This window comes from Populus nigra, chromosome 15 (genome assembly GCF_951802175.1).
Source record: "Populus nigra chromosome 15, ddPopNigr1.1, whole genome shotgun sequence".
NCBI classification, from domain to species: domain Eukaryota; kingdom Viridiplantae; phylum Streptophyta; class Magnoliopsida; order Malpighiales; family Salicaceae; genus Populus; species Populus nigra.
In genome coordinates, this window is record NC_084866.1 from 8,838,622 (window position 1) to 8,910,564 (window position 71,943).

The 71,943-nt window shown below is 34.1% G+C and overlaps 4 protein-coding genes and 2 long non-coding RNA genes across 9 annotated transcripts; all 6 read right to left on the minus strand.

Annotated features, from left to right (window-relative positions):
* Positions 1-3,004: 3,004 nt before the first annotated feature.
* LOC133674838 (tRNA (guanine(37)-N1)-methyltransferase 2) lies at positions 3,005-8,741 on the minus strand. 4 transcript variants are annotated; one of them, XM_062096114.1, is made up of 12 exons: positions 8,529-8,741; positions 6,108-6,204; positions 5,928-6,025; positions 5,732-5,836; positions 5,523-5,585; positions 5,252-5,325; positions 4,415-4,940; positions 4,217-4,303; positions 3,926-4,084; positions 3,651-3,757; positions 3,454-3,528; positions 3,005-3,307 (listed from the first exon to the last, which is right to left on the minus strand). In XM_062096114.1, the coding sequence occupies exons 2-12, from the start codon at positions 6,200-6,202 to the stop codon at positions 3,242-3,244; spliced, it is 1,455 nt and encodes a 484-aa protein (XP_061952098.1). In that variant the 5' UTR covers positions 6,203-6,204; positions 8,529-8,741; the 3' UTR covers positions 3,005-3,241. The 4 variants fall into 4 exon arrangements, with proteins under 4 accessions (XP_061952098.1, XP_061952095.1, XP_061952097.1 ...); XM_062096111.1 differs by having other exon boundaries at positions 4,217-4,336; XM_062096113.1 differs by lacking the exon at positions 8,529-8,741 and adding an exon at positions 7,542-7,869 and having other exon boundaries at positions 4,217-4,336.
* A 14,485-nt stretch (positions 8,742-23,226) lies between these two features.
* Positions 23,227-24,337, minus strand: LOC133673890 (uncharacterized). The gene is made up of 2 exons (XR_009835091.1): positions 24,142-24,337; positions 23,227-24,040 (listed from the first exon to the last, which is right to left on the minus strand). It is a non-coding gene; the product is annotated as an uncharacterized LOC133673890 (long non-coding RNA).
* Positions 24,338-26,045: 1,708 nt separating this feature from the next.
* Positions 26,046-29,097, minus strand: LOC133674252 (uncharacterized). The gene is made up of 2 exons (XR_009835174.1): positions 27,454-29,097; positions 26,046-27,370 (listed from the first exon to the last, which is right to left on the minus strand). It is a non-coding gene; the product is annotated as an uncharacterized LOC133674252 (long non-coding RNA).
* A 3,521-nt stretch (positions 29,098-32,618) lies between these two features.
* Positions 32,619-40,853, minus strand: LOC133673839 (uncharacterized). The gene is made up of 15 exons (XM_062094744.1): positions 40,622-40,853; positions 40,462-40,539; positions 40,169-40,218; positions 39,989-40,042; positions 39,556-39,608; positions 39,326-39,398; positions 38,971-39,032; positions 38,150-38,218; positions 37,421-37,526; positions 36,550-36,620; positions 36,163-36,263; positions 35,240-35,335; positions 34,108-34,175; positions 33,667-33,712; positions 32,619-32,843 (listed from the first exon to the last, which is right to left on the minus strand). Exons 1-15 carry the CDS (start codon positions 40,844-40,846, stop codon positions 32,763-32,765), a joined length of 1,233 nt encoding a protein of 410 aa, XP_061950728.1. The 5' UTR covers positions 40,847-40,853; the 3' UTR covers positions 32,619-32,762.
* Positions 40,854-41,171: 318 nt separating this feature from the next.
* On the minus strand, positions 41,172-47,873 carry LOC133674549 (fe-S cluster assembly factor HCF101, chloroplastic). The gene is made up of 16 exons (XM_062095728.1): positions 47,697-47,873; positions 47,464-47,583; positions 47,085-47,227; positions 46,948-46,998; positions 46,512-46,667; positions 45,952-46,095; positions 45,732-45,874; positions 45,440-45,509; positions 45,083-45,178; positions 44,799-44,888; positions 44,622-44,675; positions 44,044-44,167; positions 43,760-43,884; positions 42,281-42,403; positions 41,693-41,761; positions 41,172-41,600 (listed from the first exon to the last, which is right to left on the minus strand). The coding sequence occupies exons 1-16, from the start codon at positions 47,764-47,766 to the stop codon at positions 41,595-41,597; spliced, it is 1,584 nt and encodes a 527-aa protein (XP_061951712.1). The 5' UTR covers positions 47,767-47,873; the 3' UTR covers positions 41,172-41,594.
* A 5,532-nt stretch (positions 47,874-53,405) lies between these two features.
* Positions 53,406-58,553, minus strand: LOC133674481 (VIN3-like protein 1). The gene is made up of 5 exons (XM_062095595.1): positions 58,331-58,553; positions 57,728-57,795; positions 55,823-56,462; positions 55,109-55,419; positions 53,406-55,008 (listed from the first exon to the last, which is right to left on the minus strand). Exons 2-5 carry the CDS (start codon positions 57,756-57,758, stop codon positions 53,816-53,818), a joined length of 2,175 nt encoding a protein of 724 aa, XP_061951579.1. The 5' UTR covers positions 57,759-57,795; positions 58,331-58,553; the 3' UTR covers positions 53,406-53,815.
* Positions 58,554-71,943: the final 13,390 nt, after the last annotated feature.

Below are 71,943 nucleotides of genomic sequence, written 5' to 3' on the forward strand. Positions count from 1 at the left end.
CCCCTAGAAATTAAGGTTTTTAATTTAAGATTTGATAGATTTCATTTTAGTCTCTATTCTTTTAATTGCTTTTAATTGCACTCGTAATTGCCTTCCAAACTTTTAATTTCAGGCAATTTCACCTTTGCCAAACTTAATCATCAGCCCTAAAGTTTAGTGTCATTTTCATCTTGGTCTTTAATTTTCGACTTGTGTATTTGAACCCTTAATTGACTATCAAACTTTTAATTTTCTTCAATTGAGCCCTTGATTTGGTCAATTTTAGCCCTTGAAGTCTCGCGTCTTGTAAGATTTAGTCCTTGGTTTTGAATTTCTTCAATCAAACCCCTAATTAGCTATCAAATCTTAATTGTTTCACAATTAAACCTTTCAAAGTTCAATTTCAATCCCCAAACCTCAATTTCTTCCAAGTCACTCCTAAACTGATTTTTCTTGCAATTAAGTTCCCAATAAAATTAATTAAACCTTCCAAAGTTCTCATTGAGTCCTTACTCATCCAAATTTGTATTCATTTACCACAAATAAAAATATTTTCATCGAAAAGGTCTCTTGTCAATCAGAATTGGGTCACCAATTTTGCTAATCTTGTACATTTTGGTTCTCTAACTTTTTTTACTTTTTATTTTGGTCATTCACCACCAACTTAGGCTATCTTCTAGGCTTTCTTCATGTGTATCCACTTGTATTTTTAGATTTTATTTTTCTATTTTCTATCTTATTTTTTTTAAGGAGTAAAAAATAAATAACAACAAGGTTTATTTAAAAAAAAGATCTAAATTATCAAACAAATGATCATATTGTATAGGATTTTTATTAAGAATTTGTACCCCTTCTTTCTCGTTGAAAGAACTCATAATAAAACTTGAAAAGCATTATTTCAAAGTATTTTTTAGTAAAAAAAACTTTAAAAAACAACTGTCACTATAGTCTCAAATACCCCCTTCAATGAATTTTCCTCACTAAAAAGAAGCACACCAGACACTCAAATAAAAAAAGAAATCGAATTGAATAGCTTCCTTAATGTACAATATAACATTCCTTAAAAGTACAATCTGAATACCGTGTCCAAGAAGAAGATGTGATCAAGAAAGTCATTTATATGCATATGATAGAGGGCTTTTTATATTTATTGTCTCTTTTTCCCAAAAGCTGAGTCGTTGCTTCCTTAGTGGAAGGGTCGATGGCGAGCAAACGCCTTTACGAGGATAGAAAGGAATCTCCAAATGCTAACCAGCGTAATGCTACGTGTTTCATCCTCATTCAGACTGCTTTCTTGGTTTGTGCTGCTAGCCTTTTGAGTTAAAGTTAATTTATTCATGGACCTCTCTCTCTCCTGCAGTCTCCTCTAACTTGCTTCTTGTAGTTTATCCTGTAGTATCAAAAGTTAATTATATAATTTATTCGTTTTTTATATTCAAGAATACTTTCTTTCATGATCAAGATTTCCACCATATCCAGTTCTCTTTTCTTTTTCCTGCGAAGAGAAATGAGAAGAGAGCATGAAATTATCTATTATTACAAAAGAACAGTAGCTAAAAGACCCACAGCGTGGCCATGGCGTGTTCCAAGGAAAAGGATGCTCGATACAATAAGAAAAATGGTAGCTTTACATGTGGTGAATTTAACTTTAGTCTTTTTTATATATTTATAAAGGGATGCTGATCGATGAAATAGAAAAATCATGAACTGTTTTTCCTTTCTTTCTTGCAAATGAAATGAGGTAAAATTGTTGATTATTCCAATATCTGAAAAAAAGATTTATTATTACAAGCACTTGCCAGGTAAAGAGAGACAAAAAGGTAAACGAAAAGGTAAATAAATGCATAAAAAGGAAAAGCTCTGGTCAAGGAGCTGTTTTCCAACTGTCATGGGATTGTTTTGCAGCTATCATGGGATTATGAGATGCTCCTTTCCTTTCTTGATTATTTCCGTTATTGGCACAATCTTCTTTTTTTTTTTTTAAGTTTAACGTGGATGTTCGGGTCAGCTTGTGCGCACCTCAATTAATCCCACGGGTCCTGAAGTTAAAATTAACACAATCTTCTTGACTGGATATGTGGGAGTGACGAACTGAATTGGTAGGAAGACATGTCCAGTTTGTCTCAAAACCATGAAACAAAAATGAACTGAACATGAAGAGCTCCTCATGTTACATGTTCTGGCAAAATATGGTAATAAACTTCTACATGCACAGTATTGGGTTGGCAACAAGAGAGGTAGTGTTGATATTATATATCACAAAACATGGTAGAAGGATTAGCCAAGAACACACCTAGATCACAAAGTAAAGATTGTTTCCAGCATATGAGGCTAGGACCAAAGAAATAAAAAACCAACTGTTATAGAATGACAATCATCTATTGATCCAGCTGCCCAATTCGAATTAAAGAATGCATTAAGAGAAAAAAAGATACTAGGCGAAGAAAGGTTGTAAAGGGGTTTGCGTGTTGGCAGGTGAAGTTATTATATGTTGCTGTTATTTGGAAGATCATTACGGGGTAGAATCCATTGAAGAACACAATAGGATCCCTCGGAGATGATGATGGACCTTAAGAAGCACAACTTGTAAAGGGGAATAATATTTCATCAAATATAACAGGATGTCGAGAGATAACATCGCTACCTTTTATGTTTCTTCTACAATCAACTTGCTGACCCTTTTACGAAGGCTTTAGGTCATGATTGATTTATGCTACTCCTTAGCGAATTGGCAGTTCCAACTCTTCATTCTTGAACTTGAGAGGGAGTATTGTGTGATAAACTAACTCCTTACAACTAAGATTGATTGAGTTTTCTTACTTGTATATATACCTCCGCCATATTATGTTTCTCCAATCTCAGATAAACAGGCAGAAAGTGGCAATCCATCATGTTCGACATAGAGCATAGCATAACATGTTTGGATGGCCTTGTCTTACCCGTATTTACCAACTCTATGGATTGGCTTCCACTTAATTTGATCTAAGTGCAACAGCAAAACGATAATAGGACATTGACACTAACATTGCCAAAAATGGGTGTCTTAATCATAACTGAAAATACACCAACTCATTGGATCAGACAAAACTGAATAGAAAACGAAAAATTTATATATCAGGTCAGATTTCTTGGAGGTCATTTCAAAGCGAAGTTTGTTTCTGCTTTCAAGGGAACAAAATCTGCTAGGAAACTGATGGCGTGAGTGGTGTATGGACTGGAAAGATTTTATGGTGTCTAAAACTTCCCCTCAGCAGAATCAACGTTAAATGTTAGTGGCATCATCTTTGAAACATGCTTCTGGTAGCCTAAAGCTTAAGCAAAACATGGCCTGCATGATTAATCAGAAGTCATAAAAAAAAGATCACAAAGCACCCTTGTGCACACGAGTAAAAGTCTCCCTGTCTCAAACACATACTTCTGCTTTAAACCTGTCATAAATAAGCAATTAATTTCACGGTGGATGATAATTGGTACCTTATTTGGAGCGACATCCCTAACCCTGTGAAATATTGGCTCTTGTATGTGAGCATTCAAGGCAGACTCTGCCTCCTGCAAAAAGGTTGAATATATGCAAAAATTTGATTAAATTATAGAAGGAAATATGATGATAAGAGTTTAAAATTCACAACAAAAAAAGAAGACAACAAAATATCTCTGCAGAAAAAGCGTACCGAAACTATTAATTCTTGGGTTTGATTTGCTCGCATGAAGCAATAGCAGTGAATCAAGGGAAGAGGTCCTTTCCAATCCTTCCTCTGAATACGCCCCTTGAATGCATCTAAGGAGAAAATTATTTTATGTTAACAATTATGATGCGCACCCCTCCCCCCCAGCCAAATTATTTATTAGCCATAATAACACTATCCCAAAAAATAGACATCTGGAATCACATTTAAACACTCAGAAATATAGGTGGAGAGAAAAGACTGAAAAATACTGCATATACCAAGAAAATGTAGGGCAGAAGCAGGAAGGTTCATGACTATATGATCAACATGCTCCCAAGGCTTAGTATTGGGAAGCTCCAGGGCTCTCATCCTCTTTTTTTTGCCTCCCTTTCTCCTAAAAGCATCCATTGCACCATCACCATTGATGCTTCCATTTTCTACTCAAAAGATGAACAAGAGTTTAGTCATACAAGCCAAATGAATGACAAGATTGTTATGCATGCACCTAAATCCATTATTCAAGATGCTAACATGTTTTGCATTAACCCTGAATTTGGCGCTTATGATACCTTCCAAGCAACAATCCGAAGGTCTTTTAGTTGCAGCTACAGAAGTGTGTATATTTCTATTCGAATCTTGTGCACCCTCCACATTACCTGGAACAGTAACAGGTGTTTCCTCTGCTTCAACTGCATGACAAAACAAGTAACAGATGGAACTGCATGCAACAACAAACAGGAGGGGAAAGAAACCAACACAAATAATACCTCCCAGTCTTGTATTTTCTACCCTTGATTCCTCATTTTCCTGTACGCTGCAATCCTCACATGCTTTAAGCATTGAAACATTGCATTCTGCATTATTTTCACAAACTGGTGCTTCCATAAGTTGAGAAATAAATTTCCTAGCATCCATATTGAATGCACAAATGCAATCATCAACCTTATTGATTTCTGCATTAATCTTCAAATAGCGAATGCTATCTGGGTTCAAATCATTTGCATAAACAATGCATCCTTTCTGTGCTGCTGGAACAGCGAAAGGACCGATCCCAGCAAACATGTCACAGATGATCTCTCCTCGTTGAAATTGAGAAACCAACCTTATATGCTCATGTTCCAATCTTGAATTCCAGTAAACCAAGCCGTAATCAAGCTTGAACGTTGCCCCATATTGCTTCACTTCCGTGACCATGTCACTTTCTCCTGCTAAAATTTCAAACTTTGGCACCCGAAACTCATTTGTGATAGTTCCAACTTTATTAACAACAGTCTTTATCCTGGGATAATTTTTCTGCACGGTAGATAGAATATATACACCAATTGTTTTAGATTATCCAGACAAAACTATCAGTTAAAAAAAGGACATCCAAACAGTAAAGCCACCCAACCAACAAAAACTAAAATGAGGAAATTCCAGTTAAGATGCTTTAAGAAAATTGAAATAAAAAGGCACATGCTGTACATGGTTATTGTGAAATAAAAAGAACCATTTTGAATAGTATTTCAGGAAGAAATAGCAAATCATCTATGTTTAAAGAAAAACAACTAGTCCTTGAAAAACAAAGTTAAGAAAGATGAAGTCTGCGAGAAGTAAAAACTTACATCATAAATAACCTTAGCAATAACATCCTTGTAGGGAAGCAGTTCATCATGTATATTTAGATGGGCAATTTGACCTGCAGGCATAATAAAAAATAGTAACTCACTCATCTTTGGTGAGGTTCCTCATGTTAAGCATTAACAATCCACCATGTAACAATGTCTTGGAATCAATGTCAACATTGAACAGCTAACAGAGTATACAAACAAAACAACTCAGGCTTGTTTAGAAAGCTGAAAAAAGGAAGGATGACAACAAAAACAGAATACTTACCTATTGTTTCAAAAGATGAAGGCACCTCCACTCCAGGAGGCAGAATCTGCTTCAATACATGATCTGGAATCAAAGATAAGCACCAGTCAGTGAGTCTTTCCATTTGTCAATAGACATATTGAAACACACCAAATTGTTTTTTTTTCTTTTTTCCAATATTTGTACAACAAGTTCAATCTGAAATAGTAGATGAACAAATAGGAAATGACCTGCACTCCAATAGGAATATCCGAGTGTCAACGAATAAGGAATTACTTGAATCTCACATAATTTCTTCAATTCATCAAGCTTCTGAGGTGATATCTCAGACAAATCTGTAACACATCAATTGCAAGTAAAGCACACTCAACATCAATAAAAATAAAATACAAAAAATAAGTTAAAATCAATCAGTGAATAGCTTACCATGACTTTGAACTCTATCGGACAATATCATATAACGATTCTTTTGGCAAGTTGGATCTTCAGTAATAGGTTTGATTCTGGGCTTGTCAAGCAAATATCTGCAACCAACAAAAACCCATTATTAATAAATTTGATATTAAAAAAAAAAAAGTAGACTAGAAAGAGTAGTTGTGGTAGTACCCGTTTAAAATGCGAGTGGCGGCTTTGCAAAGCTGACAAGGGATTCTAAGTGCCCATAATTTCAAATCAACATCAAATTTGCTTTCATCCAACATTTCTGGGCCACACAATTTCTTTCTTTTCTTAATAAAATTATAAACAGCTTAAAACAAGAACAATAACAAAAGGAGAGAGAATTGAAAACTGAAACCCCCTCTCGCCTTGACCTTTACTTGAGGCCTGAGGATTTTGATTAAGGCTAGAAGCTAATGTTATAGGAACCAAACCAGACAGTGAACTGGCAAAGGTGCCAGGTGACCGATTCACTGGTTGACCTGGCAGTTCACTGTCAGTTCAGTGCACCTGCACAAACTGTGGATTTTCCTTCATTTCCAGCACCTAATGCTTTGTGAGAACTTGAAAAGAAAAAAAGAGAGGAAGGAATAGTACCTAAAATCAAACACCTAAATTTTAAACAAGTCTTCAAACATCCAAATCCTTAAATCAATATCCCAGACATTCAAATTTTTAAAATTCAACCATGAAGCACGCAAATAACAGAATAAGCAAAATGCTAACACAATCATGAGCAAAGAAAAACAAAAGAAGCCTACAAGGACATAAACACTTGAGCAAGAGTCCCCCAACAAGGAAACCACTAGACATGGAAAAAAAAACTAAATGAATCAACAAGCCTCACAAAAGTAGATGATGCACCACGAAACAGAACAGAAGAGGCTGTAAAATAATCCTATGAAGCATACAAAAGAGGCCGTCAAGAAATTGATGAGACCAAGAGAACTTAGCACGCAAACAAGACCCAACTAGTTTGCTGGCAATATAACGATATAATTGCCAGTATAAGGCACAAGATCAAAGAAAATGCAGCAGGCATCACAATCCAAGCATGAGCTTATTAGAAATTCAAGACAAAACCAGCAAGATAGAGAGTGAATCATCCGTTCCCACATGCTGCAAGAATTTCCAATTGACTATTCTTACATGAACTATTTCAGCCGAGATTGAAACCATCTCAACAAAGTAAGTCGAAAGAGCACACAAAATGATTCCTTAGGACTCCACTGTATGCTAAATACTACAACCACACTGTCCATAATGATATCACGTTTTCTAGTTCACTATTTTCTCCGTTGAAAATGGGATTTCCATACAAGTTAAAACCCATATCACCAAAGATCAAGTTAAATGTATAAATAATAGTGCTAAGTGCTGAGACCGACTCTACTTTCAAATTTCAATGTCATAAACACTCCCAACTTTCTACTAATTTCACTCTGTCTGTATATATATAGATTCAGATCAACCAAAACAATTAGTAATTGCCCAGCTAATGAATAGAGAAGAGATTAAAAGAAAAGGCTTGGTTAGCAGTAGTACCCTCGGCTATGCAAGAAGAAGAAGAAGAAAATCTTCTTCAAGGATTTTCCTTGGTACCTGGGCTTGGCAAAGTAATTAGTGTGCGTTTGTATTTTCAATTGTGATTTTCGAAGAAGAAAGAGGGGAGGAAATCAGGATGCGCCGGCAACACAACTTGCAGAACAAAATCAAAGAAGAAAGAAGGGTCCGTCTCAGTGGAACTGAACTGAGGAGGAGAAACTAGGTATTTGCGATTCGGGATGCTTAAAACGACGTCGTTTCTTCAATGAGAAAAGATTTAACTTATCCTTTAGAGTTTTATCCTATACTTTTTTATTCATAATAGTATCTGTGTGTTTTATTATTTCGATGTTGTGGAAGCAGAGACCTTTACATGGTGGATGGCAGTATTCATGAAGAGTTGAGATTACCTTACAAACATGGTTTTTAAACTCGATCCGGCGGTCAGCCCCTAAAAATGACAGACTGGCGTTCTGGTTCTAGAATTCCTAAGATGTTTTAACACTCCAAAGGATTCAATACACAAGTTTTACAAATTATAGAGCAAAGCCAATGTTGTGCGGATGGAAGCAAACAACGACCCTGCTTGTGCAGCTGTTCCAAAGAAATAAAAAATCTTGCAGGCATTATAAACCAACGAATCAGTTGAATTGATCAATCAAATTGATTCATAATAATTTAATTTAATCAGTACCTTTGCGTTAAATTATTAATGTTTCCTTCACCTTGGTGTTTGTCAAAATGAAAGATGAGGTGCTAATAAAGATTTCAAAAAGAAAAGAAAAAAACAGATTGTTGCTTGCGAGGAGAATATTCGCAAGCAAATCAAATGGTTTTGGGTTTTTCAATTGACGCAGCATAACAGTTCTCACGCTGCAGGCAAACATGCCATCAGAGTGTGCTAATTCGACACCCATTGGCCATGACATTAATCCAAGAACACAGTATATCTCCTAATCCAATGCTCTCTAATTTGGTAATGCCATGATTAAGGCCTGAAAACCAACAAAAAACAACATGGAAAGTAATGAGAAAAGCCCTTACGCTTTGTCAGGACTGCGAGCAACGGTGAGATAATCCAAGCTTGCCTTGAAATCTTTTCGCGTGGCTTGGGAAGAAGAGATTTCTTCTGCGCTTCTTTGCAACTGGTATGGTTTCAGTTGAAGGATTTGAACTAGGTTAAAAAAAGGATTGGCAAGAAGGAGAGATTAGGTTTTCTTTTTAATTCATTGTTGAAAACGGTGATGTTTTCCTTCGGGGGGGGGACCCAGGTCAACCGGGGGTTTTAAACCTATAACTAGAAGCTTAGCATTGAACACTGCCGTGAGGATTTTATTTTAATTTTATCCTCGATTGTTTTTTAATTACAGTCTTTTATACTCAATTTGATGAACAATTTGTCAAAATTGATAAATAATGAACAAATTTCAAAAATATGAAACAAGGAGAAACTCATGACCAATTCAAAATTGAGGTTAGAAGTTATTTTTGCCTTTATACTTTTCTTTTTCTTTCTTTATAATTATTATAATTTTATAATTTTAATTTTGATTCAAAAACATTTTTTTCATTGCATTTAAGTTCTTAAGCTAGACGGAAAAGAGAGAGAAGAAAAACTCCCAGGTTTTGGAGAAAGAAAAAGATTTTGAGTAAAAGATTATGAGCATCAGCTTTAAACAATTACTTACATGGTTGAGTGGTTAAAGAGATGACATTAAAATTTGGTGATCTTCCTTGTGTAGGTTTTGTTAGGAGTAAGTAAAAAAATTGATAAATTGATTAAACTGATAAAACAAAAAGAAATTAACTGAAAAACTAAACCAAGAAAAAAAACTGAATCAAACCATTTAGAATATTTAGAAATACTTCTGATTCGGTTCGGTTTTGGTTTTATAATGTTGAAACCAATTAAACCATAACCAAATTGAATCATATTGGTTCGGTTCAGATAAAACAAGGTACTATAAATAGAAAAAAAATGCTTTTGTAAAGTAGTAACCCTAGGAGCTGTATGGTCGTTCCCTCCCCTTGCCCTTAGAGACACAGATAATCAGACGTGCCCCATCTTCCAATCTCCATTCTTCAATTCCCACTCTAGATCTAACAACTTAGGCTTCCCAGCAACAGCCAACAGTCCATCTAAGCACTCCTTTTCAGTTCATTACACTAAGTTAGTAAGATTTCTCTCTTTGTATTAACTAGCAGACCAAGTTGCAATGTTTATATGATTTATTTATTTTGGATCTTATGTTAACTTTTGTTGCGTTCAGGATTCCTGGGTCTGTGCTTGTTTGTCATCCATTGGTGTATATAACTCTATAAAGTTTGAATTCTAAAACCCTTTCAGAGGTATATATGCTCAAAATTACTTTTGTAGTTTATGTAATTTCATATGATGCATTATTTTTGTTCATTTATGTTAAATTTTAAAATTTAGAAATATATTTGATGTTATCTTATCTATCGCATCTTTGATTCTTGTATGCGTTTTGGGAACTGTATCTATAACTTTGTGTATTATATATATTCCTAAACATAGAATTTACATCAATGATCTTTATGTATAATTACAACAATAGTATTGAATATAAACTATTGTTTTTTACGGAAGTAAAATGTTGGAAAGGTGTTCTTCTAGCCTTTGGATAGATCAATAGGTTCTGTCAAGCTTTGCTTCACAAATTTCATATAGTGACTAAAAAGTAAAAGAATGAGCAATATGAGTTATTGTAGTTTTTGGTTAATGCTAGAGCGAGGGGGCGGGGGGGTTGAAACTCAGGGGTGTATGGTGTACTTAGTTGCTTTATTTGGAAAACCCTTAATTTGTTGCTCAATTTGGAAAAAAATGTAGACCCGATTGTTCAATGCTCGTAGTGATCTATTAATTATACAACCTTTTCTTCTTTTAGAATTACCAGTATTCCTTGAATGATTACAAGGACAAAAAAAATGTATTACTAACATTTTCTATAAGGGTAGAAGAATTTGTTTTGAAACAAAAAAAAAATCATGGGAAACTATAATTAGACTATATGTTCAAATTCAGTTTCTTCACATAAAAATTACAATATTAAAAACAGTAAATCACAGTAGTTTCCCAAATAGAACCCTCTCTTATTGCCAAAATGCATAAACAACATTAAAAATTACAATATTAACAACCTTTTCTCATTAAAAGTTGTACTGCATATTTCAACATGCATAAATATTAACATGCTTTCATTTCAAAGTTCTCTATCTCCAATAATAGTTCAAGCACTTATTTGTTGTCCAAATTGGTTGCATCATGGATCAATTCCGACCAATATTGGAACCTTGATGAATGATTTTGAAACATACAAAAACCTTGAATCAAATAATTTTTTTTATAGACTTACACCTTTTATTTTATAATCTATTAATTAACGCATTTTCATTCTAACATGTCTAATTTTTTATTTTGTAGAATTTGGTGGAAAGTTACATCTAGTAGCAACGAATAATAATTAGAGGTGATGTGCACAATGAAGATTTATTTTTCTGGCTTGAAGTGTTTTATGACAATGTTATTTGTTGTTTTTTAAGCCCTTTAAAGGCCATGCTTTGTACTTTGAAATTTAACTTATTAGTGTGTGTTATTTAAACTCTTCTACAACAAGAATTCTACTCACTCAAACAAAATAGAAGAAATATATTAGGAAGGCAAAAAACCATATTGAACACAAGATTGACATTAACAATTTAATACAAAAAAATATCTAATGGCAAAAAAATTAAATATACTTTGAAATCTTATAAGAAAATTAGACAATATTAACATCATTTACAAACCCATCAGAAAGTCCATTAGAAAGCCCATTAAAAACCCAATAGAAAGTCCAAAAGGCAAAAAAAAACCATATAGGTTTTTTTAATTTTTTGACATAAAAACCGAACCGAACCGAAACTGGTCGGTTGGAACCAATTTCAGTTTGGTTTCTATTTTTTTTTTTAATTTCAGTTTTCGTTGTTTTAATTTGTAAAAACCAAATTGAACTGAAAATAATCACCCCTAGGTTCAGTTCATGTTGTCCACATTTTTTAGAGTACTTGAGAATGTTATGTTAACACGCATATTTCTGTTTGTTTTTAAGTTTTAAAAGTATTTTTTAAAAAAATTAATTTTTATTTTATTTTTTTACTTTAAATTAATTTTTTTTTGTGTTTTCAGATTATGTTGATGTACTGATGTTAAAAATATATTTTTTTAAATTATTTTGATGCATTTCCAAGTGAAAAAGCAATTTAAAAAGCAATTTAAAAAGCAACCACAACCATACTCCTAAACACCTAAATAGATACTTTACCATGATTCTTCCCGAATCGAATATTTTTTCAAATAAAAAAATTATATAAACAAGTTTTTTCAATATATTTTTGTAGTTAAAATATTTAAGTGAAAATAAAATTTTTTATGCATATATGTAATTAAATAAATTAAAAATAATGTGTTAATAAATGAAAAAAAAAACCATAAACAACAATTAAAAGTAAAAATGAAAAAATTAAGAGACAGATGTAGATCAAGATATTTAATCTTGCAAGCCGGGATATTTACCCAGTTGTGTTTGTTAAGTTTATTTATTAAAATAATTTTTTATTTAAGCAAATGATAATAAAAATACACATATTAAATTAATTAAATAAAAGGAAAAAAAACATTATGCAAGGCTGCACATATTAGAAATATTATCTGAAAATATTTTTTTATTTTCAAAAATACAGTTTATATATATAAGAGATAAAAAAAATTATAGATGAATCAGAAAAACTCTTCAAAATTTAACTGAATAACAAAAAAAAATTGTAATTTAAAAGAAGTAATCTAAACAAAATGATAAAGAGAATATGTATTAATAAAAATAAAAATAAAAAACAATTTAGAGAAAAAAAAACCATATAAAAAAGAATTAATTTTAAAAAAGAATTAGAAAAAAATAATTTTTTTTAAAGCAAAGGTCAGGCGCTGTTGGGCTTGGCAAGCTAAGCCAGCCCCTTCAACACATTTCTTCAAGGCTGAGCGCGGGCATGCCCTGGCAGACGTGCGCGACTATTGTAGTCACAAATAGGGTGAATGACTTGTTGTTAACCCAAATTTGTTTGAAAAACAAATGAGACGACATGTCATCTCATTTGCCCAAGTTTTGGCCACTGTAGTAGTTGAAAAATCAGGACTTAATTTTTTTTTTACTCAAAAAACCTGTTTTTCAACTCATTTTGACTCTAAACACAATAGAAATCATGACAAACCTAAAGAGAAAGATTACAGACAATGCTTCAAAAGCTAATTTCGAATAGATGAGAACAGTTCCTTATATTTACAATGACAGAGAGTCTATATAAGGAATGTTCAAACGTTTATGCTGAATCTATGCTACCATTACAGCTGTGGTTAATGAACATTGTATCTGGTGTAATTACAAATGAATGACAGAATAATTACAAATGAATGACAGGATAATTAGCATGATTGTAGGCTAATTGTGTGCTGTTTCATGATCTGTAGAATTCTCCTTGATACGCCCCCGCAAGATTGAGCTTCCATCAGCAAGACCAATCTTGTTTCGTAATAACTCAGTACGCTGCCTGAACAATGGCTTTGTTAAGAGATCAGCTAACTGGTCTTGAGTGCGAACATGGTGGACCTGAAGACTGCCCTTCTGTACTAAGTCACGGACAAAATGAAGATCGATCTGAATGTGTTTCATGTGCGAGTGATTAACAAGATTGAAACTAAGATAGGTTGCACCGAGATTGTCACATAGCAACTGGGGACAGTGTGGGGCAGGAACTCCTAGTTCTGTTATAAGAGTGGACAACCACACAGTTTCAGAGGCCGCAGTGGCAAGAGCCCAATATTCAGCCTTGGTTGAGGATCGTGCAACTGCCCGTTGCTTCTTGGAACTCCATGAAATAGGATTAGAACCTAGAAAACTGATATAGGCAGATGTAGATGTGCGATCATCAATGTTGTCAGCCCAGTCAGCATCAGAATACGTCCGTAGAGCTGTGCTGCCAGTTTTGCGGAGCTGAAGACCATGAAAGATGGTGTGTTTTAAGTAGCGAATGAGTCTTTTAGTGGCAATCCAGTGTGTTATTGTAGGCCTGTACATAAACTGAGATAGTTTATTAACAGCAAACGAGATATCAGGACGCGTCAACGTAAGATACTGGAGGCTGCCAATGATGCGACAAAAATGTGAACTATCCATAGCAGCGGTGCCATCATCCAGTTTAAGAGACTGAGTGGATGATAGAGGAGTGGAGACATTTTTCGCACCACTCATACTGGTAGTTGCTAGAAGGGCACGCACATACTGATGTTGAGAAAGGAGCAAACCGACTGGAGTGGGAATAACTTCAATGCCTAGGAAATAATGAAGGGAACCCATGTCTTTGAGGGAGAATATAGCACCAAGTTGTTGAATAATAGAGTGCACAAATGATGGAGCATTCCCTGTAATGACAAGGTCATCCACATATACCAAGAGATAACAAGTAATGGAGCTGTTCTTGTAAATGAAAAGAGAGGAGTCTGCCTTGGAGTTCTGAAATCCCAGCTGAAGAATGGCAGATTTAAGAGCAGTATACCAAGCCCTCGGGGCTTGTTTGAGGCCATAGAGTGCTTTGTTTAATCTGCAAACATAATGAGGCTTGGATAAATTCTTGAAACCGGAGGGCTGCTGCATAAACACAGTTTCAGTTAATGCATCATTTAAAAAGGCATTTTGAACGTCCATTTGCCTCAGTTCCCATGCATGCATGACAACAATAGAAAGAACAGTTCTAATGGTGACTGGTTTAACCACGGGACTGAAAGTCTCGGTGTAATCAACACCAGGACGTTGATGATAGTTTTTGGCGACTAATCGGGCTTTGAAACGATCCACTAATCCATCTGCTTTGCGTTTGGTGCGGAATACCCACTGGCTGACAATATGAAGGAGGTGGAACCAAGTCCCAGGTGCCGTGTTTCATGAGAGCAGTAAGTTCTTGAGACATGGTAATACGCCAGTGAGGCTGAGACAAGGCTTGACTCACACTTGTTGGTTCAATGGTTTGAGGGAGGGGATATTTGGATATGGTGTTGAGTTGCTTGGGCTTGAAGATTTGGTTCATGGATCTGATGGTCATGTGATGGGTACGGTGGAAAGGTTCAGGTGCTACAGGAAGGATAGGGTGAGGAGAGTGGGAAGAGGCTGGAGGCAAACTAGAAGTGGGAGCAGAAGGTGATGGGAAGGAGCTAGGCATATTAGCAGGGTGAAGCTCAGGTGAAGAGGAAGAGGTGTCGAGATTACCTAAAGAGAATGTAACGATGGCAGGGAGACCTTCCTGGTGCTGGCGGTTCTGATTTAATGGTGGAGGAACAGGTACCGAGGGAACATGAGGGAGAGGAAGCCATGTGTGAGATTCTGAGGATGTGGGAGGTGAAGAAGAAGGCACAGGAGTGGACGGATTGAAGAAATATTGATGTTTATTAAATAGCACGTGTCGTGAAGTAAAATTTTTTTTTGTTTTAGGTTCAAAACATTTGTATGCATTTTGTGTTAAAGAGTAGCCAAGAAAAATACAGGTTTGGGATTTGGGCTGTATTTTATTTGAATTGTAGGGCCGGGTAAGCGGGTAGCAAATACACCCAAATTTTTTTAGTTTCAAATAATTTGGAGGTTGACCAAAAAGAACTTCTAGTGGTGATTTGCCATGGAGAAGGGGTGTGGGTTGCCGATTTATGAGATAAGACGTAGTTTGAAAGGCATACAGCCAATACGAGAAATCAAGATTTGCATTATGAAGAAGAGTAAGACCTGTTTTAACTAGATGACAATGGCGACGTTCAGAAACACCATTTTGTTGAGGTGTGTGGGGAGCAGTGGTATAGTGGGATATGCCATGAGTTGAGAGATATGATTTTAAAGCAATGAATTCTCCACCATTATCAGAATATAGTGTTTTGATAGTTTTTTGAAAACGATTTTCCATAACCTTTTTAAAAAGTGGGAAAATGGTAGAGACACCTGATTTTGTGACCATTGGATAAAACCATGTATATTTAGTATAATGATCCACAAAAATAAGGTAATATCTGGATCCATCAAGACCAGTATAACTAGCAGGACCCCATACATCAGTGTAAATAATATCAAGTGGTGCATGGCTTTTAAGACTTGTGACATGAAATGGTTGTTGATGTGCTTTATTAATGGAGCAGGAATGACATAATGAAGGCAACTTTTGTTTGGATGTAATGGGAAAGGAAAAACTGTTGATAAGATTGTGAACAATTTTATTAGAAGGATGCCCAAGACGCTTGTGCCATCCATCAAGTGATGTTCGTACATGAACATTTGCAACCTTTTTGGAGGAGATAGGAACCATTGATGTGGGGAAGGTATAGATGCCATCGTTACATGCTCCTCTTAGCAGTGTCGCCTCCGTGATCGTGTACTTCACAAGAAAATGAAAGGGGTGAAATTCAACAAACACATTATTTTGTTTTGTAAGATGATGAACAAATATTAAATTTTTACAAAGATTTGGAACACAAAGGGTGTCACGTAAAAGGAAAGTCCGGTTGGGGGAGTGTGAAGCTAAAGAACCAACATGTGAGACTACCAAACCTGAACCATCACCAAGTAGGACTTCATCAGTTCCATCATATTCAGAATGAATAGAAAGATTAGAGAGATCTCCTGTGATATTGTGAGAGGCTGCGGAATCAAGAAGCCAATTTTTATCTTTGCTTGTGGATGATGTGGCACAATTTGCAGAAAGATTTGAGGAATTGGAGTGGGAACAGAACTTGACAGTGTGGCCAAATTGATCACAAAGTTGGCATTTGGGCTGATAACGCCGATTAAAATTAGTGGGCCTGTTAGTGTTGTAATTGGAGTTGCGTCTGTCACGGTGAGCCTCATTGGAATTTCATCCTGGACTGAAAGTGTGAGGTCCACGTTGAGATTGTGGTCTGTTATGCCGTGAGGAGCCCTGATTATATCCTCCTTGCACATATTGCTTTATCTTCGTGTAATTGGTAGATGCAACCATGGTCTGTGTTGCAGTTTCCAGGCGTCTTAAATGCGTCTCATGACCGACTAAAAGATCATGAAGTTCTTCAAAGTTGAGAGAGGACTCTCGGGCACGGATAGGTCCTGCAATCTCTCGAAAATCCGGACCTAATCCATTTAGTACATACAAAGTTAGGTCATCATCCGAAATTGGATGATCAATAATGGTGATTTCATCAGCCAATTTCTTAACAGCATGGAGATAGTCTGTGATTGATCGATGTCCACGTTGAATTAAAGTAAGCTCCTCCTTCAACTGCATAGCACGAGTTCTGGATTTGCTAGCATATAGAGTTTTGAGTTTTTTCCAAGCTCCATGAGATGTTGGAGCTGTGGCAATGAGGGGTGTTATTGAGGAGGAAATGGAGGCGAGAATAGCCCTCAAGATGAGTTTATCTTGTCGGATCCAGTGGTTCTTGTACAGCTCATCAACAGTGGAACCAGAGGAGGAAGGACATGAGAACATGCCTTCAACATAATTGAGCAGATCATACCCTATGAGAAGTGCTTCAAACTGAGCACGCCATTGGAGAAAAGTAGAGGGGGTTAATTTTTCATTGATTTGTGCGGTGATATTGAGAGCAATGAGTGGCTTGTCTGTTGCGGAAGAGGGTTGGGGTTGAAGAGAGAAAGTTGAGGTCTGATTTGGAGAGGCAGACATTGTAGGTGCTTGGATTGTTGTCTCGTTAGAGATTTGATGCTCTGATACCATAAAGAGAAAGATTACAGACAATGCTTCAAATGCTAATTTCGAATAGATGAGAACAGTTCCTTATATTTATAATGACAGAGAGTCTATATAAGGAATGTTCAAACGTTTATGCTGAATCTATGCTACCATTACAGCTGTGATTAATGAGCATTGTATCTGGTGTAATTACAAATGAATGACAGAATAATTATAAATGAATGACAGGATAATTAGCATGATTGTAGGCTAATTGTGTGCTGTTTCATGATCTGTAGAATCCTCCTTGATAAAACCTATCAATGACCTAAAAAAACTAAAAAATCATCTCAAAAACCAAAATCAACTAGAAATAAAAAATCAAACCAAGCTCAGATTTGTTTTTTCCCAAACGTTAAAAGAAAAAAAAAAGACCTAATATGAACTCCTCTCTTTAATGGAACCATTTGACACAAACATCGACTGTTTTGATTGTTTAAATCGGTATCAACAACATTTTTTTCTCTCTACCATTGAAATCCAGCAACCCCTCTCTCTCTCATCTCTCAATCAAGCATTAAAAAATAACACAAACAAACTTTTATTCCAAAATTGAATATGAAAAAGAAATTGAAGCATCGAAATCGTATAATTTATGTTTTTTTAAAAAAAGTTAAAAGACCAAAGTGTATATTTCTTGAAATTTTTAGCGCGCCACCATTGTTTGGCGCCTTTTTCATTTCAGTTCTTATTCTTCCAATTTCACTATTGCTTAAGAAATTAGAAGCAATTGATTTTAAATTATGATAAAATTGCCTAAAATAAATTTAGGAGGACCAAAATGAATTGTAAAAAATATACAGTGTCATCCATAGTGTTATGAGAGGGGGTGAATAGTGCCGGCTACACAATGTTCACCCATGCATTTTAGTTTTTAAGTTAATTTGAACCATATTTTTTGAAAGAAAAAAGTAACAAGTGACTTGTAGGCAAATTAAAAAAAAAGTCAATAAAATAAATTATTAAAAGTTCAATGTTGATAATTAAAATAAATAAAAAATAATTATATCCTGAATTATGAGTTTGTAGATTGAAGGGGAATAATGATTCGTAATTTATTATCGATTTGTTTTTTATTAAGTTATTATGATATATATAAAGGTTTAATAATTTATGATATATAATTAATCAATCTATGACATAAATATATATTTTAAATTGTGATAATTAAATAATAGAGGTTTAATAATTAATCAATTACTAATAATTAAAAAATACCTTGGTTGGACCGGAGACTAAAGTCACTAAACCATGAATTGGGTCACCTGTTACGTCATTGCACTAGCATTTGGCAATTTGTCGTGTCTGCTGCCTTTGAAGACGCGTAAACAAAAACAAAATGATTAAAACAAATTAAAAAGTGATGGTTCAATTAGGACCAGCCCATCAGGCCATGCGGATCCAGACAGCACCAGCCTGTTATCCTTCCACTGCCAAGAGGGGGAGGTGATCGCTGCTCTGTGAGACCAGCCTCACGCTATGTCATCCACTCTAGGAGCCAAGACACCCAGGTCTTCACTAGGATGCCTTCGCACGTCTCTTGGTTTGGAACGGGCAGACCAGACAATAGCCAAACTGAACCCGACCTTTTAAGCTGCGTCAACGTTCCATCACTCTAAAGCTCCCACTCGGGTCATAAGCTCACGTTACCGAGCTCAGCCGGCAAGCAGGGATTAGGGTTAGGTATATACTGCTCAAATATTATTCCTTTCTTTTCGATGTGGGATTTTCCACTCTTACGTGTTCATCAAGGAAACTTGAATGAGCAAATCTTGGCATAAAAAGTAACAGATCGAGGAAGGAGAGGATTTCCACTTTCGATGGAGAATTTTGCACCAGGTAAACAAGAAGAGACAGTACATCATGAAATCACTACCTAAGTCAAGGCATAGTTTTTTTTTTTTTTTTTTCTCTTTTCAACGTTGGACAAGTAGAAGGAGTGAAAGGGCTGCCCAAGGTTGAAATATAATTGATTAATGAATCAATGGCAACAAGCTAAAATCATGAACCTTGATGGCCGTAGAACCATTGCTTTAAAAACAACTCAAAATAGCTCTTGCGCTTTAATGTGTAATAACAAACAAAAGCACAAATCCTGTAAGCACATATCCTAACTTCAAACGCAAGAGAGAGGCTCATGTCTTTATCAGAAGTAACATGCACAGGCCAATCTTTTTTTTTAAAAAAAAGGAGGAAAAACACAGATGAAGATAAGAAATCGATCATTTTATTGTTCAAAAAAGGATAAAAATACAGAAGCTTATCTGTTTGTTGATGAAATAGCTCGTATTGTCAAAGCTTGAATGAGTTGTTGATAAATTAAGATCATAGTATTTTATAATAGTAATATGAGAGAATTGGTGTCACAACATGATACTCTTATGCCAGCATGGACACAAAGATACTACTCTTCCTTCGAGGGAAGCAAATTTATTAATTTGCTTCTCTTTCTGGTTCCTAGCAACAATCACTCAGAAGTTGTTTTTCTTTGATTTAGCAAAGAGCTTTGGATGAACGTTTTGCCTCACTATCTCCCCCGTCAATATACATTGGAGGCTTCGAGCCCTAGAATGGAATCAAATGGAGATAATCAACTCAAAGAAGCCTTTCTAGCCATTGCTAAGATGGTTTTATCCATTCTAGCACAGAGAGGTAACGATTGATCAAGCCAAGGTCGACTGCCTACAATAGTTTTTGGAGTGCATAATCTCCCCAGGGTCCTAAAGTTGAATGCTTAAAATGTATGAGAGTCTTTACAGTAGCTTTATCAGTCATTTCAGAACCGCAAGAGAATTCATGGTGAAGATGATGAGGACTTGCGAGGCTATCTAAGAATCCCTACAATCCTAGAAGCAATTTTGGGAAACTGAGTATGCCTCTACTCGATAGGGAAATAACACCTTCAAGGATCCCACAGCAGATCTCCAAAACCAATGTAGCTTGTCTGGGGAAAAAGCTAGCAAGAGCTAAAGAGAAGCTTGCTGCAACTAAAGGCTGATGTAGTCCTTGAAGAGGCCAAGGCTTGAAGTCATGCATAAAAAGGCCTCACTCTTCAAGAATTAATAAACACGGCTTTCGCTATAATTAGATAGTATAGGTCAGCAAGGAAGAAAACGTTCATGGATCTCCAAACAATTACTTGTACTTGGGAGAGGCTTAGAGCTTGGAAAGAGGAGATTTTACCTCAGATTTCTCATTTTTGTTTGGACAATTTTCTCCTTTTTTTTTGTTATTATAAACAATTTATATTTTTTTTTTATGCAATTACATGTAATATTAATTAGTCGAGGTATGTAAAAGTTACCCGAATATTTATATTAATAAAAAATAAAAAAATTATGTACCATATTGATTTTCTTTTATCTTTTGTATCTAATATTATACATTATTTGTGTTTAAAAAACCGTTTTCCATTTAACTATTTAATTATCTATGCTTAACAAATAACTCAAAACTGTTATTTAGAATTAATAATATAAAACTTAAGTTTTATAGCATGTCTAACCAGGCAACTAAAAAAATAAGCAAAAGGTAAAGGTTATATTTTTAGCTTTTGTATTTGTTTCTATGCACTCCAATCGGTCAGCTAAATGGATAGTTAAAATAGCTATTGAACATAGGAGGTGTCATTTCTATATTTCTCTGTAGCAAAAAGGTAAAAGTAAATAATAGTATTGGTTACTGTTTTTTTCAGTTGGTTTATATTTGTTGGCCAGCGTCTTTATTTTGTATCTGTTGGCTAAAATTTATTTTTTTCTTTTAAAAGTAGAACGAACAGAAGGAAAAAAATAACGTTTAATTTTTTCTTTTAAAAGCAGAACAGAAGGAAGAAAACTTACCTGTAAATTTCAAAACCTTGAATTTTGCCTCACCTTTCTCTCTAATTTAAAAAAACAAGAATCAATTGTCCCTCGGTTAATTAATAACATCGATTGTGTTAATTAGCTTAAATCGAAATGTATGTTTACTTAAAGATTTTTTCTATTTTTTCTTTTGCATCTCTTGATTCTTACCTTTTGTTGTTAATTTGCTATTTGTGATGATTTTTATTTCTTTGTTATTTTATGTTTTTGATATGGGTTAAGGAAGACAATTTTTATTTATATTGTTATCTTTGATCAAAGTGAAAGGAAGTAATGATGGTAACTGATATTTAATGATGGTAACTGATATTGATAAAAACATGGAGTGACATATCTTAAATTTATTTTTGATTGTCTATTTTAATTTGAGGTCAATTATATTTTATCTTATTGAAAATGCAACTAAACTAGTATATCAATCCTCTTTTAGTTCATAAAAATGGTCAAATTGTAATGGTTGTATGATTAGATTAATGTTAGAACAAGTAGAAGGCAATTCTTATTATTAATTCACATGTATGGAAACTATAAAATTGCTAGACATTGAATGTGAGCTTCCTTTACATCCTTTTATAAGGTTTTAACTTCAGTTTTTTTTATAATGTAGATGGATTCAAATTTTCCAAGCTCTTTTACCAACTTTCTTATGAGCGAGTCAGAAGATATTCTCTCTCAACCAAGTGATTCTAATCAATTAATTAATGACTTAACATACTCAAATTTAAATGTCCATACAATAAAAAAATCACAAAGAAGTAAAAACTTCTCACTAGATGAAGATGTTAAATACAAGCAAGGATCCAATTATAGGAGTTGAACAACAAACAATTATGGGCTCGAGTACATGCTTACTTTGTAGAGAATGGAGGAAACTTGAATAATCGTTCCTAAATAAGCATCTCAAGTAGATGGCAAGAAATAAATAGAGAAGTCAGTAAATTTGTTGGATTTGTACTCAAATTAAAAATCGTCAGCAAAGTGGAATGACCGAAGAATCAATGGTAATTTTAATATTCATTTCCATGTTAAATTATTTAACACATATTTTAACATTACTGAATTTCTTTAATTTTTTACCAGATTAATGATGCTCGGCAAATGTATGCTTATTGCATTGGCAAATGATTTCAACTAGAACATTGTTGTGTTATCTTAAGAAAAGAACTCAAATGACAATTTGAGCGTGCAAGTCAACATCAAAGGTCAAACAAGAAACAAAAAAGTCATGTCAATGCAAGTCTGGCTTCATCAACTCCATCTACCCTTGATTTTGTTAGTTTAGGAGAAGATAGTGAACCATTGATTTATCAAGATAGACCAATCGATCAGAAGGCTGTAAAGAAACGACTTAAACGTAGACAAGGAAAAGATAATGTTGGGGAGGTAACTGTAACAAATCTCTTACAACAATTCAGGGATATTCTAGTTGAAATTGAGGATCAGAATAAACAAGACAAGAAAAATATGTTAGAGCAACAAGCTATAATGATTCAACAAAGTCAAGAGAAACAAGAATTGGATAGGATTGAGAAAGAAGAACAAATTATGAAAATGAATATTTCTAATTTGGATCCAATTTCTACAGCGTATTTTCAAAATAGAAAGTTAGAAATTATGCAAAAGAGGGGTTTTAATTTTTAATTAACTTGATTGATTTATTGTAATGTAATGTATTTTTAATTAAATATGTAGAAAATTCTTGATTATTTTAAATATATTGATATAAAATTAATATCAATTCATAATACTTTTTTGAAGTTCCTTTAACACTTAACAATAATAAGTAGGATTAATTAACTTAAAAGATAACAACCATAATGAAAAAAAACTTAAAAAACTTAAAAATTATGATAACATAAGAAGTTCAAATCTAATGATTCTACTCGTTGTCATATTGTTCCCACAAATGTTCAATCAAATCTTTTTGTAGTTGAGAGCTAGTTCCTCTATCCCTGATTCGATTATGAGTTTGAAGAAAATCATGTAGTTCTGGTATTTCACCATGTGACACTGATATAAAGGAATTGACTTCACGTTCATGGTCAAATCCAAGGTTCATTGCTCATTCATCCTCAATAATCATATTATGCATTATTATGCAAGCTTTCATAATATTTGCAAGCGTTTCTTTATCCCAGTATCGAATAGATCCACGTACAATTGCAAAATGAGATTGGAGCACCCCAAATGTCTGCTCCACATCCTTTCTTGCAAACTCTTACTTACTTGCAAAATATTTTCTCTTTGCTCCTAATGGTCTTGGGATTGTCTTAATAAAGGTTGACCAATTAGGATAAATCCCATATGCTAAATAATATCCCATTGTATATTCATGCCCATTAATTGTATAATTGACAGGAGCAGTACGACCTTCAGCAAGTGCAACGAAGATAGGTGACCGATCAAGAACATTAATATCATTTAATGATCCATGCATTCCAAAAAAAGCATGTCATATCCAAAGATCTTGTGAAGTCACTGCCTCTAGAATTATAGTTGGTTCATGACAATGACCGATATGCATCCCATGCCATGCAATTGGGCATTTCTCCAATTTCCAATGCATACAGTCAATGCTCCCTAACATCCTTGGAAATTCACGTTGCTCTCCAATTGATAACAATCGACAAATATCAGCCTCGTTTGGTGCCCTTAGATACCAATCACCAAAAACTTTTACGATTGCTTTGACAAAAGCTCTAAGACTTTCTATTACAGTGGTTTCCCCAATTTGAAGATATTCATCAGTAAGATCTGCAGGAATAACATATGCAAGTATCCTGTAAGCTGCAGTTACCTTTTGAAGGCAAGTAAACCAAGAACATCAAAAGCATCCGTCCTTTGTTTGAAATGTGGATTGTGAGCTTCCATTGCATTTACGATCTGAAGAAAAAGGTGACGACTCATCTTAAATCTTCTTCGAAATTGACTTTTAGTGAATTTAGGATTTTCAACAAAATAATCATTATATAGCCTTAACTCACCTTCCTTTCTGTTACGATTGACAATATTGTGACCAAGAATAGAGCCAAGATACTTTGTTCTCCGCCCTTGATTATTCGATTTCTCTTCAGCAACCACTACGGTAGCAACTTGAAAGGCGAACATGGGAGTGTCATCATCAAAATCAAAAGCATCATAAAAATTAGAATGATTCATGATGAATTTTAATGAAATATAATAAAGATTGGAGAGAAGAAAATGATGAGAAAAAATGTTTAGGTATATGAGAATATTTATAGATGGATTATTTTTTCAAATTTTAAAATCTTAGAATGTTGGCGGTTATTTTTTAAAAATTTAAAATTTTAAAATTTTAAAATTTAAAATGTTGGCAGTCATTTTTTCAAAGTTTGAATTTTTTTAAAAAAATTTATCAAAATTTAAAATATTGGTGGTGTTTTTTCAAAGTTTGAATTTGAATTTACTTTTAAAAAATTAAAATTTTAACAGTAACATATAAAACTGAAAATTAAAAATATTTATATAAATAAATTTTAAATTTAACTTAAAATTATATCTTTTAACTTTCATATTACTTCATTAATTTTATATTTACTTTTATAAATTACTCATATTAATTATATAATTAATAACATCATAATTATATTATATAAAAAATATCTAAATTAGTTATATAATTATATTAAAATTAATTTAATATAAAATATATTAAAATATAATTGGCTCTTCTAAATAGTTTTTTACTATTGGAATGCACATAAACAAAAAAGTTATATTTGTACTATTCAAACAACCATTTTATCAATTTGATTCTTTAATATAGCATTTCTCATTGGAGATGCTCTTATAACATGAATATCCAAGGTGTTAGACTTAAAATATAAACAGTTTAAATCCCATACTTCTTTAACTATCGACCATTAATTAATAAAAAATACAATTCTAAGAATTTTGACAATAACATATGAACCTTCCCAATTTAAAGACCACTTACTAAATTTTAAATTTTTATGGCCAATCGGTAATATGATCTTCCACACCATATTACCTTTAGAGAAGCTTTTTAATCCAACATGTTTGTTGTATGTCTTTTAAACCACAAAATACAATATATAATAGTGTGAGAGGAACATGGAAGACATTTCAGCTATGGGAGAATCACTAGCCTCTTTTTGAAAAGCTGATGAAAGACTTCTTTTCTTCATATCAGAAGAATTGCCTTCCTTCATATCCAGTGCAACTTTTCCATAACTAAGTTTAACCTTAGTAAACATACTCAATGATTCAATGAAGGAGAAAGAAATGAGAGATCAACTCAACATTTTTATGCTTATATGGTATAATATAAGCACAAGCATTTTCGAAACTCATTTTTGGGTTATTCCTTCAAAATTTACTTTTTTTTTCTTGTAAAAAAACAAAAACAATAATAATAAGAAAACTAGCAATTTGGCAAAAGCTAGCTAAGAAAGGTTCCAGATATATACAGAAGAATTAAGCTAGAGTTTTGGACAAAATTTAGAGTCTAATCATACCTTATTATACCCAAGACTAGAAAGATAATGCAAATTCAAGGTCAAATAAAATAATTTTTGGATGGATCTAAATAAAAATTAAGTCTAGGGATATAATTAGATTTTTAATAGGCTAATTTTATTTAATCACGAGCCAAATTAAAAGTTTAATTATGTTTAAGAATTCATTTGGGTCAAATTAAAGGATTAATTAAGTGTAAGGACTTAATTATACTTTAAATCAGTCAAATTAATTTTATTAGGGACTTAATTGGTGAAAATTAAGTCTGAGAGCCCAATTTGAGCTTCTCTCTACACGACAAAAATGAACTGCACAACCTTCTCTCTACACGAAAGAAAAGTTGGCCGCAATAATGTGTTTAATGAAAAAAAAAACAGAAAAACACACATGCATAACAAAGAATGATATAAAAGGCAAACAATTCACAATGGAATCCATAAACTATACATAATATACAATAAATAAAGAGAGTACAAGGATCTTCAATTGAAAGCTAATGCCGAAAGGTCAAATAAAGCAACACAGACTTGCAACAACAAACACAAAGAGGCAAGCTTTTACAGTAGAACCAACAACAATCCCTATGAAGCAACCCAGTTAGAAAGAACTGTTAGAAAAACAAAAATGCCAGAAAAACCTACGGCAATAGAATGTAAATAGAGGAAAAAAAGTTAAGTTCGCAGAGCACCCTCTCTAAAAAAAGACAGCAATCCATAATTTCTTAACAAAACCATCCTCCAATCACACTTCCAATATGGACTGCATAATGTACGCATTAGAATGGGTAGAAGAAAATAACATGTAAGACAAAAGAAAGTAAGAACCCTGATAAAACAAAAACCTACCGACAACAACACAAAAGACAGTAGACTCTTCTAACAAGAGCAAGAGCAGTATCTATGAACAAACTAAAGAAAAAAACTGTCAGAAAGTCTCTGCAGACCAACAGCCACGACAATAGAACAGAAGCCAAAGGGAAAAAGAAAACACTGTTTATTTAAGAATCATCAAAATCGAAGAATGAGGCACAGAGCCGATTAAAAGAACACCATCTCATTCTAAAAAGCAAAGTCTAAATCCCAAATAAACAAGAAAGAAAAGAAAAGATTTCATACCAACAATGGTAGCAAGATAAAGAACTAAACAAAGTGAAAAACATGTAAGCATCTTAGAGCCTTTATGGAGACAGGATGAATCAAGGTCAGAAAAAAGGGGATGTATGCAGCACACAAACCCAAAAATATGGAAGGGGAACATGATCTTCAAGGAGAGAGTTGACATGCAAGAATGACTACAGAAGATAATTTAAGGAAAATGATTTTGAGTTACAAACCTGGTTTCAATCCAACATAAACTGTATAATACTCAACCACAGAACCCCTTGCACACAACAAATTCCTGCTCTAATCAGACTAGCAATCAGGTCCCAGCAGAAAGATGACCCTTCCAAAACAGAAGAAAACGGGTGGAGACCTCAGGATGAGAAACGCATTAAATGTAGATGTCTAATTGGCGCTCCCATTTGGCATGAAAATGACACTGAGTAGGCTAAAAAATGCACTGAATAGGTCGTATAAAATCCTCAGCACGCGGACCTTGACTGACAGGACTCAAAGCAGATCATCCCCCCTCAACCTAAATCATTGGCAATTCCATTGGACCAACATTGCAGAGCCAACCCAGGATGACGAAGGGGCAGCTTCAGCGCCAACACTGTAGAGCCAAGCAAGAGTCAGAATCAAACCATAAAAAAGCATGAATCAAAATACATGACGCGAGGGAAACAATCGATGTACCAGTTATACACGCAGGATGTCACTGGAAAAAGCATAGGCTCAACAATCAAACATGATCACGACCATCAACATCCCCAAGGCATATAAAGTTAGGATTGCAGCGCTCACAATTTGCAGTGCCAAACTAAAGCCAGAACCAATGGTCACAGAGCTGCCATCTCTTTCCCAAAGCCAGCATGAAGCAGCTCACCAGAAATTCCAAAGAAATTGAAAAAAATTGGCAAAAACCAAAATCGAAATACCAAACATAAATTTTGTTCAGAATCGATTATGCTTTTAGTGGGTTCGGTTGAACAAGATTTAAACTTTAATGTTGGAAACTAAAAAAAACCCGAATACCTACCCCTACAAATCAAGATGTTCCGAGTAAAATAAAGAAAAAGTCATTAAACTACCCCCCGTCACCATTTTCATCATCAATATCACAACTTTTTCCACATATTACCATCATTCAAAACCATCAACAAAAAATAATTTATTTTAGTATATCTAAATAATTGTTTTCGACAGAGAAATCTCAAAACAAACAGGCTGAGAATATTATTTTTTTTGGGTTTTTAATGATATTTAGAAGCTCAAATCAAGTTCCCGAAAATAGCATTTGTATTTAAGAATAGCCAATGACCCTTCCGGTGAGGGAAAGTTGTAAACCGCTTCGAATTCCACGTTTAACTATGGTAAAAGAATGCCACAGTATTTTATTACAGTATCTATTTTAATTTCTATGTACAGGGAGTTCAGAAAAAGTATTCAGCATTGATGCCTAACTCGATGCTGCGATACCAATCACGATGCACTAATTATACAGACGTGCGTGTGTGAAGGAAAGCAACACGAGGGTTGCTGTGCACTACAAAATTTAATAAAAGAAAGAGAAATTTGATTTTTCCTATCCCTTCAAGCGCTGACGAACAAAAAGACCACAGGAGGAAACAATTTCAGAGAGTGAGAGACGTCTCCTGCAGAACTGTTGACATTAATTAATCCCTGCAGAACTGTTGCGTTGATTTTTCTGAGGCATCATCCATCTTAAGTAGATTGAAAATCAAGCCGCTTGAATAAGAGATCCAGGGCTGGCTGGGCCTTCAGTTTGTTTCACCCAAGTGCTGTGTTTCTGTCGTCTTTGAGCTGAAAGTCCCAAAAGCGATCGACTTGCTGCTGCTTTGCTTTGTGGCGGCCATGCCTCCGTATTCATCCTGCTTTGACAGCGAGCCAAGCATATAATGACTTTGATTGTTGGGTAGCATAAGAGGAATCAATCACGTATAGCATGGTCATGCCAGCACAGAAGCATGGAGATGCACCGTCCAAGGATGTAAAAACGGGTCTTTTGCTGCTTTGCCATGGACAAGCACCTTCTCCGAAAACCATTCTTTCCGTGACCCTTTCTTCTGTTGGATCGGGATGGTAGGTGAAGGTAGTTAGAGAAGGACATGGTCACAGTGATTGATGGAAAACCGAGAAACTGTTGTCTATGGAGATAACTTAGCAATGTGTATTTGGAGATGACAAGGAATTGAGAGAAAAGGAACGCTATGGTTGGTGGTTATATAGAAGAAGAGAGACGGACACAACTGTGGTGGATTGGACGCTGCCCCACTCTGTTCTTTCATGGAAGGAAAGCGTCGGTATTCCTCTCTTAAATTGACACTACTACCCCTGTAAGAATCCTAGTTTTTTTATTATTATTATAAAATGTTTTACTGAAGTAAATTTCTATTGTATTCATGTATAAATTTATAGAAATGGTTTAATGATGTTGAATATAAATTTCTATATTCATGCAGAATTTTTGTAACGAAGTAAATTATCTTAGAAGATATATTATCAATATTTTTTTAATAAAAACTCAAAGAAATAAAAACACCATAATTAAAACATTTTTTTACTGGTTTAGTTGTGTTTCCATATTGATTTATGCCAATTTAAATTAGAAATATCGAACCATTCTGTTTTAACCTCCTTTTCATTTTTAGGCTATAAGTTTATTTAGTTTGCTTTTTAATTTTTATCAAGCAACTTGTGTGAGACACAAATAGTATAATCTATTTATTTTTAATATATATTTAGATGATTTATTTGATGGTAAATGTTCTACATGAATAAAAAAATATATCTCATATAACCATTTAGTAGGTGATCCAATGATAATAGCTTGAGACTAAAGGGTTTGTTTCTTTTATGGTCTCAGATTCGAGCCCTGTGGTTGCTAATATGATAGCCATTGGAGGTTTATATAGTCGTTAACTTCAGGGTCCGTGGAATTAATTGAGGTACGCATAAACTGACCTAAATAACCACGTTAATAAAAAAATCTCATCAATAAAAAGTATTTAATAATGTCACCATTGCATGGAAAAATTACAAAAAAATTAAGAAATTTGCTTTTATTTAATTTGGAAATCTTTGGAAAAAAGTTTCACCAGAAGTATTGGAATTAATACATTAAAAGTCTTTTGTAATCTCCCTGTTGATAAAAATAAATTTATTTTCACTTTTCTTGTAATTATTCTAAGCTAAAGAAAAAAGAAAAAAATTAAAAAGATATTTAGGCGGTATAACTATACTTTTTACAAAAATTAAAAAGTATTTTTAAAAAAATTAATACCAAATATTATTGATAGTTATACTAGAGTGTGTGTGTGTATATATATATATATATAAAGTTAAAATATGTTTGGAAGTGTGATTACGGTTGTTTTTTAAAATGTTTTTTACTCGAAAATATATTAAAATAATATTTTTTTATTTTTTAAAAATAATTTTTTATATTAATGTATCAAAATAATTTGAAAATATTAAAAAACTATTAAATTAAAAAAATATAAATTTTTTTTGAAACAAACTTGCAATTGAGTGAAGCTAACGACCAAAAATTGCAGTAAAGAAAGAGGAAGAAAAGACAGCACACAAATCATGAACTTGTATTTTCAACATAATTACTTTTCCTGGCAGGGGCTTTCTTGTAATTACAGAAAAGAAATTCACACGCTGGTCAAAGGAGAGTGGATGCTAATTCAAACACTGAAAAGGACCTGAGCTCAGAGAAGCCGTGTAGGGGGCTGTGTACAGCCCCCCCTGCGGCTTTTTTGTCCTTATTTAGCCCACGTTTTCCTTTTAAAATCCAGACTTTCTGCTATAAATGTTTCAAGGCAAACTTGTACCCGGTTTATATAATCATGTTTTATAAAATATATTTTTTATTTTTTAAAATTTATTTTTATATAAAAAACCCTTCATTTTCTGTTTTAATTTGTTTTTTATTTTTAAAATAAAAAACCTATTTGGCTGGACATTTTTTATCTCGTTTTTATCTTTAAAAAACACACTTAGTGTTAATTTAATACTTAAATTATTAGAATTCTAATTTGATTATTTATATATATAATGTCAAAAGTTTATAGGATACGATAATAATATATAAAACTAATTTAAGTATAAATAATATATCCCTAACTCAATTATTAGTTTGGTCTAAAGAGCATTCCAAATTCTGCACTTGTCAGTGCCTAACCTAATTCTTAAATTATAGCATAATAATATATAAAACTAATTTTGATAACTCAGTTTTTTATTTTGAAGAGTTTCGAGAACGTGTCAGTTTTATTTTGTCGAAAACGACGACGGAGACAAACAAGTTTTCGTATATTTATTTATATCTATTTTTAAAATAAAAGTTTTTTTTATAGCTAAAGCAGCCACAGAGGCGAAAGCACAGGCAATTTTAAAGGCCAAAAGTGACCTTCGATACCGAGAGAGAGAGAGAGCACAAAGCGGCAGGCCGGCGAGCATGACATCATAGCATAGATACCTCGAATCGTGACAGATTGGGATTTACCGGCCGACCTCTGCCATATTATTGACATATAAAACATACCTCCGTTTAGAATAAATTATCATTTCCTTACTCTTATTCTTATCCCCCACCGATAAATAAAACCATTTTCACACGCTTACACCACAGCAGAGTGTGTCAGCTCGGGACCCACCTTATCCTGAATGGCTTTGACAATTCTCACAGCTAGAGCTGTGAGCTTGAAAAGGTATATATATTTCAATGATGATAAAGGACGAAAAAAATAATAAAGGAAAAAACCTTTTGAGGCACACTGATTACAATGCAGTGGCAAAAAAATCTCAATAAAATAAATCTCATCACATTAAGAAACATCATCGCTAGTAGTCAATGTTTACCACCGCCTGTTATTTAAAAACAAGTGAGTAATTATAATAACAAATATATATATATATATATATATATATATATATATATATATATATATATATATATATATATATATAGAAGACAAACCAAAATTTCAACAACTTCACCTATATTTTCAGAAAAATATTAACACGATAAATTTAATAAAATCAATAATAATTATCAATAATAATCAAAATGAGTTCATCTAATTTGATTCGTTCTCAATAGACATGAAATGATCATCTTAGAGTGATTTTTATGTCGACGGATGCTTCTACTATACTTGTAGTCTCTGAAGGATGAAAACCAACAATATAGCATTTACATCGAGAATTTAAGTATTATATATGTTATTATTCCGATCTTTTATAGCAGCTATCCATAATTACAAACTTGCAAAATAAATCTATTTATCATAAAGAAATTTATTATTTATGACAGAAGCACCTTAATTGTTATTTCAACAAGTAAAAGTTATATCTTGATTGCATCTATCGACCAAAGATAAATAAATAAATAAGCTACTCATCACCTTCGAATTGCACATATAACACATTTTAATCATTGTTAATAATCTTCTTTAATATTATTAAATTCATGAAATCAAAATCTTTTGAATTCTTTAGGATATACCTTTAAGATATCTTTTTTCCTCTCTTTCTTATTTCTCTTCCCATTCTCCTCCTCGTTATTTGTGACAATCCATTTAACAATTTTATACCATTGATTTCATCAACAGTGTTACTTTGTAAAAACTTTTTGAAATTGCTATTTTTTTAATCAGTGTTAGTTTAAAAAGAAAAACCAGTTGGGACCAAGGGGAATGGGATTCGGAGGGTATGAACGCCTACCGTGCTTTTTTCTTCATTCTTGTCAGGGCCCATAGCAAGAAGAGATTCATCACTGTGACAATAAATAGAAAACGAATAAATCCCTTGATGCTGACGACATGCGAATATGAATAAGAAAATGAAAAGGCAGGAGTTCATATCAAAATTGTCTTTGGGTCTTCCGAGCAGACATAGAGGAATTTATTATACGATCATGACGTGATACAGAACAGTTGCTATTGAAAGCGGGGGCGGAGGAACATAACGGCCCTTTACGTTTTCAAGTGGTAATACTTGTCCAGCAGCATCTCAGAATATTCTCCAAACGTGAGACAGCTATTGGCTAGCCCCAGCTGAAAACAACACAGGAAACGGGAGATCAAAAGTCAAGTTAATATCTGCTAAACACTCAGGCAAGAAGCACTTCCTTGCTGCAGTTATTGGCATCGACATCTTTGGCGGTTGCTAGCAGCACTAGTAATTTTTTTTTTCAATCAACATACAAACGCCAAAGTGTTACAAAAAGTAGCAGGCAATCACCTTTAACGAGGACAATAATTTCCTCCAACACGGGTAGAGGAAACTTCCTCCTGCCCACGTGTCATGTTTTTGAGTGAAAATGTTCTCCTACCTTTTTTTTTCTTCTATTTTCATTAAAGACAAGTTCCTCTCTTGATCCATAGACACCAAGTAAGCTCTATCTCCTCAAAATTTTCGGACTATTTTTTCTCTCCTCTCTCAAGACTCAAGGTCTATAATGCAAAACAAATAAAATTTGGGATCTAAATGAAAAATCCAAAATCCTAGGAGACTAAAGTAAAATAGAAGGATCAAAGTGTAGATTTACATGCATTTTTTAACAGTAAGAATGAAAGAGGCTTTCAGCTTATGCCAATGTCAATTTTGATCCCTATTCCTTGAATTTTGTTTTTTTACAATAATTTCAAAACTTCCCATGTAAAATCGACATGGCATGCAATGCCAAAATAATCTACAATACCCAGGGAAAGAGATTATATGAAATTCAAAGAGAATGAAAAAAATCCACTTGTGCCTCAAGTAACTCAAAATGAAATTTATCATGATTCAGCCAATGACTTTCTAATTCTAACAGATTTTCAATCAAATATGCAGCGTGCTTTGTAAGTTACAGAATTTAAAGCATGGACTACTTACATCTTTGTGAATATGCATCTCCTTGGGAAAGTTAAGTCTCTCATCCCTACAAGACAAGAAACACGTCAATATATCTTGCTCTGTTTAAAAGTTACAAGTTTCTCCGATAAAAAAAATACTGGTTAATGATGCTTGATGTCATCATAGCACAACGGTAAAGACATCATAAAATGCAAGGATCTTTAGTCCACACTTAGAGTTGATTAAAAAGAATAAAATAAAATTAATAACTAATTCATCCAAGTGTGTGTTAAGGAAGAAAATGGATGTATCAATCGCATGACTGCTGCCAACATTTTTGGTCTGTAGATCCATATGCAGTCTCAAGATTACATTGAAACTACCGGTGTTCAGAATAGTTCATTCACATAGCTATAAGGAAACGTGACAGGACAAGTCATGTTAATAGATTCTATAATTCATCTTTGTTAAATAGCATACCAATCGGGTTGCATGAATAATGCAAATGTTGATCTGTCAACACCAGAAGCCTCCTCCCCTTTGGGTGCCTACAGAAAAAACATTAAACCAGGACAGGTTATTACTTCATTATATTCCAAAGAGATTGTACAGAAAGGAAAAAACCACCAAGTTCATTGTTCACAGCTTAGATATAATGCATTATAATCTTAATGACAGGTGTCACATGTAACTCAGATGCTCCAACTTCAAACACTGAATTTCAGCTCAACCTCAGTTTGCTCATCATCAGTCGCAATATGCTAGATCAGGGTTACTTAATGGTATGACAAGCAGTTTGTCATGAAAAAAAGTATGGCTGGAATTTTACGTAACACCTTCTGAAAAAAAGTAGGGCTGCCACTTGTGTGCGGGGCTGCTGCAAATGGTCCCTAGACAATGACAGAGGGCAGCCCGCTCCATACAAGTATCACATATATCAGAAATGAATGCTTTATGGAACAAATGAAAGCATTTTTCTTACAAGAACGTAAAGCCCCTAGGAAGTAAATAAGTAGGAAAATAAAATGCCCATCGTATCTTTCATGCTCACTCAGCTTACTGTCACTCTGCATATTGAAATAACTGACTATTTATCTTAGACAAGCCCCTGTGGCACTTGAAGAAAACTTTCAAATTTATAAAACAAAGAGACATGCATGTGCTGTCATGCATCAATTGTTTAGGCATTTAAAAATCAAGAGATGTCAAGGGAGACAAATCATAGATCTTTAAGGAAAAGAATATCTGTAAATGAAATCATTTCCAACTTCAAATGTACAGAAATAAAAGTTCAAACCGAGCTTAAACCCTTCTTACTCAATCATATAGAAAAATCACAACAGCCCTTCAGAGCAGGAAAAACAATCACTTGAAAGCATGTCACCTCACGTTTTTGCTTTGATAAATTTCAACATAGCTAAGTCCCTTTCACCTAGAATTTTTGTTTCATACAATGACGCTGCTATTTTTCACCTTGAAGGATCACCAAACCATGCAGCCAACAACAAATACTAATTGTTGGTTCACTATAAGAACTAGTGCAATACACAACATGCAATCCTAAGTGTTAGTCCCAAATTATTTCCATTATAAAAATCAAATATGACAGTACCTGAACAGAGTGCGGTGTTGCACAAAGATAACCTCTTGACAGTATTTCAGCTGTTTCACCAATTTGGTACGCTACCTCACCTTCTCCAAACACAACCTAAAACATAAGAAACATACAAGTCAATGACAAACTTAGTATCATTCAGAATGTACTTAAAAATGTCATAACAAACGACATATGCTAAAAAGGTTCAGTATGAAGCAAGAACTTCCACTTATATAAAGCACTCGGTCTCATTTCTTTTTTGAGGTCTTCCCCAGATTCATTCTTTTTATTAGGGGTGGGGCTGCTTGAAGGGAACACGGTTGGTGCTGTACTAAATTCAAGTTGAAAAAGAAAAATAAATGGATGCTTTCTCAGAGTATCTGATCACCATTTCTCTCCATAAATACAACCATGTGGGAACCCATCAAACATAAAACCTGTGCCTGTTCTTATCATTCATAACTTTCAAGGTTTAAGATTTTGCTGTTCTATTAATTCGCAGCTTTCAAGGTTGAAACAAAATCGACTTGATTTTAAATTTGCTTCTTATGTTACAATCATTTGACATCTGCTCCATCTCTGTTTTATTTCATGAGAGGCAATTATGAATCAGACTTCTAAAGTTAATCTGAGGAATTTTCTAGGTTTCTTATGTTATAATCATTTGACATCTGCTATCTCTCAATTTTATTTCATGAGGCAAATGAGTGAAGATATGAATCAGACTTCTAAAGTTAATCTGCTTGGTTTCAAGCCAGAAGATTGGAAAACAAGATTGGAGTAAGTGATCCTACATTTCTAACAGCTAATATGGAGTCTAAAACAAAGGCTGGTGCTTCCAAAAGAATGAAGAATATGTTAAAGTGAACAATTAAATGAAGCTCATTATCATAGATAGCATTTTGCATAAGTAAAATGTCAAAGACAAGAAAGTTTACTTTGACAATTTGATCAGTTCGTGTTTTAATATAAAGGCCGGCAATGCTATCAGGGCAAGGTATTTCTACACCATCTCTCTTAAACATGGCACAAGTCAAACCTACATATCAAATTGAAACAAAAATCAGACACAAAGTCAACCCCAATTTAGAAATTCCAAGAAAAAGAAATATTCTGACCTCTCTACAAACTTATCCTGTCAATAACAAGTGGCAGGAAAAAAATTTGTAAATCCCAGGATAAATTTTTTTTGGAATTTAAATACAAAATCAGAAAAAGGAATGTATGTTGCTGAGAAAAATGCTTAAGCATGCACATCATCAACAAGCCTATATGCCCTAGAGAGAGAACAAAAATAGTATCTCATGAATTAAAAAGTTGATCACCTGTCAGTGAGCCATGATCTGTATGCCACCCACACCAAGATGATGTTGAGTCACCATCTGGGACACAATCACTGCATGTGATTCTACTTGTAAGTATTCCCTCCAGAAGCCACTTATTATATCATTGGAAGCACATTATTTTGACAGACTCCACCATTTCATGCAATTCATCATGAGATATAAACAACAAATATGAAGAGCTAACATCTGGAATACAGATTAGTGTTCCAGAAAGGAGTCAAGGACCCAAAAGACAGAACACTAAATTCAGTCTTCGCATGATATCTCTGCATTCAAGTAGACATTAACTGTAAACCACCATTAGTATTTCAAAAAATCATCCGAAGAGCCCTAACAACTTAAAGCAGCTCATATAATAAAGAAACAAAAAGTAACTACTACGAGGAAAATTTGGTAATGACATGCCCTAATTGGTGATAGTGATATGCCCTAATTGGTGCACATTTAATATTCTTTGCTGCCTCTGGAAAACTTTTTCTATCAAGAAGCAGCATTCAGTCTCATTCTTATGAATATGTGCATATAATTATCTTGTATGGTAGTAAGATTTTCTATTTCATAGTCATTTTGTATCTCCACTACGCTTTCTTCCGCAGATTTTACTCTCAACTTCTCTGAAATTTAGTGCCATGCTGACATGAATCAGGGCATCAAGGGTGAGGATACCAGCTTAATCAAGTTAGTCATGTAAATCGCAAAGTTTTATATTTCAATATAGCTACACAACAGATGGAATTATCAACAAGTCAGATCGTGACGACTGAAAATAGAATTGGTTCTTTCACATGAAGATTCATCAGCTATACCAAAAACCTGTGACGAGTAAAGTGGGAGATAGGAAAAGCATTACCTCCTTAGTGCAGGAAAATAATAAAGCAACCGGCCTTTATGACACCGAGAACGAATAAGTATCTGTTTGAGGCTTTCATTTTGATCCACTTCCATTCCTTTGGATACTACACGAGCTCATCAAAATCGAACAAATTACCAAGGGTAGTCAAAAGTGAAAAAATAAAAATAAAGACAAATGGAGAAAGAAAGAAGGATAAGGTAGGCAATCCACTCAGCAAGTGCTCAATCCAGCTCTACTCATACAAGGTGGTTTGTGACTCAGGTAAGAATGACCTCATTTCAAAATCATATACATGGCCAGGCTGGACTTTTTTAGCCGCAATTGCAGGTTGCCAACCATATGAAGATAATATCTATTCAAGTGCAATTCAGTGCTGATATGTAAAGCCTGGGAACTCTCATCTCAAATGGAAAACTATGAATCACAATTTTTGTTTCAAATCCAATGGGAATCCACAACCCTCTATTTAAAGAAGTTGGCTCCACCAATAAGGACATTTAAGGTGATTCACAGACTCAAACTCCTATATTCAATAGTTTCCCAATGTTATAGTTATGGCTAATTCAATTTCCTGGGCAACTAAATGATGGATTCTATTCTTCAGAGCTAAGGAATTACCTAAATACTCAGCAACATATGTGTACATGTAGAGGATTTGAATTCAGAGGAGTTCAATATATTATTAGCTTAATTTAAATAGCAACATTGGGACACATTAAGTTTTACCATATTGATCACAGTGATAAGCTACCATCAATCCAACATCATGCATCAGCTTTCCAAGTGCTTTGAAAGCTGCACATTAACAGCTGATGTTCAGTAATTTCAAAATATAGGAAATGCGGGAAAAAACAGAAAAGAAAAGGACCCTGATATAATACAGGCATTCTGTCGCATTATCTCAAAGTTGTCTCGTACAAGAAAAAAAGAAAAAGATCAGCATGAATGTATACCAAAGTACTGGTATAAAGACTACCTTCTCTGTTGTGAAAAATAAGGTAGTGACATCCAATAAAAGCTGGAATCAATGGTAATTGGAAGCTAAAACTCAATTTACAAAAAAGCAGTATAAAGAATATATGCTGCTGTTAATAAATGTGTAGATCATAAACACAAATAATTGCACCAGAAAGCAAAAAAGAAAAAGAAAAAGGGTTTGGCGACAGCTCATTGAAAGATAAACAACAGCAGAATTAAGGGGTGGTTGGCAACTGATTTTATAATTACTTTGATCAGCAAGAGGATGCAGAGAAGAACGTGCTATAATTCTTGGATAAACAGAGTGTAAAGCCAAGATGATTCCAATGATTTTGGCATCATACTGGACATCAAGGTGAGAATTCTGTATTTAAAAGGGTTTTATTGGATTGCAAATTGCAAATCAACAGCTTAAAAATTATTACATTTCAAAGACTTTAAGAGATATTTTGCAATATACTAATTCTTGAAGCCATAAAGAAACATCTGAAAAGGCAAGCACTGTATTAAAAAATATTTGATTGATAGAATCTGCAGCCTCAAAATCAAAGTGTTGATCTCGAACTTACCAGTTTCCAATTCTGGCAAAGCACTGCCAGGCCATATGTTTGAAGAACAATAAGACGGATACCTAAAAGACAGAGCGAGCATGGATGACAAGTTATGCAGATGAGTAATGTAATGTCTTTAACTTTTTGTAAATAACTAGTCTTTTACAGCACAAGAGGAAAAAAATTCCTCAGCTAAGCAAATACAGTGACATGAAAAACAAACCATGTGAACCATAAACATCCCTATTTTTTAATCTGCTTTGTCCAGAAATCAATGGTGTTAGGTCCAGCCTTATAAATCTACAGCAAAGCTTTCATCAATAAATAAAAACAAGAAACATTTCAACATGAGTTTTGTTTTCTAAGCTTTTACCGCTGTCTTAGACACATGTCAGTGGTAGGAACATCTAATATTGGATTTGCATAAAAAGAGCCTTTCAGTAGATCTGCACAGAAGATACAATAGGAAGAAAAAGGTAAGAGAAAAAAAAAATGATAGATATATAAAACATTAACTTGGATAAATGTAATTACAGTGTGATTATTGCAATTTATTGAACTGGATAGATTGATTATTAAATTTTAATATAATAGAAAGTTTACCAGGCTTCCCAGATTCAAGCTTCTCCTTCCCATGACTCCATCCAAAGTTATACCTACATGCAGATGGTGGGTAAAATGAATCAGGAAGTTAAACCACTACTGACTGCAGCCACCATAATGCCAACTACCATTGGGTTAAGAATAAAGGAATAGTATTCCAACTAAAAGGCAAGAGGATTCACTTGTTCCTGAGCTTCCAAAGTACATTTTACAGAAGAAAGAGAAAAAAAGAACAGCATACTGTATACACAGCTTTGTGTAACAAACATTTTGCAATACAGTATGTCTCTGACCATATACCATATTTAGCTATTATACACAGAATGTGGGTCAAGAACAGCATCTGACTCTTCATGTACATAAAATGGGGATGCGAAAGACATATAGAGGTAACTGAGTTAAAGAAAAAACTAATGGCAGAATCATTACTTACCTACTGTGTGGATCTTCAAGCTCATCCTTTACCTTTTGAGGAAGGTTGGCCAATCTGATAAGATTGAAGGATATATGCATCATAAGCTAGTGCATAAAAATCCATTTGGTTCTGTTTCTGAATGTTTTATATCCAATGGCACTCGTAATGAATATAGGAAATCTATTTCTGAACTTATACCTGGGTGAAAGATGTAGAAGATTTTGACGCAACGAAGAAAATCCAGGGACCTGTAATGATAAAGGGTAAAAAACAGAATCAAACAACAAGTCAAGCATTTAATACTTGTCTTTAAAGGAATTAAAGATTTACCAAATAAGTAAAAACACACAACAACCAAACTAGTCGCTATAGGAATCCTTTTGCACCATTCCGCGCTATCATATACAAATAAATTCTAATTCCGAAACGCAAAGTGATTATAGTGAAAATAGAAAAAAGGGAAAATAAAGAAAGAATTTTCAGAATATTACATCAGAAATTGAAAGAATCCCAAGGCCGTTGGGTCCAAAACCTTCCTCTATCTTGGCCGACAAGTCTGCATCCTTGTTCTACCAACATAAATTCAAACATAAATATATGTAATTCCACCACATACATCAACTTTGATTAAAACAAAGATTGCTCACGAACCCTGAGGTCAGTATAGGGTATGGTGACACTTCTTAAAGTGGGGAAAGCGGTTCCAGTTGAGCTCGACATCGTTTCGCAGGTAATCCGGCCGGGAAGAGTCCGATTAGAGGCAGAAGCCGCGTGATGGCGAAATACTAATGATTTATTTAATGCAGAGGAGAGGAGGGACCTTGAAGTCGTCGTTGTCAATGTCGCATGCCCTGGTAATGGTGTAAAATCAAGCATCAAAGCGATATCATTAGTATTTCGGTGCTACTCGAAAGTGGCAAAGCCACTAATGGGCTTAACAACATTTTTTATTTTTTGTTATTTATTAAAGAATTATATTATCTTTGAAACAAATAATTATTATTATGAAAAACCATTATAAAATAAGAAATATAATAGTCAAGTTATAAGAATTTTAATTTTAAGAATAATAGTCATTATACTATATTTAAAAAAATTAAATATAAAGAAAATCCGTAGACCATAGTGAAGTGTTTGTTTGCTATGAAAAAAAAAAGTCGTAAAAAACAGAGCATCTGCACGCCACTCTCATTAGGCTCTGTTAATAAAGACGCCTGCCTGATGGTTGTATTGTAATGCAGATGGTTGTTTTACCATTCAACAGAGACTCGATTTCTTTGATATACAAACAGATGGTTCCAAGGAGAGCGGATAAGCAAACGAAACACGTCCAGACCAAATCATATAGTCAAAACTGACGATATAAAAGGGAAATCTAACTGGAATCGGATGCTTTTGATAGTTTTTCTACTACAACATTTGGGCTGTACAACTGTCCCTGAGAATCACTCGAGAGGGTGAGGCAAACAGGCCAGAGACAATGCACTTCGAGAGCTTCTACCAGCTCCAGTACAATATTTCACCTGAGGGTAACTGAGTTTGGGAAGATTTGTGGTGCTGTCTTCTTCTTCTTCTTTCTATCTTTTCTGGTTCATGCAGTCTCTATTCAACTTCACCAACCAAATCATGCCTGCAGAAGCCCGGAGGATGCAAACCTCATAATTTTTTCGACAAGGTGCTATGTAGAAAACAATTGGCATGTACAGATATGTGTTAACATACCCCAATTGGAGCCGGTTCAGGAACGTCAACCAATCGTTCCATTGTTTGTAACTGATCATACGGAGCAATCTGCATGACATCAAGAGTACTAAATGATGAAAATTTGAGCACAGAGACTGGAACACAGGAGGGCCCTTTCTAAAGTGATTACTGAAATAGACCTATCTCTTATCAGAATAGAAAAAAACTGTTCATTTGATTTCTTTTTTCTCCTGGAAGTTATGGTTATTACGGGTGGCACACATGAAACTGTTGTAGCATGGCAATTGAACCACCCACTACGCAGTCATAACTTCGTTCTGATGAGAGGTGACAACTACAAAATATGGTTTGTGTTAAGAATATAGGATGCCATATTCATGAACTGTTTATAATCATAGATTTGAACGTGGCCATGTATATTTAGGTAGCAATTTGATAATATTCTAACCCGTAAAAGAATCCAAAAAATCATACACCAATCAAAAGGAGAGAACTTGCCTTGTGTGGTAACAGCACTTGTCAGAAACATATAATTCAGCAACAATCATAATAGTTTACCATAGAAATATTTATTTAGCGAGTAAGATATGGAGGACATCATGTCACCTGGCTAAATCCATCCGGCCATGTTATTTGCACAGCGTAGTTTCCCATAGGCCGAATTTCTTCAGGTTCAATATCTTCTGGAACATCAGCATATTGCAGTTTTTGCTCCCCGGTCCATTCATCCTATTTCAGAGAGGGAGGGGAAAAAGACAGGGCCAAGGGAGGCAGCCAGCAAACAGCAGAGGAACAACATATTGAGATTATGTGTGAGTTTATGATAATAACAATTGAATTCGACCATAATAAGACTTTCTCAAGGCTGGTCTTCTTGCTAGAGTTTTTTTTTGGCACTCTAATCATTAGTCAAATTGTCTAATATAGAATTAGGATCCTTCTACTTTCCGTTCAATCTACTACTTTGTCTTTCAAGTCACCAGTCACAAGCTTTTGACTTTTATCTACTTTGTTTAGCAGAAACCTGTTTACTTCTGTCTGCAGATTTCTTGGCGAGTGTTATGCGACAAGTTACATGATAAGAAATAATCAGATCATCACTGTATGCAGTGCTTCCTAGAAAATCTGAATTGGAACGTTGAAATACTACTTTTTTCCTTCATCGACATTGGTTCTTGTTGATTTCTTTGTCTGGTTTTCTTTCACCCCTTTCCTCTGCCTTTTCCCAATTTCATTGTATTTTGGGGATCAAAATAGATAGCTTTCTACTGTTTTCCAGTCGTTGAGTTTTGCTCCTATTTTGGACAGTACTACTTCCACAATCACATCATGTTATCAAATGAACATGTGCTGCAGGCTTAACACAGTATAAAAAAACCTAGGGGTGAAGGAAAAGAAATAAAAGGAACAACGATTTGGACTCTAGTACTTCTCCAATTACATCATGTCACCGAAGTTCCACTCTTCAAAAAAATAATAAACAAAAGTTTTGTTGGTCTTAGCTAACTCCAATGAACGAGACACTCTTGGATTGAACGAGTTACCTCTTGATTTTGATTTGACAGTTAGAATTTCAGCTTTTTCTGGAGCATGAAGAGATTATGTTTGCAATAAAAAAAGTCATCCCTCAGATGCATGAAGCTATCTTGTTTTTGACAGTTCTCAAAGTGCCTGTTTGGTGTTGCTGTACACTTTTAAAGTAGCTTTTACCTTCTTGTGGTGTAAAACCAGAGCTTGGTTAAGATCTGTTTTGCTTCGAAACAAAAACACATGCTACTTTAAAAAGAAGGTGATTTTCTTTTAAAATAATGCAAAAACCTACTACTTTTAACCAAAAGAAAAGCAATTTATTATGAAATCTACTATCTTCTCAAGTAAAATTAATGTCTTTACCATTGAACTAAGCAGTCGTTGGCTCCATTGATTTCTTTTTAATAAATGCCAGTGGTAGCTTTGTTTCAAAATATAATGGCTTGTTCTATTCTTAATGGCAATGTACCATCATCGAGTCTGTTATCATTGTAAATGTGGGCGTAGATGGTATTACGTATCTTAAAAAGATGAATTAGTTGCATCATAACATACCACACTTTGGGCAGAGCGATCATTCCGTCTCACTGTTGCAGGATGCAAAAGGAACTCTTCCTCTGAATCCGGCACCTTCACCTTAATTGCCCTGATTGATTTATCATAGGTGACAGCTGTTGACACTAGAATGAACATAACATAAAAGGAATTTTATTTCCAGCAAGAAAGTATTGAAAGTATCGCAATTAAAGTTCCCAAATACTTAAGATTTCAATTTTGGTACAAAAGTTTTTTGCTTTCTTGTACCAAAACACCAGGGTACAGAATATTTTTCAGTGTACCTTGTTGGCGAATCTTGGCACACTGTTGCACAACACAAATTCCAAGGTTCTGAAATATTTTTGCCACTTCACCTTGAGGATCAGCCGCCACTTCAGGCATTCCACCATCTCCAGAAGCAGATAGCTGCACAGATGATGGAGTGAAAAATTATAGTTTGCTTAATCATTTTCAGCATATGTTTTTAAATTTCTAATGGAGTAATAAAAGGCTATAATGAAGTTAAAGTGCAGCACTAAAAATCGCGAACACTTTGACATTGAAACTATCTAATTTGAATGTAAAGATCTTATGGCATGCTCGTGCAGGACGGAATTTGTTCAATGATTGTAACCAAAATTAGATGCACAGAGGTCACAGTGCCAAACATAACTAATTTAGAATACTTTTGGGAAAGGGAAATTATCCGAGATAAAGAAGAGAATTTCAGCCCTGAGTGCAGGAATCTAGCAAGTTCACAATATGAAAGTAATGCCTATCCAGTAATCTATCTAAACAGATTACATGAAAGAAGTTTAAAGTATGTAGCCAAGTAGATTTCAAGTATAACCGACGATAAGAACACTTATATAGGGCGTACAGTTGGTCTAATCGGAAGATCAAACAGATGAGGGATTCCAAACTGCTGGACAACCTGCAAATATGTAATAAGAAAACAGTGAAATATCCGCATCTGCTAAACATTATTGATAATGAATGAATTATCCGCATTGATATCATATTAATAGAAAATTAGATTTTTGGATAATGAGCATGCCTGAGAACCTGAACCTCTACCAAATGGGTAATAGCGCTTCCCATCGGCATCGAAGTGGCACATATTCTCTACTACAGCAACGCATGGCACCTGTACACTTGAATAGACAACATGAATATGTAAAGGTAACAAGTATCGTACATATTTTTTAGTTCTCTTACATCATGTTCATGAGTATTTTCATCTCCATACAGATAATTTCTACCTCCATGTATGTGAGTGTGTGTGTGTATACATGTTGAAAAACAATTCCAGGGTGATTGTAATGAAGAAACGAACCAAACCTTAAGCTTTGAAAACATGCGAACTCCTTTGGCAACATCGATGAATGCTAGCTTTTGGGGTGTGGTAACAATAACAGCAGCAGTTAATGGGACTACCTGAAAATTTATTTTATTCAGCTGAATTGCGGAAATTAAGCATAGGAGATGCCATGCAAAAAGCACATTTCAGCACAGTCTTTTCCTTTTCTTTCTACATTTGCCTATAGATAATTATAACTCACATCAACAACAATTAAAAGCTAAAGCACATTCAACGGGTAATATCAGTTGAGCCATGAAGGTGAAAACACACACCATTTCTCAATAAATAAATAAATAAAAAGAAAGAGAAATGGAAACCAGGGGGGGTGGCAAAACCTGGCATAAAGTTAGCTGTATATCACCAGTTCCTGGAGGCATGTCAATAACAAGGTAATCCAGCTCTCCCCTGCATTGAGATATATTTAAGATGTGAATCTGTGAAATTAATAAAATGAACTGAAAATTAAATTTGTAATATCAATCGTATAGTAGTTTATAGGGAAAAGTCGAAATGTGAACTGCTGTAGAACTGAAACCCACAAACATCTGAAACAGCAATATTATCAAGCTCCTTTAATTAGTGTTTCTGCTACACAAGTTCTGACTTTTATTTAGAGCCACAACATACCATTCAGTGGTGGTCAGTAGTTGATCGATGACCCCAGAAACCATTGGACCTCGCATTATTGCCCGCCCTTGTCCAGCAAATCCAAAAGATACCAACTTGACTCCCAAGTATTCAGTTGGAATGATAGTTCTCTTCTCCGGATTCTGTAGAAGTTCTTATGCATTTGTAATTGCAGCATAATCAAATTGCTGTAGAAAAGAGTTCATTTTAAAAATACTACCATCTCCAGCAATCGGTTTTCCGGGGAAACCATTGTCGGTAAACTTGGACCATAGACATCAGCATCAAAAATGCCTACTCTAGCACCCATACCAGCCAAAGTATATGCAAGATTTACTGCTACAGTTGATTTCCCAACGCCTCCCTGCACAACTTTTCACAAATAACAGTCATAGAAACGATACTGTACACATTAATTTTAGTTTCAGTAACCAAAGACATGATGGCGCAGCAGATGGCACGATCCATGAAGCATGATTTCTACTTTTCCCATCAAAAACCAAGGGGAAATGATAACTTATGTTACAATCTCTTAGTAACTAAAGCACTTCGTATTCAGGATTGTGCACAAAAAATCGGAACTTAAAAACAATGTTAATGTAACGTACTTTAAATGAACAGGGTACCCCATATAATATCATGCCGATATGTTTGAAGCACATGAGGTGTCAGAGTCGAGTCTTTATTAACTTCTAGCAATTGTCAGAAGTAATAAAGAGCCAATCCTTATATAATCAAATATAAAGCAAGAAAAGCAGCCAAAGTTTATAGGAAGCTTACCTTGCAACTTGAAACTGCGATAATATTTGAAATTGTCTGCAACCCTTGGGGAAGTTGCCCTGCATAAACTGGTCTGGCAGGCTGTGCTGACATCGTCACTTTGACGTTCTTGACCCATGGAAGCAAGGCTACCACCTCATTTGCCTTCTGCTCAAACTGTTGCAATCAAATCTTGTCATACTTACTACACCACAATTGCAAACCATCTACATTGACGATCTTATCAAAGACTCTACAGAGTTGAAAAGATTTCTATAGGATCAAAGAACAAAAGAAGGTCACTGGAAACAGAAAGTTTCTAAATCATGTGCGTGGAGACCAATTAATACTAGGGACAGGGGTTACAAAGAAGAAAATAAATGGGATTTTGATTGTTACTCATCAAAAAGTCATCCACACATTTTCACTATCAAAGAGTGATGATAGTGTCATTTACCATGTCTTTGACTGGACATGCTGGTGTTGTGAGCTCCAACCGAAATGAGACCTGACGTAATATAGCAAACGTTTCAGCAACGACATTATACTTTTTATGCATATCAAGGAAACTTTGGATCTCGTGTTCGAATCAACCTCTCCTTGAGCTTCATCAATATTGAGATCTTTCACGAAACCACAAGAGACAATATCAGTTCCAAAGTCTGGATCAATAATCTGAGACAACGCTTTCAGCACATCACTCTCAGCATTCCTTGTTGATACTCCAGAACCGCCAGCTACATAACACCCAAAGGAATATTGTGTAAGATATACAACCAAAAATAATACCAGAAAAAAAAAACAGGATGACGCAAATGACTACAAAAATATTAAGCAAGATAAAGAAGTACACTTCAAACTCCAGAGCTGTACTGAATTAAGAAGGCAAACTGGACTACAAGGGCAATAATCTAGATCGATGGCTTACAAAATGGAGTCTCTACATTATAATAATAAAAGAAAGAAAGATTACCTTGAACAGAAGAATTAAGAGCTCTGGTTTTCTTCAGGTAGAAGCATTTACGAGGTGGTAGTTTACAAGGCTGATTGTTAACAGATAAATGAAGCCATTTCTCTAGAGATGAGAACAACCCTGCAACAGAGACCGCAATCCATTCTTGGAATTCAAAAGCTACCTCAAAAACACTATAAAAGAAAAATAATCTCAACGGAGTAGCGAATATTGAAGTTAGTGTGTTACGTTACCTTCTTTTGGTCGCGTGTGTAAGCTTCGCAAGGAGAGGTTATGGCAGGTTGGAGCATAGAGAAGTTGCATTTTGAGTGGGAAGGATTGGAAGGGAGGGAGGGAGAAGGGAGAGATCCTTGTAGCAGAAAGCAAGCAGTGAGTGGGCGTTTTGAGCCTCACGTTCTCGTGGCTTAATGATGCGGATGGATGGATATAAACAGCATAAAAAAAATTTAAACTCATTCCTGCAACGACGGCGTTTACCTCTTGCCTCTCTTTCTTCTTTGTTTGTCTCCCTGCCAGGCGCCCAGCCCCACACACAATTTTTTTTTCAGTGAATTTTTCCGATTCCCTGGATCTTGAATAGTAGCTCGTCGTTAAAACAACATATTTACACTAAATAAATAAATTTTCTCATGTCAATAATAGGATAATAATGAATAATCTAAATAAAATAAAAAAGATAAAAAACTGAAACTGATCAAATATAATAAAATTAATCATAATAAAAGAGTTTTAAATGATAAAGAGAAGCTATTAGAGACCACCTCAGCAGAGTATCATGCAGTGTTAGAGACTACATCAGCAGAGTGTCTTGCAGTGTCCATCAACGCAACAAATAAAGAGCATGGCCAGCATCACACTAGCATAGTAACAGCACCAACAAACATCATTAACAGCATGCCATGCAGCATAAATCAAGCAACAAATAAACGGATTGTCAGCACCACATTAGCAGCATAAATGTGCTGTAACCAAATGAATTCTGTTTTGATTAATTAGTTGAGGGCCTCTTCACCATAAGAGACAAAATAGTTTGTTAAGTTAATTGTATATAAGTAATATTGTACATGACTATTATTTTTGAGCTAAATACAAATAAGCTTCTCAAATCCTTCGTGTAAAAGCTCTCTTCATCATTTACTTTCTCCTTCAGTTTGTTATATGGTATCAGAGCAATAGAGAGCTTTATCCATGGAGGCTTCATTGGAAGATCAATCTTCCCCAAACACACCACATAACCCAAACACCAACCATACACAAAATGTTAATCAATATTTGAACCTTCACAGTCACAGCAATCCCTTTCGGTTAGATATTGGTGACAATCCAACCATAATTTTGGTCACAGTCTTACTCACTGGCGACAACTATGCAACCTGGTCTCATGCAATGCAAAGAGCTCTTCGTGCCAATAACAAATTAGCATTCATCACAGGAACTATCAGCTAGCCAACTGATCAAGAAGATCCTCTTTTTGATTTGTTTGAGCGATGTAATGACATGGTGGTTTCATGGCTCTAGAACTCTATCAGTAACTCTATCAGGTCTAGCATAGCATTTATCAACAGTGCTCGAGATGTTTGGCTCAACCTACAAGATAAATTCTCTCATCAAAATGAACCACGCATTTACCAACTGTGCAAGAGTTTAGCTAACCTCTTACAAGAGATTGATCCTGTGAGTGTTTACTATGGCAAGCTCAAAACCCTTTGGGATGAAACATTGATCTATGATCCCATACCATCTTATAGCTGCGGAACCATGAAGACTATATCTGAACGTTATCAACGTGACAATGTTTTCTAATTTTTGATAGGTTTAAACGATTCTTATTCTCCCATATAGGATCAAATCATGTTGTTTGATCTCATCCCCATCATTACTCGAGTTTTCTCTATCATATAACAGTAAGAACGTCAGCATCAGCTTACCTCTAACTCCACACAACATGATGCTATGGCCTTTGCCATTAGAAAACCCTCTTCCTTCATTACCAAGTTTCCATCCCATTCTAAATACAAAAAGGAAAGAACCTACTGCACTCACTGCAAAATTACCAAACACACACTTGAAACTTGCTTCAAAGTTGGCAATACTGAAGCCCCTATATGTTCACATTGCAACTTCACTGGCCATGCAGTAGAAAAATGTTACAAGTTGAATGGCTACCCTCCTGGCCACAAATTATTCTCTAAGTCCAGAAGTTCTCATGTTCTTGCAGCACGATCAATTTCCACTCTTGCTACCAATATTGCAGATATCAGTGACACTCGTATTGGTTTAACTAAGGATCAATACACTCAACTCATGGCTCTACTTCCACCAGGGACATCTACCACTACTCAGACCTCATCGCGACTCCATACACCTCTCGCTCCTCATATCTCTGGTATACACTACTGTTTAAATGCTCACACACACACTACATCCTCATCCCATCCTATACCTTGGTCATTGACACAGGCGCAACAAACCATATGGTTTGCTGCCCCTCCTTTTTCACTATCATTGTCTCTACTGCCTCTCATTCTGTTGCATTACCAAATGAAACACATGTTCCTGCTACACACACTAGCACCATCCAATTAACTCCCTCTATTTGCCTCACACAAGTTTTGTGTGTTCCTTCTTTTACTTTTAATTTAATCTTTGTCAAAAAGCTGATGACTAATCTTACATGTTCTATCATCTTTCTCTTTAATCTCTGTGTTATTCACGACCTTTTCTCTTGGACAATGGTTGGGAAGGGTGAAGTGAGGAATGAACTCTATCATTTTGTCAACACCAACTTCTCCCCTTCTCTCCTAGCAAATACACTATCTCATTTTTCTATAAACTCTATTGCAGCTTCTGTTTCCCATCACCACACTACTGCCAATTTATGGCACTATCGTCTAGGACATCCATCCTCCCCTATTATGTCTTCAATTATAGACCCTGTAGTCAAGAACAACATCTTAAATATCAGTAAACAATCTTGCTATGTTTGTCCTTTAGCAAATATCAGAAGGCAGGTATTAATTACACCGAAACTTTCTCTCATGTCGCAAAGCTTGTTACTTTTAGGGTCTTACTTTCCATTGCAGCAATCAAATGATGGTGTCTCTTACAATTTGACGTCAACAATGCCTTTCTTCACAGTGACTTGAAAGAAAAAATATATATGCGCAAACCACCTGGTTATTCTGTAGGCGGGGCCAATCAAGCCTGCAAACTTCTCAAAAGTCTATATGGACTCGAGCAATCCTCACGCCAGTGGTATTCCAAATTTTCTCTTTCTTTCATTGCTTTTGGTTTTACACAATCCAAAGCTGATTATAGCCTATTTACTAAAGTGGATAACAATTTGTTTACTGCCTTACTGGTTTATGTTGATGATATAATTGTTGCTGACAATTGTTCCTCTTCCATCGCATCCCTTAAATCCTTCCTACACAAACAATTTAAAATCAAAGACCTTGGCTTTTTACTCTATTTTCTTGGCTTAGAAGTTGCTCGATCATCTAAAGGTATTCATTTATGTCAGAGAAAGTATGCCTTAGACATCTTGGCTGATTCAGGAACCTTGGCCAGCAAACCCCTCAAGCTGCCTATCGAGCAGAACTTTAAGCTCAACAAAACATTTGGAGCTCCTTTGTCAAATCCCAGCTCATATCGTCGTCTTATTGGTCGCCTTTTATACCTCACGATCACTAAGCCTGATATTTGTTATCCTGTCCAGATCCTTAGTCAATACATGGATACACCTACCAACATACATCTAGCCACAACTTATCGTGTTCTTTGATATATTAAATATGCACCTGGACAATGTATTTTATTGCCTTCTTCCTCACAGATTCAACTCAAAGCATTCTGTGACTCTGATTGGGCTTCCTGCCCTGACACTAGAAGACCAGTCACGGGTTATTGTATATTTCTTGGAGACTCTCATTTTTTGGAAATCCAAGAAACAATCTATTGTCTCCCGCTCATCAGCTGAGGCTGAAAACCGCTTTATGGCTTCCACTTGCTCAGAATTAACTTGGCTGCGATATCTCCTTCAGGACCTCTGTCTTCCTCACCCTCAAGCTGCTCAACTTTACTGTGATAACCAAGTTGCTCTTCATATTGCTACCAATCCAGTCTTTCACGAACGGATAAAGCATATTGAACTAGACTGCCATCTCATTCGTGACAAGATACAAGCCAGCCTCATCACCACTACTCATGTTGCTTCTCACAGACAGTTATCAGATATTTTTACAAAAGCTCTCCCTTGTTCTATTCTACAACAGCATCTGTCCTACATGGGAATAGTTAATCTCTATTCTCCATCTTGTGGGGGGATATAAGAGACCACCTCAGCAGAGTGCCCTGCAGCGTTAGAGACTACATCAGCAGAGTGCCCTGCAGTGTCCACCAACGCAACAAATAAAGAGCATGGCCAGCATCACACCAGCAAAGTAACAACAGCAACAAACATCATCAACATCATGCCATGCAACGTAAATCAAGCAACAAATAAACAGACTGTCAGCACCACACCAGCAGCACAAATGTGCTGCAACCAAATGAATTCTGTTTTGATTAATTAGTTGAGAGCCCCTTCACCATAAGAGACAAAATAGTTTGTTAAGTTAATTGTATATAAGTAATATTGTACATGACTATTATTTTTTAGCTGAATGCAAATAAGCTTCTCAAATTCTTTGTGTAAAAGCTCTCTTCATCATTTACTTTCTCCTTAAGTTTGTTATAGAAGCAGTTGGTTAAAACGGTCATACAAGTTTAAACACTCATAAAAAAATTAAAAAGTTTAATTTTATTTTATTTAGAGTAAGAATTCTCAATTAAATAACTAATTAAAAATCACAAAATTAATTTAGATTTTACTTTTTTTCATTTGAAGAGCATATTTATGTGTTTTTTTTATGCCTTTTCTTTTGTTTTTTTTATTGCACGTATTAAGAATATATACATCGTGTTCAGAATGCAGGGAGGCTTATCTAGGTAATTAATTTGGCAATGTACTAGGTTAACTTTTCCCATCTGTAGCTTTAACCAAAAATTGTTGGAATGTAAAAAAAAAAATAATAGATTTTCAGATTTGTTTTTCATTATCATTAAATTTAATATAACAATTTTAATTTTAATTTTTTTAACCAAAGTCTTGCTTAGTTTAAATTTTAAATTAAATTGTATAGAAATTGTCATCACATGACTTTATCAACTAGATAGAAAAAAAAATCAAAGAAAAAAAAAGAGTTAAGTTCATTTTAATCAACTCGTCAAATCCATGACTGGAATTACGGATTCCACTGAATTAAATTAATTTATTTATTTTATTATATAATAAAAATTACAAAAACAATTTACAATCATCTTGATACTAAGAAATAAAAATCAATAAAAACCTATAGCATAACTAAAACAGAGCCAATAAATAAATAAAGGAAGAAACAAATCCCAAAGGGCCAATAAAAAGAGCCCGGATCATAATATATAATTTAACGAGTCAATGCATTGGATAGATGGCCATGGCTAGTTTATATGCATAGTGGAAGTAAAACACTTTGTTTGTATTGCGCTCGATAAATCTCCTGAGCTTTCTGGTCTAGCATTCCACAATTTGTCTGTGCGCATCTGTGCGTACAACCGTTGTATTGTTATAATTATTTTTTAAAATATTTTTTATATTAAAATATATTAAAATAATATTTTTTATTTTTTTAAAATTATTACAATCCAGAACAAAAAAAAAATTAATTTTTCACAAAAAAATAATAATTTAAAAGAACGTCTATTTTAATTTCGAAATGGGCATCTGACTAAACGTAACAGTCATTCATTTTGGAGATCGACCAGCCAAATTATATAAAGATTCGGTCAGGAGGAAGAGTAATGCAGTCTTGACTTCCAATCAACTAACTAATTTCAAAAAAATTCGACGTAGACTACAAGACTATAAATAAAATCCGCCATAAATTAGCGTACCCTTCTCTGATTTAAAGAAGGAGAGATAACAATAACAGCATCCGAGCAGATAGATATCCTACATAGCTACAGTGCACCGAGAATGTAATTAGAACAATTTAAAATATGGCAGGCAAATCCCAGCATGAAGCCTTCCACCACACAAGGCCTCTCATGCATTGTCGTTGCCCTCCAATAACAATGCAACCGTCTCCGCAATCAGCAACCAATCTTTTAGCCGGACAAACTTGTCCGTGATATAAATGAATCACTCCCGACAGTGATTGAGAAAAAAATGCCTATACAAAGAACGGCAAAACAATCAGAGGAAATTTATCGCACTGAAAAAATAATCATGAAGCAAATGGCGATCCTGTGTTTTGGAATCACCCGCCCTAATTTAATGCCACAGCTTGCCGCAAAAACCATTCCGTGGCCTCTTGCTGGATATGATATCTGAAAAGGAATCAACCAACTGTCCCGCCAAGCTACTGGGATCGTCGTTCAAAGTTTGGATGAAGGTGTTAACCACTCTACGTTCTTGTTCTGTTGATCTCAAGCTAAACCATGTCAGCAATTTCAATCTAAATTCCTGGTTAATGTGACCCTCGCATTCCAACCATCGGATTGTCTTCACGCAGTACTCAAAGTTCTCATCCAGGTAACCTGAACCACTGGACACATGGAATGGTGATCCATTTATCAACGTGCTATCACAGTCATGCAAGTCTTCATTTGCGTGTGCAGCCCTTTTCCTGCACAACTCTGACCGGGAATCAACAGTAGGCACTTCCCCACTTGGCCCATGCATCCAGGTCTGGGAGTCACCACTACCATGAGATCTCGCTAAACCATTTTTCTCTACCTCATGAGAAGCAGCATCATCATCTGCCTCAATGGCCTGCTCCAAAGAGCACCCATTATCCTCATCACGGGAGGACTCAAATGGAGGAGTCAGCTCTTCATTCAAATCAGGCATGGAAACAACATTTAAGTCTAGCCCATGTGAAACAGATGGCACTGGATCTTCTGAAGTTTGAAGCTTGACCAGTTTACTTGCTCCACAGCATTTTTCAGTATCAGCGCTGCAAAAACCTTCAAAGCAGCCTTGCTGTTGAGCCCCAGCCAGATGGAGTATCTTTCCAAGATCACGAACCTTGAATCCAGAAGAATTAACTCCAGTTGCAGTTTCAGAATCCCTGTTGTAGCTAGAAGTACATCCTCCAGTGATGGTATTCTCTTTCTTACTATTCCTTGCAACTGAAGGATTGGGATTTTTGTGAATTATCTCTATGCTCTTGGTAAAACACTTTGCTTCGGAGTGACCCAAGTCACCAGCCTCTGTATAAGAAACAATCCGAAAAGTATACTCTGTACAAGGCTGTAGATTAGAGATCAAAATCCTCCTCTGAGATCTTGGAAACACGCAAATAGGTTCTTTTGCATGTGTCTCTTCTCTACTCTTGCAATACCAGAGTTTATAGCCCTTAATGTCAGCAGATGATGCAATAGACAATTCAATTAAAATAATTACAACAGATGAGGACTTCACTTCTTCAAATAAGAATCTGCAAGCAGCAGGAAGGGAATCCTCTGTGGAAAAGACAAACATTAGATTATCCATTTTAAGTTTTCAAGATCACAATTTCAAACAATAAGGATACCAATAGAGAATGCTATAATGAACCCTAACCTCTGCAATTTGGGTTCGCACTAGAGATGGTAGTGAGCCATTCATCAGCCTTTTCAATTGCAAGAGAGCATAGTTTCTGCACATCACCAGCGACAGAGAGTCTGCTGACAATGCCACGTGCCATCTTGGCAGAAACACCATCTACTGGACCCACTTCTATTTCAAGTTTGGCCTTGGCATCCTTGACAATTTCATGCAGTTCTTTAAACCTTGAAGTCCCATCAAGTAGCCTGTAGCTCAAGTATATCCTATAACAGAGCACATCAAGTCGACGAGCATCCTTTGCTATAAGTAGCTGCTTCTTCCAACTTCTGTCAGTATTAATCAAATCACAGCAAAACATCAGTCCATGGATAAGAAACTATTCCAGAAATACAAAACTATTCCAACTTCACTTCCGGGCAGGTACAGTCTATAACAGAAATTACCCTCTTGACAAGCCATTAGATCACTAAACTCAGTCTATATCATTATAATCATTTCCCGGCAATAAAGGCACATTAAGAAGCACTTTCTTCCATATAAATAAATATTTTTTAACAACACACAAAATTTTCATTAAATGATATAGGAGAAATTTGTTAAAAGCTACCACTGGAGAAAATCTGTGCAGTTCAAGACATCAACCAAAAGTTGGAATAACTGATCAGATGGCTCACTGAAACCAACTTGTTCAAGAATGTAGAAACCATAACAAGCTTGGAATTTACTTACCCGAGAATCCCTGAAACTTTACCACAAGAAGCACAACAATAACTACCATCTAGCTGCATCAATTGGCCAAGGTCAACAACCCCCACCTTTTCACGTTGAAGGGCACATTCAATATGACAAGATAGCTCACAGGAGTCCCCCTGACCACTTTCGGATGTGCAAACCAACCAGAGACTGGGGTCTTTATTGTCGTCAAATAAATGACAAATACAGCATGAGCACCTCTTGCAAAACGTGTCGTCAATGGATAGAACAGCTCTACAAGCTGAATTTTTACATATCCATGAGTTTGAACATCCAAAATCAGGTGATTGCTCAGAAGCAGGTACAAGTCTCATAGGATTTTCCCCTTTTCTTTGTTGCTTCTTAGAAGAAGGTTGATTGTTGGGACTGGAAGAAGCTTTTTTGGTTTCCAGCTTCTTGGTAGTTTTGTTACCTGTCTTCATAACTTCTGTCATTTTGCTTTTTGATGAAGCTGTCTGTTTCTTGTCCTTATCCAAGCAAGTTCGAAGAAGTTCCTTTTTGGGACCAGATTTTAGGAACTCTTGAAGGAGTTCTGGACTTCTTGAAGCATCATCTGAATTGCCATTTTTTTCCGGGGTGCTTTGCACACTGGAAGAAAGGCTTTGAACACCAGAAACTGGAAAGGAACAGCAAACCAACCAAAAAAAAAAAAAATGGAGTTTCAGCAGAAAATAGAACACATTTTTTCTAGTAAGTAATTCATGTGATTAATGCATGTAAACATGATAGAAGCTGTCTAACTATATTTATAAAGTTTTACTATCAAGGCGGGTAATATGGTTCTTTCTTTCTTCATAGGTCAACCCCACTTAACTTTTCGATATCTCTTCACCTGTTGGTGCCTTCGATTTAGTTAAATCTCTCCTTTATCAAGGCATTTTTTCTAAACACCACATTTGGTGCGTACCTCAATGCTCTTTCATACCAAAATAAAAAAAAAGCCTTTATCTTTAAAACTTCACCTTCTTTGTCAGCTAATTTATAACCACTCCACTGTTTTACAGATGAAAAATTATGTTAACATTGCACATAAATAGAATTGCAAAATGGAGAGCAAGTTAATCCTCCAAATAAAAGAGTATGAAACCAAGACAATGAGAACTAAAGTATTAAGAGCCCTAAAATGCCTTTGAATGTCAGACAATGAAACACCTAACAAGGCTGTCAAAGCTCTGAATTATAAGATGCAACAGAGAAATAAAACATAATTGTACCCGGCAAAATTGGTTTGGCTAGAAATTTTCTCAATATTTCTGAATCCATTGTAGTCCAAAAAAAAAAAAAACCAAAAACTCTCCCCCAAACCAAATAGATAGATTACCAACCACCTTGCACAGAATCACCCATTTCTTCATGCAGTTGGAAACAATATATAACCCAGCCCACAGGAATTGCAAGAAATGTGTAAAACACATTAACACAAATTTGTTTTGGCATCCATGTTTCTTGGTAAAAACTAACTCCAATACATACAACCCTAAATATCTAATTGGAAAACAGTATCATATTACGGCTGAGAAAAACAAGACGCAGCAGCATCAGCAAAAGGGATCCAGCTTAGAAACATTAAACTTTATTTCTCCTTCCCAATGAACAAACAACTGAAAATAATGGGTAGGCAACAGGGTTTGCTACCGGTGAATGAAAACACAAAAAAAGAAATCAACGGGAATATCAGCCAATAATGAGTACAATCTGATTGACAAATCAAGTGAACAATGTCATCATCAAAGTAAAGACTTATTAAGAATCGCCACAACCGCTATGAGTAATGGCAAGGGTAAGTCATGGCACTGCTCCTAGCTGCTGGATTCTTAACTGAGCATAGAAAGGAAAAATAGAGATCTCAACTGGTATATAGAAATGGATAAAAGAGCATACCTTTAGCAAGGAATGTATCCTCTAAGTCCATTTTAAACAGGTCGGCAAACTAATTTTAGCTGCCTTACCTGTCACCATAAATTCAAACACCAAAATGCCTTTAAATTTACTTAATTTTTTTTTAATGTTCTTCTCAATTTTTTTAAGCAACGAAATAAATTGCATTAACCTAAAACACCACAAATTCCAATGTATAGCAACTGCTTTGCAAACTAAATTTTGTAAGAAAAATGCTATCACTCTCTACAACAACAACAACAACAATAATAATAGTATCTTTGAAGATTAGAAAAAAACTTTCAGTACATTGAATAATACTCAACACATAAGCAGAAACAACCGAAGAAAAAATAAATTACTATAAATTAAACTTATAGAAAAGGCTGAATTAAAGAGTAAATAGTGTGTAGATGTCCGTACATTGTCCTAAATTTTTTAAAAATAGAAAAAAAGAGCTAAATAATTCTCAGTCAGGAAAAATCAACACGTAATTTTGAGAAATCAAAAGAACAGTAACGGATCTGAGGCAACAAACAATCAAAACCAAAATTCGAAAGCAAAGGGAAAGGGGGGTTTGGGAGAGAGCACGTTGTTACTTAGTACCTGTTGATAATGGGCGAGGAATCTAGGGTTTTTCAATGTAGCCAAATCAAGAGAATTGGTTTATGAGAGAAGACACGAATCCAAGGCGAACAAGAGAGAGAGAGAGAGGAAATTTCTTTTCTTCGAGTTTATTTATTACGTTAGTTTCTTAGTTAGAGCCTTGAGGGAGATTTGTTCACGTTTTAGAGACAGGAGGAGAAGTTAGTCACGCTCGGTTAATACGCGTAGAAGCAGTTGGATCTGCTACAGAGAAGTGTTGGCTGTGCCCAGCAGAAAAGGTTCGTCAACCACTGCCACTTGATTCAATTTGAGCGCGTGGCCTTCGTTTCTTATATATATATATATATATATATATATATATATATATATATATATATATATATATATATATATATATATATATATATATATTACGTAGATGAAGTTATAACTTTTTATTTATTTATTTTAAAACATGAATATTTATTTTTCGTACAAAAACACTTACACCATTGATTTCAAGATTAATATTTTATTTCCCTGTTTATAAGAGAAAAGGATATAATTTAAATGATTAAATTTTAAATTTATTTTTTAAAAATTATTAATTTAAATTTTGTAAATCTTAAAACCACTAAAAACTTATATGATTATTAATTTTAAGGTTTGTAGGATTAATTAAAATAAGTGCAAGCTAACTCAAATATCTATATTAATAAAATAAAATTAACATTTTATATTAAATGATTATTAATTTGTAGTTGTTATTTTTTAAAATATTTTTTATTTAAAAATATATTAAAATAATATTTTTTAAAAAATTAAAATATATTAAAATAATTTAAAAATAAAAAATTAATTTAAAACAAATAAAAAAAATTAATTTAAAAAAAAAACACATTTGAACACGGCAGCTAAAGGAATCTTGCTTGATGTAATTCTTGGAGAATTAGAGCGTGTTTGGCAGTGTGGTTGCGGGTGCTTTTCAAATAACTTTTCGTGCCAAAATGCATGCCAACGATGTTTTTTCATTTTTTAAAAATTATTTTTGACATCAGCACATCAAAATAATCCAAAACGTACAAACTATATTAAATTTTAACAAAAAAAAAACAAAAAATTTTCAAATTTTTTGGGAACGCGGCCGCAGCCGCGTTCCCAAACGGTCCCTTAACCGATTGCATTGAGCATGAGTATTACGTTGGTGGGTCGGAGGTATGAATCTAATTTTTATTCTTGGATGTTGACAAGGATAATTTATTTATTTATTATTGACGAAGAGACCTCCTCGTGTTTAATTTATTAAGGAGTCGTGGGATTCATAAGAGGAAGAAATGAAATGAGTGTATGGAACGCGTGTCAGACTGTCAGTCGAATCTAATCTTGTTTGAAAAGTATCGGGAAAGAGTCAGTCAACATGACTCCCAGCAAGGAAAAAAAAAAAAAAAAAACGAAAGAAAAACATGAAATGGGGTCCTTTTTTACGATTCCTTTTCACCACTTTTTTTCTTTATGAAGGCCAATGACACTCGGTGCCCACACCGTCCTTCCTTCCAGGTGGATGCCTGATCCCTCGCCACCTACGCCTCTTCCATTCCTATTGGTGGCGGACGATGGTGGGTTCCTCGGAATTGACTAAACTAGGTTAAAAGAATCAATCACAAAATATTAGACAGCTAGAGCCGCTGGGAAATTATTGCTTTTATGTTGTTGACCTTCATATATATAAAAAAAAAGGAGTAAATGTTTTTTATTTTATTTTTTATCCTCCTCCTTTTGGCCAAAATGATTGCCCCTAGCTAACCACAGTATTCACGCGATTTCCACAAAATCACTGGTCATGCACGGTGTGATCAGATGAAACTTGTGCTGCTGCCGCCAATTCATGGAGCATGCATAAATAAAAGAGGGGTCTTTTTTCTTTTTATTTCTAGAAACAAGTCGGTTAATGTAGAGTCGAACATCATCGATCAATAAAAGAGTTGATGTATAATATAACAAAAGGCTGAATCAGAAAGCAAATTCACTTAATTTACTGTTAATTGCTGCAATGTAATTATCATTTTTTAATTCTAAAACAACTTGACGGCTATTGTATTGGGGGCATTTTGATCTTTTTTAATGACTTATTAGTTATTTTGTAATTGACTAATGACAAGTCAGTCTTTCTTTTTTTAACATTGTAAAATTACTAAATTAAAATCAAAAGGTGAAAAATGATAAATCATCGTTTAAGGATATTTTAATCCTTTCTTCTCGTTCAAACAATTAAATGACACAAATAACTTTAAAAATTAAAAAAAAATAGAAGCTATCATCCAGGGTTTATTTCATCTTTTTAGACCAGGTTTTTTGGTCTATTGATGTTGATTTGGAAGCAATTTAACCTTTACCAAATATAAATATTAATAAATAAAAAAAGTGGTTAGCGCGTATATAGCAAGGTCAGCACTCCAAACGCTCTATCGTCTTCGAGTAACACTTTTGATAGCTTCCAGCATTCAATAATGGGCTTCCTTGATGCGGTTAGATTCACCTTGACATCCCTTTCCTCTCATGACGATGCATGTGATGTTATGACCTTCGATTTAGTATTGGTAGATTTTTTTTTTAATCTTATTTTTCTCTCCATCTCGGTTCTTGCAAGTGACACTTCATAATTTCAAGTTAGCCTTTCAATTTATTTTTCTTTCAGTTTTCATCACTCTTGTTTTCATTATTATTTTTTATTTGAAACAGTTTATAAAATTAGAATTATTTTTTTAATTTTATCCCCTTTGATTTTTTCATCTCTCAAATTTGATTTATAAAATAATTTGAAATCAAATGTTGATGGATGAAATTGAAAATAAAATTAATTAGAAAAAAAAAACAAATAATAATAATAAAATAAAGACTAGATTAACTATAAAAATTAAATAAAATCAGATAATAAAACTGAAATAAATCAATAAAAAAAAAAGATAAAACGAACAACATACCTAAGGAAAAGACAATTTACCTCAATAGCAAGTTAATTTTTTTTTTTGTTGTTGTTGTCAGAGGAGTAAAATGATAATTATACTAGTAAATAGTAATATTTGTCTAGGTAGACAGTAAATTCACTGTGGATATGATTTTTTATTTATTTAATTTTAATGAGAAGGTTGTCTTGTAGCTAGTTCGATTTGGTTTAGGCGAGCAGGATGGCGATGGCGGCTTGCAGCAAGTTAGCAAGCCAACCAGCTACGATGATGGGACAGCAAAGACTTAATGCGAACAACTCTCACCAAAATAAACAGGCGAGTAAGTTGCCTTTCAATGGCAGACGTTGGACGTACATCTCTCTCACCTTTTAAAGCTATTTGCTGCTACTTAGCACATAGCCACGTAGCGGCGGTGGGATGCTTGTCATTTCATGTGTAAATTCTGTAGGGCAAGACGGTGATGCTGCTGTGCTGTAACTTGTAAGGTAACAGTGCTTCAGAGGTAGAAGACAGAAGTGAGTGAGCAGAGAGACTCGTGTGAGGAAGGGCAGAAATTATAAGGATATCATGCAGTACTATCAACGAAAATGGGGTAAGAGAGACCACACCATTTCTAAACTATCTCCGCAACTTCAAATTAATTTTGCGTTTTGACTTTCTTGAACTAGGTTTCACTGTAAATCAAGTGTTTTTGTTAGCTTTTCAGTAAAAAAGTTGACGGGCTTTTACGTATAAAACTCACGCTATGACGAGAGAATTATAAGCACTAAATTGAATATATTATAAAGTTTAATTAGGGACTTAACTTAGATTTAAAAAAAAAAAAAACAAGGATTGAATTGAGTTGAATTTTGACCATGCTTTCAGTCGCCGATCTTGCCGCTTTCACTAACCTACAATATAGAGATACACCCACTTTCTTTCTCTTTTTCTCTGTGTTTCCTTTTCCTCTATTTTTTGTTGTTGTATGGTTGGATGAGGGTCCATTTTTATTTTAATAAATGCAAAAAAAAATTATTGTTGGGGGAGTAAATATCATTTAATTTTGACCAAAAAATACCTTTAATTATATTATATTAATACTAAGAAAATAAGATTTTATAGCTATCTTATTTATCCATTAAAAAAAGAAGTAAATATCATTTTAAATTGATTCTCCAAATCCACTGAATAATAATTAAAAAGGGTTTTATTTAATTATATAATGTTAAGAAAATTAAAGCTATACATGTATATGACATTAGTTCTGGGTACGTGCCTTTAGCAGAGAAACTGAAATGTTCCAAAGAATTTCAAAGATAAAACATTTTAGGTTCATATAAATTCATTTTGGCTGTGTTTTTTTCCTGATCTAAATTTGTTTTTTTCTCTTTTAGGGTTGGGTACTGTTCTTAGACGATGGATTATTAAGGACAGCCCAACAAGGTGAGTTGACTGAATAGCAGGTTAGGTCATAATACACAACAGAAGTCTAATGTTCAAAGCCCAGTCTTGGGTAAGATTTTTCCTCTACATACAGTTGTGTACGTAATCATACGCTGAGAACTTGCATGTCGATATCAAAATGTTGCTGCTACAGAATTCATAGCATGAGTTCTTAGTATTGTTTGAGTTCTAGTTTAACATAATATTAGAGTCAATCGCATAATCATCTTCCCCAAGAAACACAACATCCTTTTCCCTGGTGCTTGACTGCACTGCTTCAAAAGCTGCTTGGGATACATTAGCTTCAGCTAGCCCATTGGGCATAACCACTACTCCTATTCGAGATCGATTTTCTCAATGGTATGCTGCTCGGGTTTCTCTTCTTCATGGTGTGGTTGAAATCAATATTTTTATGGGTTTCATAGACATTCTTCTCACTCTAATGGCTTTTGGAAAATCCAGAATATATTTATATGCCCCTTTCTTGTACATGATGTCAGCTCTGTAAAAGCTGGAACCATCTTACTCCGTCTTATCCTTGGCTTGTCTGTAGAATGAGTTCATTATCACGTGTTACGAGGTCAGTCAATTAAAAAATTATAATAGATAATAGTAATGACACTGAAAATGGATCCATATCCCATGGAAATTATGCTTGGCATCCAGACAAGGGTGCCATTCATCATGTTACACCAGATATAACAAGTCTATCCTATATCGAACCTTATAATGGTCAGGATCATCTCGAGATTGATGATGGTAAGGAACTCTCTGTCTCCCATCTCGGTAATTCTTTTATTTAAATACCACTCAAATCTTACATATGTCCTTTATCTTGCATGTTCTTGATATTACAAAGGCTTTACTTCTTCGTGTCATTTTTCTCTTGAAAATAACCTTTTTTTAATTTCATGGTCATTTCTTTTATGTTAACCATTAGATTTTCCAAGTCTATTCTTCTTTTCCACAATGTTAAAGATGGTCTTTACTAGCTTAGACATGTTTGCTTTTTCTATAGTCCTTTGTGTCGTATTCAATTCATCATCTATAATTATTTGCAAGTTAGTTATTATTATTGAAATTTAATATCAACTAAAATCTAGAGTTTATAAGAGTTTTAATATTAGCTAAAAGATTAATCCTAGTTAATGTAGGAGTTCTTGATGATTTTGTTTTTGAAATAGAAACTAGTTTATTAAAAATTTTGTTTAATTAGAATGTTAGATTCTTTATAAGATTAGGATTTCCTTTGAGTAGTTTAATTCCTTGATTATCTAGAACTTGAGGCTTATAAATAGGCTTGTAATTAGAAGCATAAAACACAAGTATAGAGGGATATAGAGAATAGCTATAAGGGTGTATCTTTTGAGAAAACTCTTAATAAAAATATCATCTCTAATTTTTCTTATTGTTCTTTAGCTTTGTTCTTATAAATTAATTACCACACCCTATCCTTCTCTTTTAACAAATGGAATCAAAACTTAGGTTTAGTTATTTAACATGGTAAATTCAAACTTTCCACTTTAATGTCCTTGGTTGACAAAGGACAACTATCAAACTTGGTGTATTCAAGTAAAAGCTTGGCTAAGTTCCCAAGATATATGGGAGACGGTTGAAAAAGGCTTTGAGGAGCCTATAGATGGAGCAATGTTGACTTCAGTCTAAAGGGAGGCTGTGTAAAAGACACGAAGAAAGGATCAACTAACACTAACAATCACCCACCAATGTTTGGATGACATCACTTTTGAGATGTGGCCAACACAACCATTGTCAAACAAGTATAAGAAGTATTGCAAGAATCAAACCAAGAAGATGACAATGTGAGAAAAATATGTTTATAAAAACATAGTGACTTTGAAAAGTTATATATGCTTGAATCAAAGAATATTTTAGAATACTTTGCAAGAATATTAGCCATATACAATCAAATAAAGAGATATAAGAACAAGATGACAGAGACACGTGTGGTAGAGAACATAAAGTTCCATTATGTGGTAGTCACTATAGAGGAGTAGCAAAATATAGATTTTCTTTCAATACAAGGTCTCATGGGAACAAGCCCATGAGGAAAGAGTCAATGAGATTCAAAAAGATGTGGGTGCATAAACACTTTTTTCAAAGCAAGATGGTTCTAGATATTCCAAAGGAGGAGGAAAAGGAAGATTTGGAAGAGAAGGCCGATGACAAATCAAAAGTTAAATGTTGTAATTGTCAAAAGACATGTCATTATACTAGGGATTGCTGGAGTCCAACCAAGAGGGTTGAGAAGAATGCAAATCTTATAATAAAAGAAGAAAAGGAGATAATCACTCTACTAACGTATAATAAGAGAATGCAATACAAAGAGAACATGTGGTACCTAGACAATAAAGCCAATAATCACATGTGTGGAGATAAAAATAAGTTCATGGAGCTTGATGAAGCAATTAGAGGTAATGTCACCTTTGCAGATCATTCAAAGGTTTCCATCAAAGAAAAAGGTACGATTTTAATTAAATTAAAAGATGAAAGTCATCAATTTATTGGTGATGTCTATTATTTATCAACAGTGAAAAGCAAAATATTGAGTTTAAGATAATTTTTGGAGAAGGGGTATGAGATTAAGATGAAAGATTATACTTTAACATTACTTGACACTAACGGAGATATGATTTCAAAGGTAGCCATGAAAAATAATAGAATGTTCTTAATAAGCATAGAGACGGTTGTGCCTAAATGCATGTGTGAAAGATGAAACTTGGTCTTAGCATGTGAGACTTGGACATGTAAACTTTGATAGCTTGAAGATGATGACACAAAATGAGATGTTAAAGGGTCTACCATCCATTATACATTCAAATCAGTTGTGTGAAGGATGTTTAGTGGGTAAACAATTTCGCAAGATTTTTATGAAGAAGTCTACATGAAGAGCAAATCAAACCCTACAAGAAATACATGTCGATGTTTGTGAAACTATCAAACCAAGTTCGTTTGGTAAAAAATTATATTTTTTATTTTTTATTAATGATTATAACAGAAAGACTTGGGTATACTTCTTAAAAAAAAAGTCTAATGTGTTTAGTTGTTTTAATAAGTTTAAGGCATTAGTTAAAAAAAAAAGTGATTATTCTATAAAATCACTTAGGATGGATATGGACGGTGAATTTTATTCTAATGATTCTAATGAGTTTTATGAAGATCATGGTATAAAAGACCCCTAATGCTGCCTAGATCCCCACAACAAAATGACGTGGTGGAGAGAAAGAACAAAAGCATCCTCAACATGGTGAGAAGATGCCTAAAGAGTTTTGGGTTGAAGTTGTAGATTGTGTTATCTACTTGTCAAATAGATGTCCTATTAAAAGTTTGAATGACATGACTCCACAAGAAGTATGGAGTAGAAGAAAACCAAATGTCTCTCACTTGAAAGGTTTTGGGAGCATTGGTTATGTGCATGGAAATGATCAAGTAAGGACGAAGGTAGATGACAAAAGCAAAAGGATGATCTTTGTGGGTTGTGACCAAAAGTCTAAAGGAAACAAGCTTTTCAACCCTAATGAAAGAAAGATGGTGATTAATAAAGATGTTGAGTTTAATGAAGAAGGAGCATGAGGTTGGAAGGTAAATGATGTTAAGAAATATGACTTCTTATTGATTCTTAATGAAGAGGAGGAAATATAGGAAGATCATCAAGAACTAATAGTCACATATTTATAAACACTAATGAGCTCAACTTCCTTTTCTTCTTCTAGTGAAAGCTCAAGTAATGAACTTCACTAAATCCATCAAGAAAGATGAGGAGCCTTGATGATTTATATGAGGTAACTAATCCTAATGATAATGATGTAACTGTAACACCCTACCTTCTATGACACATTAAGTCCATTAATCATAGTAATATGACTTATTTAGAAAAAAAATTTTATTTATAGAAAAGATTCACCTTGCACGTTATCATATTTGCATTTTCATGTGAAAGGAGTCTACTGAAATTTCGACAGGGTTTCCTTTGTATTTATAACGTAATAAGTTATCGACTAATTCATAATTACCCAAAGCACCATCATTACATAGTCCAACCATCCTGAACTTACTTCTATCATCATTACCCAACACATCACACAATTCATCCATCCATCATATATACCTTATGAACAAGAATAATATAAAAGTAGTACGTATATCATCAATTAAAGTCGAGAAGAAAAAAAAGGGTATTACCACACAAGAATTACTAAAAGTTACAAAAGGATTATTTACAAGATAACTAAGGAATTCTAATTAATACACACCTAGGAATATACCAGTATAAAAGATACCTAACACTACTAATTATCCTAATAACCAATTAGTTTTGTCCTACTGCATATGATGGTCCAACACCTATATACAACAAAACAAAATAAAAATTACATGAATAAATAATTTACTATTACTAAAAGTCATCCTCGAATCATTCTGAAGAACATAAATGATTTAATAAGTACAAATAATTATCTTATCTTTCTATAAACCACTTTCTTGATAATCCATTTCCTATATTGAGTTTATCAACCCACCATCTAGTTATCTCTACCTTCACAACCTTTTTCATGTCTTAATTCCTTACATACTCCTATATCCTGATATGAGTTTCCATTCAATAAAAAAAGCAACATACAGTGATTTCTATCAACCATGAAAACAACAAACATTGGCCTAAAACAACATAACAATGGTTTCCATTCGAAATGAAAACAACAAACAGTGGCTTTCATTCACTAATGAAAGCAACAAACATTGGTTTTCATCCAACGATGAAAACAACATAATTAGTGGCTCACCATCGTAATGGAAGCAACAAACCAACTTTATTTTCTTGTCTTCACATAATCTCTCTATTATCATACCCTTCACTACTAACTCGTCTTCTTATACACTCGCTCTTCAACAACATAATTAGTGGCTCACCATCGTGATGGAAGCAACAAACCAACTTTATTTTCCTGTCTTCACATAATCTCTCCATTATCATACCCTTCACTACTAACTCGTCTTCTTATACACTCGCTCTTCAACACCATAATTTCTTTCTGAATTAACACATAGCCAAGTAACACTATATTTTCACCTTGCTACATATGATCCTATAATGTTTGAAGAAGCAATAAAGGATGAAAAGTGGAGAATTGTTATAGATGAGGAGATTGCATCAATTAAAAAAAATAACATATGGAAATTGGTTCCTAGATCAAAAGAAAAGAAGTTAATAGGTGTTAAGTGGATTTACAAAGAAAAGAAGAATGCCAAAAGGGAAAAAAAGAGGTACAAGGCAAGATTATAAGAAAAAAGCTATAGTCAAAAGTTTATCTTATTTGGAAAAGTCACGAATCTGGTTAAAGGTTTAGAAACACAAACATGGTTTGAAAAATAAAATTAATGTCAAGTACAATGGTGAAACTACCTTCGTCAATTTTTGATAATGATGGAATATGAACAACATCAATGCTATTAAGGTAGGACATCATGAAGAGAAAGAAAAGATGAAAGAATAATCACAATTGATATTAAAGGGGAGTGTTGAAGTTCCATATTAACTAGGATTTAGAGTTTATTAGAGTTTTAATATTAGCTAAAGGATGAATCCTGATTAATGTAGGAATCCTTGATGAAGAAGGATTTGTAATATACTAGTTTATTAGAATCCTTGTTTAATTATAATGTTAGATTTCTTATAAGATTAGGATTTCCTTCGAGTAGTTTAATTTCTTAATTATCTAGGACATAAGGCCTATAAATAGACTTGTAATCAGAAGCATAATACACAAGTATAAAGAGATATATAGAAGAGTTATAAAGGTGTATCTTTTGAGAAAACTCTTAATAAAAATATAATTTCTCTCATTCTTGTTCTTGTTCTTTAGCTTTGTTCTTATAAATTAGCTACCACAACCCTATCCTTCTCTTTTAACAATCATTGTATGGATTTACATTTCCTTCGTATTTATATTACACTTGTCATGAGTCAACCTTTCTCTTTAAGTCCTCTCTGTTAGTTTTGTTGAGCACTTTTGTTTCCTATATTGTGACCTCCAACTCCTCATTAGACTTCTAGATGTCTCTACCCTTACGCAAGCTCTTCTTAACCTCCCTACTTGGTTGATCAATTCCTTATCCTCACCACTATTGGCTTTTCCTTCCCCTAATCTTCCTCTAAATCCTCATCAACTTAATTCTCATATACTCTCTCGTACTCCTTTCTCATCTTTATCCTCCCTTGTTCTTAACTTTGTAGTCGATCCTAGTTAATCCTCTCTTTCGTCTTCACCATATTCTCCTACATAATATTCGATCCCATTTAATTATCCCATGACATGACATCCTCACCCCACTTCTCATCCATCTAAGTTTCATCTAGCTTTTGTCACCACCACGAATCCCGAGTCCATCCTTAAACCAACTTCTTTTATTGAGGTAAACAAATATGATGATTATCCACTATGGTTGCTGATATTTCAGCCCTTACTCCTCATAACATACGTGCATGGTTCCTACTTCTCCTTGCATGAATATTATGGGTTGTAAATGGATCTATCACATTAAACATTAGGCAAATAATTCTATTGAGCATTATAAAGCTCATCTTATAGCTAAAGGGTATCACCAATAAAAGGGTGTTAATTTTGAGGAGACTTTTAGTGCAATTGTTAAACCAAGCACTATTTGGGTAATGTTGAGCATTAGACTTTTATGCATAATGCTTTTTGAATGGACATCGTAGCACTCTTATCTATATGCAATATATCTTGGTTATAATCTTTCACTGCTGAGTTAAAATGGACGCAATCCTTTTTCACTAATATGAGAGTTTTAATCCCTATTTCTTTTATATTACGATGCGAGAATATAAATGTTGTATACTTGACAAACAATCTAGTTTTCCATGTGTAAATGAAACATGTTAAATTTGATTATTATTTTATTCGAGACATGGTTACTTGTAAAGAATTGCATGCTCAATTTATATCTTCTGATATTCTTACTAAGCAAAATGCCCGTTTGCTTCTTTTATTATCAGTCGAAGTTGAATATATCTTCTTTCCCTGCTTTACTTCTACTTGTGGGGGTGTACTAAGGACAAACTAATAAAGTGGGCTAACAAAATAGTAGGTTAGGTCATAATACTTATATTTATACATAACATAAGCCCTATGTCCAGAGCCTAATATAATCATATATTGAGAACCGACAATATAGAGGCTGTTGTTGCAAAATTCACAACAAGAGTTCTTTGTTCGTATGATTTCTTGAATAACAGGGATGGTGTATAAAGTATAAGGCCCTTGGAATTTACTTTTACTTTTTAGAATTAGGTATGAGATTCAAATTTTTGTTGTAAAAAGAGAAGATATCTCTTGCTAATAATAATAACTTATCAAGCTAATTTTAACTATATAAATAGCATGAGGAGATTAAATAGTCGAAAATAATCTTTTATACATGGCCACTAGATTTTGAAAATAGCTATATATTATGTAATATTTTTATGTTTAATGAAACTGCTATTTTTTTCATTCTATATTCTCGCCTTGCATTTTCTACAAGGAATATTAAATAGCAGCATGGGAATTGTTATGGAATAAATGCCAGGAAAGAGAAAAAAAGAAAACAAAAGCGTATATTTTGCTAAACAAATGGTTGCAAATCAACCATCGCCACTACTTTCAATGCGTGTTAAAAAACTAGGCTGTTGATAGCAATAAAAATATCATTTGTGACCGTCTTTAATCGCAAAGTAGATTGGCCGCATCAATTTTTTTAATGTAAAAAAAGAAGTTCAAGTGTTATTATTGTATTTTTAATTTTTTTTATGATTTGATATCATAGAAAAAAACTAAAAAAATAATAATTATTAATTCTCAGGAATCAAAATGCAGAAGGATGAAATCGAGAAAAAATAATAAATGAAAAAAAGTACTAAAAATCAAAGCACCAGCAAAACCAAGTGAGATTATCAAAACCCACAAGTAGAGTCATGTGGACAAGATGATCCAATAAAAGGTAAAAAAAAAGTTTAATTTTAAAAAAGAATTGAATTTTTAGAGACAAAATAAAAAAGGATAAAAAAACAACTTAAAAAAAAAACCTAGGCCACCTAAATAAACCTCTTACCTAGATCATGAGATAGAGATAACCTTATTGAAAAGAAAAATAAAAAAAAATAAAAAAGCTCCTTTTTTAAAACTAACAACTTCAAAGGATATAATTGAGAAAGGAAATAACATCAATCCATGTAAACTTTTCGAACCCATGACCTTAGGTACTGATTAAATTGAAAGCATCGTATCTGGAAAGCAACTATTTTAAAACTTGGCTCGACCTGACGGATTGACCCGTGACCCTCAACTAAGACCAGACCAAATTTCAAAACAAATTAGGGGAGAATTGATCAAATATAAGACGGTTAAAAACCCGAGCTGACCCATGTTTCGGTTAACTCAGAGAAAATCAAGTCAAAACAAGGTAATAATCCATTGACTATTTTTTTTCTTTCAAAATTGTATCATTTTGATTTTTTTTAATAAAACAAAAGGATTTAGTTAACTTATGTTAACTCAAGTCAACCCACCCAACTCGTGACCCGATAATTGTCCCAGATTGACTTCTGAGCAGGGCCTATAAACAATGAGAAAAACCTAAGAGACCAAATCCCAATAAATAAAATGTTGAATGATGAAATAAAAAAAATTAAAGGATAAAAAAATAACAATTAAGAAAATATGGACCTCATTTGAAAAACAAAATTGAGAGGACAAATACAAATTTTGAATTAAAGGGCAAAATTGAAGAAAAATCAAATTAACATATGAATCCAAAAAAAAATAAAACAAAATCAAAGAATAACAATTTTCAACGAATTCAATAATGATGAATGAAATTTTAAAAATATAATTAAAAATGATTAAAGCTAACTTGACCTAACCTTCAAAACTTGTGACACATATCATGAGGTTAGATCACAACATGAAAGTCAAACCCAAGAAAATAATAATGTAAAATGCCTAACCAAACAAAATAATTATGGATAAACTTGAAAAAAAAAGGATTTAAAAAATATAGATTTAAAAAGAAAGAGATTCAAATTTGATACAAAAACAAAACAAAATCAAATCATAAAGGATGAAATTAAAAAACAATTTCATTCAAGAAAAGGATAAGAACAACTACAAGTATCAATCAAAAGAATGAATATCATATTTGATATAAAAATGAAATGTCAAATTA

Excerpts from the sequence above, each read along its gene's own strand:
- LOC133673839 (XM_062094744.1), bottom strand. The coding sequence starts at position 40,846 with ATGCTTGATTTTACACCATTACCAGGGCATGCGACATTGACAACGACG. Across the intron at positions 39,609-39,988 it reads CTTGAAGATCCACACAGTAG|GTATAACTTTGGATGGAGTC; the intron begins GTAAGTAATGAT and ends ATCTGCATGTAG. Across the intron at positions 32,844-33,666 it reads AGATGCATATTCACAAAGAT|CTGGGGCTAGCCAATAGCTG; the intron begins GTAAGTAGTCCA and ends TGTTGTTTTCAG.
- LOC133674481 (XM_062095595.1), bottom strand. The coding sequence starts at position 57,758 with ATGGACTTAGAGGATACATTCCTTGCTAAAG. Across the intron at positions 55,420-55,822 it reads AAAGTTTCAGGGATTCTCGG|AAGTTGGAAGAAGCAGCTAC; the intron begins GTAAGTAAATTC and ends TAATACTGACAG. Across the intron at positions 55,009-55,108 it reads TGCGAACCCAAATTGCAGAG|AGGATTCCCTTCCTGCTGCT; the intron begins GTTAGGGTTCAT and ends TCTTTTCCACAG.
- LOC133674838 (XM_062096111.1), bottom strand. The coding sequence starts at position 6,202 with ATGTTGGATGAAAGCAAATTTGATGTTGATTTGAAATTATGGGCACTT. Across the intron at positions 6,026-6,107 it reads GCCACTCGCATTTTAAACGG|ATATTTGCTTGACAAGCCCA; the intron begins GTACTACCACAA and ends TGTTGGTTGCAG. Across the intron at positions 3,529-3,650 it reads CCCAAGAATTAATAGTTTCG|GAGGCAGAGTCTGCCTTGAA; the intron begins GTACGCTTTTTC and ends ACCTTTTTGCAG.
- LOC133674549 (XM_062095728.1), bottom strand. The coding sequence starts at position 47,766 with ATGCAACTTCTCTATGCTCCAACCTGCCATAACCTCTCCTTGCGAAGC. Across the intron at positions 45,875-45,951 it reads AAAACCGATTGCTGGAGATG|AATCCGGAGAAGAGAACTAT; the intron begins GTAGTATTTTTA and ends GAACTTCTACAG. Across the intron at positions 44,889-45,082 it reads GCATGTTTTCAAAGCTTAAG|GTGCCATGCGTTGCTGTAGT; the intron begins GTTTGGTTCGTT and ends TCAAGTGTACAG.